The 72,089-nt window shown below is 33.9% G+C and overlaps 2 protein-coding genes, 2 long non-coding RNA genes and 1 pseudogene across 6 annotated transcripts; 4 read left to right on the top strand and 1 right to left on the bottom strand.

Annotated features, from left to right (window-relative positions):
• The first annotated feature begins 27,354 nt into the window (after nucleotides 1-27,354).
• On the top strand, nucleotides 27,355-31,907 carry LOC145120286 (D-xylose-proton symporter-like 2). Its single transcript, XM_079056105.1, has 14 exons — nucleotides 27,355-27,499; nucleotides 27,605-27,702; nucleotides 28,536-28,614; nucleotides 28,718-28,777; nucleotides 28,870-28,936; nucleotides 29,043-29,167; nucleotides 29,281-29,382; nucleotides 29,486-29,857; nucleotides 29,934-29,981; nucleotides 30,097-30,159; nucleotides 30,987-31,067; nucleotides 31,169-31,267; nucleotides 31,345-31,482; nucleotides 31,559-31,907. Exons 1-14 carry the CDS (start codon nucleotides 27,437-27,439, stop codon nucleotides 31,688-31,690), a joined length of 1,527 nt encoding a protein of 508 aa, XP_078912231.1. The 5' UTR covers nucleotides 27,355-27,436; the 3' UTR covers nucleotides 31,691-31,907.
• Nucleotides 31,908-33,671: 1,764 nt separating this feature from the next.
• LOC145120188 (2Fe-2S ferredoxin-like superfamily protein) lies at nucleotides 33,672-34,854 on the top strand. Its single transcript, XM_079056001.1, has 6 exons — nucleotides 33,672-33,905; nucleotides 34,017-34,130; nucleotides 34,249-34,302; nucleotides 34,367-34,429; nucleotides 34,519-34,581; nucleotides 34,663-34,854. The coding sequence occupies exons 1-6, from the start codon at nucleotides 33,720-33,722 to the stop codon at nucleotides 34,696-34,698; spliced, it is 516 nt and encodes a 171-aa protein (XP_078912127.1). The 5' UTR covers nucleotides 33,672-33,719; the 3' UTR covers nucleotides 34,699-34,854.
• A 12,245-nt stretch (nucleotides 34,855-47,099) lies between these two features.
• On the top strand, nucleotides 47,100-48,032 carry LOC145121376 (putative carboxylesterase 12 pseudogene; annotated as a pseudogene).
• A 6,571-nt stretch (nucleotides 48,033-54,603) lies between these two features.
• On the bottom strand, nucleotides 54,604-56,975 carry LOC145121016 (uncharacterized). The gene is made up of 2 exons (XR_013714459.1): nucleotides 56,177-56,975; nucleotides 54,604-55,736 (listed from the first exon to the last, which is right to left on the bottom strand). It is a non-coding gene; the product is annotated as an uncharacterized LOC145121016 (long non-coding RNA).
• Nucleotides 56,976-57,300: 325 nt separating this feature from the next.
• Nucleotides 57,301-65,913, top strand: LOC145122624 (uncharacterized). Of its 3 annotated transcripts, XR_013714678.1 has the most exons (4): nucleotides 57,301-57,733; nucleotides 59,441-59,627; nucleotides 59,746-59,826; nucleotides 65,259-65,913. It is a non-coding gene; the product is annotated as an uncharacterized LOC145122624 (long non-coding RNA). The 3 variants fall into 3 exon arrangements; XR_013714677.1 differs by lacking the exon at nucleotides 65,259-65,913 and having other exon boundaries at nucleotides 57,308-57,733; nucleotides 59,746-60,008; XR_013714676.1 differs by lacking the exon at nucleotides 59,746-59,826 and having other exon boundaries at nucleotides 57,311-57,733.
• The last annotated feature ends 6,176 nt before the right edge of the window (nucleotides 65,914-72,089 follow it).

Genomic DNA, 72,089 nt, shown 5'->3' with positions numbered 1-72,089 from the left:
CCCCAGCTCCTACTCGTCGAGTCCTAACTTGGACTCGGCGAGTCGGTCACTTAACACGTGGCCCAACCCGCTCCTACTCGACGAGTCAGGGCATCCAGTCGAGTAGACCTTGCAATTTATGAAAATTAAAGCCATAAAATTAATACCTGAGAGTCGGGGCGTTACAAAGAACAACCATGTTGAAGATACCTCCTAGCTCTCGTAACTGAATAGAGATTTGTTCCACATTGGACACCCTCGCAATGAATAACTAGTTCTCCCCCACTTGGGGTTCGAACCCGAAATGTTTGGTGCTCGCAATTAATCATAGCCATATTAAGGCTCAACCAATCCATCCTCACGATGACTTTTCTCTTATGCAAAGGGATAAGAACCAAGTCAATCAGGTACCTCTCTCAAAATAGCTCCAAAATACAACCCCAATGAACCCTCGACACTCTCATTGGACGATCGTCAGCGATCTCCACCTCTAACGGATAGTCAAGCTCACCATGAGCGTCGCCAAACTTTTTGCTGGGCGCAAGAGACACAAATAATCGGGTAGCACTCGAATCAAAAAGAACCCGAGCAATCAATCTGTTCACTAAGAACGTCCCTAAACATCACAACATGAAACATACACATAAACAATAATGAAGGAGAATAATAAATAGAGAACATACCTGTAACCACATCAGGAGTCGCACGCGCCTCCTTGGCTGTCAGCTGAAAAGCCCTACTTTTCACCACAGGGGCCACCGCCTTGCCCTCACGACCACATTTGATCCTCAGAGTAACTGGAGCGGGTGCCGCCATCACCCCTCTAGTCAACCTCGGGAAATCAGACTTCTTATGGCCCGTCTGATTGCAATGGAAGCATATCAGACCACTCGATCCCTGGGGACAATCCCTGATAAAATGTCCAGTCTTTCTTAACTTGAAGTAGTTATCACCCTTCTCTTGAAAATCTCCTCATGCGCTCTCCCACATCTACCACATCGGCCCCGTCCCGACTAGCCTCTAGATAGCTGATCAGAAGTCTTAGGTCTCATTGCATGACCCCCAACTATCTGCACCTGCTCTGCTTGGTATGAGGTTCGCCAAGTCAATCTACCATTCCCAGGCTCTAGCTATCATATCCTCCAATGTTCGACATGCTGAAAAGCTAACAAAATCCCTGATATAAGCTCTCAGCATGTCATGGAACCGAGTCTTCTTCATATCCGCGTCTGCGGCATACTATGGAACTAGTAAAGCTCTCTCCTGAAACTTGGTGGTGATCTCCGCCACAGTCTTAGTCGTCAAGCACAGGTCCTAGAACTCCCTTGCCAAATGTTACACCTCGATAGCTGGTGAAAACTCTGTTGGGAATCAGGTCACAAAATCAGACCAGGTCATCACCTCAATAGTCGGTGCTCCTAGAGCATAACCAACCTCCTCCCACCAATCACGAGCTCGGTTCCTCAAACAACCTGTAGCGAACCTCACTTTTCACCCCTCGGGGCAAAATCTCGTCATCTGGGCACACTCCATGTTAGTTATCCATCGCCTGGCGATAATGGGGTCTTTCACCCTAAAGAACTCTGGTGCCCCAAATCTCCGAAAATCCTTAAATTTGAGGGTATGGGCTCCAAATTGTCTGGTGGACATCTCATCTCGAAAGTTACGGAAGTGCTCCTCCATCATCTCAACGATCCCTTCCTTGATCGTCCTGAACATCACAAGGGTCGCATCAAGGATACCTCACATAATCTTTGACGCGATGAACTCGTGTAATCCCTCATCAATTGGTTCGACACCAAAGCCCAAACCGAAACCAGATCCTGAACCTCCCACTCGTGTAATCACCATACTTAAATACAATACACAAACAATTTGAAATATACAAAGAAGCTCACACTCTAGAAGTTTCTCAAAATCATCAAGACTTTCCTTGACTCTGGTACAGATCCTCTGCTTTCAGTAGTACGGGCCCAATACTATTTTCCACACCTATCTGTACCTTCCTCAACAATTATCCCAAATCCTCTAAGTCACTTCCTTAATAACTCCATGAAAACCCTACTATACAGCCCACACAACAAGTTATTATATTTCTTAGGCTCCCTTAGGTTTTATCCCCTCCTCCATGTCTCTACTATCAGATGCAAAAGATACTACCAACGATGTCCCCTAGCTACCTCACGAATGCAATCATATACTACAAATATTAAACAATCCTTCAACTGTGAGGTCTCACTCTACAACGGTTGGACTCAAACAATAACTGCGTAGTAGAGCTAAACCTAACACCCTAAGATTGTTTAATACTTGTGGTATGCAACTTATAGTATACGCTTAATATCTAACAAACATCAGTGGAAGTTTCCCAAAGCACGAAGCAAACAACATTCGAGCATTGACGACGACAACCATACACCACATAATCAGGCAGTCCTATCTCAGATACCCCTAAAGATCTCTAATCACTAGGATGCTTCACTATCAGATCACATAACAGACATAAAGGCATATCTCCTAACCAAACATTATATCATGAAATACTGAGCAGATTCTTAGCCCTAATCTAGCATGTAATCCACATATAATCATACTAAACATAACAACATATATGGTATTTTGGGAAAACTTACTTGAGCTTGGTTGATTGCATGCATCACACCCCTTTTATTTTATAAACCCTTTAGAAAAAATTGTTTTTCTTTAAAATATTTTACCACTTCCTTAGTTTGAGTCTGAACACACTCAAGAGTGTGCCCGAATCCGTCAAACCAAGCTCTGATACCAACTTGTAACGTCAAAAAAGATACTAAGTAAAAAAATTGTTTAAGTCAACCCAAAACAACCATTCATTCATTCCAAATCCCAAATCAAGTATATAAAAATGTATCAATAGTTATCAGAGTACAAAACAAATCATGAGATGCGGAACACTTATGGATGCGATGCAATCACGTCGAGCTCTTTCCCTTGGAAGTAGATGTACCTGAAAACATGAACATGAAATGATAAGCACAAAGCTTAGTGGGTTCCCCTAAAATACCATATATCAAACAAGAACGGGCCTAGCCCAACATACATGCTTCGGGCCCCACCATGCATTCAGGCCCCACCCATATAATCGGGACCCACCTATAAAGTCGGTCCCCGTCCATGTGATCGGGCCTCACACATATAAAACATACATAATCGGGCCCAACCTATATAAAACATTCAAACACATGCAATAGTTACAAAGACAGCTAGTATCCTACAACATAATCTAGTGGGACGGTATTGGTGCATTCGACCCACGAGTACAGTGAAGAGACTCACCTCGATTAGTAAACAAATAGATCTCACACAAGAGCTGTCGGTGCTGAAATCTCTCCCACTAAACATATCCAAAAACCAACCTTAATTAACAATTAAGTTAAATACCCCAACTCAGCAAATCCAAATACCAAGACTAAATTCTCATTTGGGCAAAATACCATTTTTTCCTTCCAAATCCTCAACCCCTCACAGTTGACCAAAAGTCAAATTGGTCAAAAAGTCAATAGTCAAACTTCTATTGTCGTACGCACGACGTCCACCTAGCTCTACGCAGGGCGTAGAGCCTTAAACAGAAAATGGGTGAAAACCAGGCTACGTTGGGCATACCCCAAATTACTCCCTGCATACAACGTCTTTTGCCAATCTTCCTATTAAGCACTTAATACATTAGGACCTTTCACTCAACACTCATATTTGACCCTAATGAACATTCTAAATCATAAAGTCTCCAACTTTATGCCTTTGCATGGCTAATGAGAGCTCAAATCCAAAACCCTAACTATCTACTCATTCTGATGATCCATATCTCATGCATGGATGGAAGGAAAGGGCAAAGATTGCATTTTTATGACTTAGTACACTCCAAAATGTCTATAAATGCTACTCACAAGGTCTAGAGTAGTTCATACCCAAATAGGCCAAGGATATAGGAAAAAAAAGGACATAAACTCATAAACTAGCAAGATCTAGCAAAGCATTCATCATGGTTTGAAATTTATACCTTCTGAAGATGGACAAAGGGGTGAAAGATCTGGATCCACAAGCTTGAGTGCACCGCAACATCAACTATGGCCTTCCTTCATAATCAAAATACACCAAGAATCACTCACAAGCTCCAAAACTCTCTCCAAGGGATTAGGGTTTCGAGATGGGTGTCAAAGAGGGTGGAGGTTGATAATAAGAAGGCCTCAAGGGGTTAGAGTCCTTAAATAGGGCTTAAAACCCCAAAAAATAGGGTTTGCACACTGTGCGGTTACGCCATGTGCATGACATAAACCCCCACATAGGCTTAATGAATTACACTCCGCGTAGCTAGCCATCTACGCCCCGTGTAGAGCCATAATTCCAAAAAAAAAACTTAAATAATATAAGGAAATATACTTGAGGAACGGGTGTTACAGTTTCACTCGTCACCCAACTGCTAAAATCGTTCTACCTTATTTTGCAGGTATTGTAAACCAATTGGAGGAAATTGGTAACAAGTAAACCTAAGTGGATGATAGATTTCTCAGAATGATACTAACGAGTTTTTTTTTTTTTTTAAATTATTATTTTTATTCAGAAACGAGCACTGAAAGAGAAAACTTCTAGATTGTGGAAAAGAAGAAGATGAAAGTGAACATGATGACATAAGAGGAAAGGGGCTGCAATGAACTGGATTAGAGATGGTGGTGGTCTCAATGGTGTGAATGTGAGAATATAATGGTGATGTTGGCAATGTCTGGAAAGGTTGAAGGAGGCGGCCTTTTTGGAGGATGAAGGAGGGTGATGTTAGATCTCGTCCCATATCTGGACATGCCCTAGATTTTAAGATGAAGAGGAGATGGTGAAAAAACATAAAGAAAAAAGGGAGAAAAGAATGGGGGCGGGGTACCGTGTAAAGGTGGGGTGGAGTGTTTTTTTAATTATTTTTTTTGTAAATTGTATTTACATAAAAATAAAGGTAAAATAAAATAAAAAGGTTAAAGATGTATTTTTACATAGATAGGGACCAACCATGTGAGTTTTAGGAACCACCATGATCACTTTCGTCATAAAAAAATAGATGATCACTTTCGGCATAAAAAAATAGAGATTGAATTTATGACTTTTGGTAAACCACATGTAATTATGTCTTTGAAGTTTGAAGTACTTTATTATGTAAATTATTTAACATATGCTGAAGGCTAAAAGAAACTCTTGACTACGCTATTGATCCAATACTTATTGGAAAAAAGAAATTATACACATGTAATGAAGAACTATTTATATAACGAAAATATGTATTTTAAATAAACGATTTTATATGAATTCTAATTAATAAATTATTTTACTAAAATACTCAACATCCCAATATTCTTTCTTTTGTAGTGTAGCATCATGTTGGTCAATTAAATCATCGCAGTTTCATTGTTCTAAAAAAGAACTTCACGTTTGGTTTGGCCGACGTCATTATACTGGCAACCTATTAAATGTGGAATCACGAGTCTCCCACCAAGCTTTCACGTGATAAATTCCTTTTAGTTATTTACCTATAGTTTTAGACAACTATAGAGTAATGTCCCAAAATGAGTTTGTCATCGCTTTATAATTTTTGCTTTCTTTTTCCTTTTTGTCGGTTTTATCTTGTAACGCGAATACGTACCCAACAATTTTTTATATATATAATAATTTGTGTATAAAACTATTATATTATACAACTCTATCAAACATAAATTGTTGTGTATTGAGAAAATTTGTTGTGACGAAACACTTCTCATATTTATGTGGTTGATATAATTAAAATACTGATAAATATATATTATTAAAATAACTATTGAATCTATAATTCTTACAAACATTATAATTATTTTAATATATATATATATATATATATATATATATATATATATATATATATATATATATATATATATATATAGTATGTTGGATCTTGAGACACTAAGTGAATTCCTACAAGTTATTAGATGAATATAGATGGTGAATATATGTTAAAATCATGTACTAGAGCACGTACGTATATACAATGTATGCATGGGATATACATTTAGAAACATATACGAGAGCATGTACGTATACCTAGAATATGTATGGTTAGATACTTAGATGAGAATGGTATTTGCTAAATACCTAAGATATGGTAGAAAGAGATAGAATATGATTATATGCATTTTAATCATATAAGTGAGCATGTATGTATGTGTAGATGCTAATGGTATTATGTAGAATATTTATGTAGATGAGATGGAGATAGAGTTAAGTACTTAATGAGTTAAGTACTAGATGGGTAGTAGAAGATCTTTTGATGAGTTCACAGATTTTTATAAAACTCCCATTAGTCAGGTGACGACTTCATTCGATACTCTACTTCCACTGCTATTCATTTCCTGAGAATATATGGGTTTTGAAAACATCAACATAATGTTGGTGAGTTCACAAGTTTTTATGGTTTTATACTTTTTAGAATAGTCTTATAACTCTTTTAAAAAGGGCTTTTATTCTTTGTATTTTGTATTCCTTGGACAAACTACTCTGTTAGTATTTATCCTTATAACTTTCTCTTTATAAATTTATATTTCATTTTTCTTATATTTTCATACTTTAATTACTCCATAGGCATTCTCCTCTAGGTAGTTTAATTTATTGAGGTTGGTAGGTAATGTTACAATGAGTCCATATAACCGAGCTATCTGACTTGAAATTTCCCCGCCATGACGTTTCATCGGACAACGTGAAAAAAAAACTATAAAGTTATGCCTACCGGGGTTGTAGCTAGCAACCGCAGGTGGGAGTGTCAACCCCGTATAGATCTATATATCCCTTTAACGCTCACTTAAGATTAATGATTATAGGTCCGGGGTAACCGAATATCAATCAACTATGAATGAATAATATGTTTTATTTAACACTTACTTTGATAAACCTTTTAAATATGATTATTTATCTTTGTTATTCTTTCTTTAGCTTTTCCTTTAATATACTTTTCCTTACATAATTATTCATATATATATATATATATATATATATATATATATATATATATATATATATATATATATATATTGTTTTCGTAAAAAATCGACATTAACCAAATTTAATGAGAAACTGTGGTGTTTGTTGGTAAAGTCTTTGTCGAAATTAGAATAAGATTACACAAGTGATTGACAAGGAAAGCCTTTGATCCTTGTTAGGATCTCCGGCACAAAACCTTGGGAGGTGATAATGATCACCTGCCTTGTTAATTTATATTAATTGAAAGATGAGTTACAAATGAAATGATGAAGATACAAGTAGAGTATTGCAGTGAGTCTAGGTGTGTATTTTGTGCGAAATACATGTGAATTTATAGTCTAGTCTAAGTAACAACAAGTATGATATTTTCGGGATCCTCTCGAATAAAAATGAACACGTTGGATTGACTTGGTATTCTTGGGTCTTTTTCCTTATTGAAGTGTTTCTTCATTGAGAATGGGTCTTATGTTGACTAATTTTGCACATATAAGAAAGAGACTAGAAATATATCTGTTAGGAAATAATAGTGATAATAATGGTCATGATCCTAGGATATGTTCGGGAACCTGAAAGTTCTTGAAGATATGAGATCCTAAATATGGTTGAGGATCTTGGCCCTAACAATTTCCCCCAAATTATACCTGCGAAATATTTAGGTTAATTTCAAATATTTAAATGTATAATTTTATGTAAATAGAGATAAGGTTTCAAATTTCAAACCGTAACGAATATATTTTCTCTGTTCAATACTCATTGTTTTGGTCAAAAACTGATCAAGTATTATTCAACCAAATTGTATGAGAGGTTGTGGTGTTTAAGGTAATGTAAGCATCGAATAATGATCAAAGTGCGACAAGTGAGTTACAAGGAAAGCCTTTAATCCTTTATAGGATCTCCAACACAAAACCTTGGGAGATGATAATGATCACCTTCCTTGTTGTTTTTATTGATTTGAATGTAATATTACAGAAATGGTGATGATAATACGAATACAAGTGTCGTAGTAAAGCTAATTATGTTCGCAGTGTGGGGATTACATGTGTATTTATAGTATATACTAAGCAACAATAAGTCTAATATTTCTAAGATCCTCTCGAATAAAAATGAACGCATTGGTTTGACTTGGTATTCTCGGGTCTCTTGCCTGATTGAAGTACTTCCTCATTGAGAACGAGCCTCATGTTGACTAATTCTATACATCTGAGAAAAAGAATATAAATATATATGTTAGAAGTGTTAGGGAATAATAATAACAATGGTCAGGATCCTGAGAAGTGTTCAGGATCCTGAAAGATCTTGAAGATCTGGGATCCTAAATAGGGTTGAGGATCTTGGCCCTAACAATTTCCCTCAAAATTATACCTGCAAAATATCAAGGTTAATTTCAAATATTTGAAGGTATAATTTTAAGATAAAAGAGAGAAATAAAGATTTTGAAGTTTTAATGGATATGGTAATTTGAATCCCAAACGGATAGATTTCTAGCCGTTGAAGTAAGCATAGTAATCTGTGTATCACCCTTCTACCTTTCCATGATTCTCGTATAAATAGGATGTTCAGTCTTTCAATTTTGCCTTACTCTTTTAGCTCTCTTCCAGACGTTCAATGAATACCATCGAAGGTAATATTCTCGTTTCTTTTCTTCTTATATTTCTTCGTCTTCAATCATGGGCAAAAAAGCAACTCGCTCTTGTACAAACGTAATCATTGTTCTTGATGACGATTTTGTGGATAAGAAGGCATTTTCTTATAAGGAAACTTGCACTTTTGATGGCAACGATATCGAAGCTCTAAAATCAGCTGAGGCTTTTCCCACCGATACTGTTTTTAGACCTTTTGATGCAAGGATCCAACCGAATTTTGTTTCTTCCTCTTGGGTATATTTTACCGAATACCCCTTCACCCTATGTCTTTCTTATCTTTTTCCTGGGATTATTTCTACGTTCTTTGATATTACCAAAATCTCGTATATTTAAGCCATGCCAATGGTTTGGAGGATTCTTTACTGGATCGATCGACTGAACCACTCCATGGATCTTAGTATTGGATTGAATGAGTTAGCCTATGTCTATGATCTTTCGACCTTTGGGAACTATCGTTTCTTGCTAAAAGTCAAAACTGATAAATCACCCCTCATTCTGAAATCCAAGCATAATGACGGTGCTTGGAAAGGAAAATACTTCTTCGTGAAACGCGACTCCATTCTTGATGAAAATCTCTTGCCACAGTCCTGGGTTAAAAAGGGTAGGGATTCATATCTTTATACTAAGGATCCTGGTATTCACACTTCTTTTTTGTTTGATTTTTTGTAGCTTTCAATTTTGAAGAGCTTGTTCCTCTTACTGAAGACACTGAAGATAGGATTGAGAACTTCCTTGCCCTGCCCGAGATTGAGAGAACATTCAAGCTCGATCATCCTAACCGCCAAGAAAGTTCAACTACCATTATCCCTTTGTCTACCGGTAAGGAACCTTAATTTTATTTCATTTCTTATGAAGGATCCTTAACTGATTATTTTTTTGCTATGCTTAGGATTCAAGTCTACTCGTCCTGGCGCACGATTCACCATTGCTGACCTCGATTCTACCATGTCCAGTGACCAATTGGTGGTCAAGAAAGAAAAGTCCTCTCACCTTCCCAAGAAAGCTCTCATAGATTTGTGTGGCATTCAAATCCTTGAGGTACTTAATTTATTGAATTCTTGCATTGTGGGGGAGGCTCACGACGTGAGCCATAGTGGTCATGATGTGAATGACCATTGACCATTTGCCCGCATTCTTGAATCTCACGACGTGAGCATGAGGCCTCACGATGTGATCCATGACTGATGACCTAAAACACCTAATTCTTAAGTATTTAATGGAACATGAGAGTTAGGGTTGCCCATCCTCAACCTCTCTCACTCTCTGGCCTCCTGAAAACCCTAAATTCGACCTCCTTTAGACCTTTGGCCATTGTTGGTGACCTTGAAGAGCTTATTTGGTGGTTTTTGGTCCTTTGAATTGGAAGAGGACTCTTGTGGTGCTTCATTTTGGCAATCTAGATTCTACCTCTTGGACCTCTGTAAGTCATAAAGCTCTTACCTTTTTGCCTCTTTCATGCTAGATCTAGGTTTTGAGAGCTTTCTTTGCTTGGTTGGGTTGTGTAGCATGCATGGGATCCATAAAGTTGGCAAATTTATGGATCATTGAGACATCTTCTATATATGAGACCTTGGATCTGAGTTTTAGTGTTGGTTTTAGACTCCAAGCATGAGTCTTGATCTTATTACCTTTCTTTTGGCCTAGTTAGTATCTAAGTCATGCATTGGACATGCATGACTAAAAAGTTACAATTTTTATAGTCCTTAGGGTCGAGGAAAGTGCTCAGGAAAGTCCCAAAGTATGTATTAAAGGATTAAGAGCTTAATGCTCAAAGTTGGTCCAAATAGATCTCACGACGTGAGAAATGGGAATATCACGACGTGAGAAATGAGGAAGTCCTGATCTGAGGAATTTGGTTGGATGAGTTGTGACTAAGTCGACTCGCTGAGTGGGGCTGGGTCGAGTCCATTCTCACAACGTGAGCCATAATGGTCACGACGTGAGGGTGAGCTGATGGGAATGTTGATCGTTGACCTTAGGCGTTGACTTTTGATCAGAGTTGACTTTTGGTCAACTCTTGGTTTTGGAGGGTAGACTAAAGTTTTGCCTTGCATGGTTACCTAGGTGTAGAGTAGCACCAGTGTAGCTGACTGTGAGAGCAGCAGTAGTTGATTATCGATTGAGAGGTGAGTTTCTTTTACTATACTCGTGGGTCGAAGGCACCAATGCCGACCCACTAGATTATGTTGTAGGATGATGATTGTCTTCATGACAATTACCTGCTATGCCTGTATATGCTTGATGTCTCTATGACTCTTACTGTTTTTTATTGCATGCTAGTTGTAGGGGTGAAATAGACCTGATACCGGTTGAAAGAGACCGATGGGGTTGAAATATACCCAGTACTGGTTGAAAGAGACCGAATGGGGTGAAATAGACCCAGTATTGGTTGAAAGATACCGAAAGGGTTGAAAAATACCCAGTACCGGTTGAAGGAGACCGAAGGGGTTAAAATACACCTAATACCGGTTGAAAGAGATCGAAGGGGTTGAAATATACCCATATATGTTTGACTGTTATGTATGTATGGTATAGGGTATTTTGGGGGAGCTCATTCAGCTTTGTGCTTACAGTTTTTAGTTTATGTTTTAGGTACCTCCAGCTCGAAAGGGAAGGGCCCGACTTGATCACACCGCATCTGCCTATGTTTTCCGCATTTATGTGATTTTGGGATTGTACTCTGATATTGTTACAGTATGACACACTTTTGGTTGTTTTGACATGGTAACTGGATGTTTTGAAATGAATTCAAATGAAAATTTTATCTTAAATTTTAGGATGTTACAAGTTAGTATTAGAGCCTTGGTTTGAGGGATTCGGGCATACTCTCGGGTGTGCTTGAACTCAAATCGAGGGTTTGGTATATTTTTCTATTAAAAGAAACATTTTAATTAAGGGATTTTAATAAAAGAAAGGGGTGCGATGCGTGCAATCAGCCGAGCTCAAGTAAGTCTTCCCAAAATACCATATATGTTATATGTTTTACGTTATGATATGAGAATTGCATGCTAGATTAGGGCTAAGGATATGCTCATAATTGCATGATAGAATGCTAGCAAAGATGCCTTTATGTGCGTATTGTTGGAGCTTATAGATTTGCATGTTAGTATGAGACCAGTTATCTGATAGGATGACCTGTTTAGGTTGTGTTCTGATTTGAATTGCTTTATGCTTGAATGTTGCATGCTTTGTGATTTTAGGAATTTTATTAGCACCAGCTGACTAGTGGACGAATGCATTTGGTTATATATTATTGGGATTAGATAATTTTAGAAGGATAGATTTAACTTTATTACTCATCTCTTGTATGAGTCCAACTACTGTAGTTTGGGACCTTTCGTTCAAAGAATTATCTAGTACTGACAATATGTAATTGTATTCGTGTGGTAGTTAGATGGTATTAGTGAGAGTTCCTTCTGCAGCTGATAACATAGAGTGGTGAGGAAAAGAACCCTAGGAAGTTCCTGGATTATGTCTTGGGGCTTAGGACGCTTTGTAGTATGGGAGGAGTATTATATGGAAAGGAAGTGACTTGGAGGATTCGGGATAGTCCTTGGGGAGGGTATTGATAGGTGTGCAAGGTAGTATTAGGCCCGTACTACTGGAGGCATAAGATCAATACCCAAGACAAGGAAGGTCATGATGAATTCAGGAAACTTCGAGAGTGTGAGCCTCTTCGTGTGTATACTGATTGTTTATGGGTTATGTTTTAGCATGGTGATGACACGCGGTGGAGCAGGAGGTTCATGATCTGGATATGGTTCGGACACGCGCACCGAACTAATTGATGAGGGTTTATGGGAGTTCATTGCATTTGAGATTATTAGTGGCATCCTTGATGCCACCCTGATGATGTCCGGGTCGATCATGGAGCTGATGGAGGATCGACTTCAGATCTTCAGTGCCGATCTGGCTGCTAGCCAATCTGGGGCCCGCACTCTCTCCTTTAAGGATATCAGGGGATGTGGGGCGCCAGATTTCCTTGGGGTGAAGGACCTGTTGTTGCCAGGTCTTGGCTAGCAGATATTAAGTATGCCAAGATGATGGGCTCTGCCCCGAGGGGTCGAAGGTGAGGGTCGTTGCCTGAAATGTCTGATGGAGCGAGCTCGAGATTGGTGGGAGGAGGTTGGCTATACTCTGGGAGCCCCAACCATTGAGGCCATGACCTGGCTAGATTTAGTGACTCGATTTAGAATAGAGTTTGCACCAGCTATTGAGGTACAACAACTAGCGATGGAGTTCCTAGATATGCGAAAGATGACTGAGATCGTATTGGAGATCACCGCCAAGTTTTGGGAGAGAGCTTTATTGGTACCCCAGTATGCCACAGACGAGGAGATGCGTAATACTTGGTACAATGAGATGTTGAGATCGAATATTCAGGAGTTTGTTAGTTTTTCCGTCTGCCTGACATTGGATGACATGATAGCTAGGACTGAGAGTGGGATATTGATTTGGAGCACATAGGTAAGAGGAAGGCAGGGCATGGGCAGACGAATGGGGTTTCGGCGAAGAAACCCAAAGGATTCGATTCTAGATCGAGGGGTTAGTAGGGCCGGGACCACTGTGGCAAGTGCGGAAAGACTCATGACGAAGCCTACAGGGCGGGTGGTTCGGGCTGCTATAAGTGCGCCAAGACATGGCACTTCAGCAGGGATTGTACTGCCACCACCACCACCCAGATGGCAGATCCGATTTGCTTCCATTTCTATCAAAAGGGTCCATAAGAAGGCCAATTTACCGAGTTTAGCATCAGGAGGACCAGTAGCAGCACCTGCTTCAGCGACTCTCAGGATCAATGATGGCTGCCAGGGCAAGGCGGAGGCGCTAGTGGTTCAGAGCAGGGCATTTCAGCTGACAACCAAGGAGGCTCGTGCAGCACCCGATATGGTCATTGGTATGTATTTTCTCCTTATCTTCTTATTTATGTTATGTGTCCTGCTTATATATTTGCATTGTTGATTAGGGTCGTTCCTTGTGAATGGTATTCCTGCATTGGTCTTGTTTGATTCGGGGGCTACCCGATCTTTTGTATCTCTTGCGCTTAGCAGGAGGTTTGATGATGTCCTAGGAGGGTTGTATTATCCACTAGAGGTTGAGATTGCTGATGACCGTCTGATGCAAGTGTCGAGGGTTCACCGGGGATGCATTTTGGAGTTATTCAGTGAGCAATATTAGATTGATTTGGTTCCGATTCCCCTGTGTGAGAGCAAGGTCATTGTGGGGATGGATTGGTTGAGCCCCAATGGGACGATGATTGATTGTGGGATTCAGTTGGTACGTGTTCGGACCCCAAGTGGGGGAGAGTTGGTGATCCACGGTGAGGGTGCTCAGCGTGGGTCGTGCTCTCTATTCGGCAGCCAGGGTCATGCGTTATCATCAGCAGGGATGTTCCAGGTTTGTGGCTTATGTTATGGATACCCGGGAGAAGGGTGAGGTGACCTTTGATGATGTACCGATTGTTCGGGAATACCCGGATGTGTTCGCGGAGGATTTTTTCGGGAGTGCTGTAAGAACAAAATTCAATGTGCCAACATTGAGTTAACGTTTAAGATCAATGTCCGCTTCTAATAAGTTGGTCCAGTCAAGTCTAGTGAACGAGTCGAGACTTGAAGATGATATTCAACAAAGTATTCAATTAAAAATGAAGTAAGATACAGTATGATCAAAGTAAAGATAATTTTATAACAAGTAGAATGTAAGAAATTTGACTTGCAGGATAGTTTGAAATGATGTGAAGAGAATATCGATTGATTGCTATTCTTGGTGTATATTCATGAAAGTATCTACTCCATAAATAGTAAAGGAGAGACATGGAACAAACCGAGATACATTCTTAGGACTAGATAATACAAAGTGTTTGACAAATCTGACACTCAAAAGAGTTGCTGAAATTGTCCTAAGAACTGTTACATCAACTAAAGACAATAAGCATTAAATGCTTGTACAGACTCAGACTTCGGAATATCTTCATCTCATATTCAAAAAGAACTTCAGAGTTTCTTCACATCTCGGACTTGAGTGACTTCGGATTTGATTTAGATTGCTATAGGTTCATTTCTTATGCATTAACAATATCCCCCTAAGTGAACTTAGCAATCAGTCAACTCAGATGACATCTTCAGATATAAAGAGGTAAGCACTATGCAGCCAGCTTCAGACTTCCAAATATCATTTAAGGTGTTCAATTAACTTCTTCTTCACATGCTCTGGAGCGTCACTTTTGGCAGCATTGGCGATGAACTTTTGAAGGGTGGTTGAAGGAACAAGATGTTTATCAAGAACTCGAAAAAATTCTTTTCGGTTGGTCTCCTTCTTCAGATAAACGTATCCGAGCTCAGGTTCTTTAATGGTACCTTCTGCCAAGATTTGAGCTTCAGGCAGTTCATAAGTTATATTCGCTAACACTTTCTCTGTATTGAACAAGCGTGCAAACTCTATGTCGGACCTGCAAGATTAAGCCACACAGTCCTTCAAGAAGTTCATGGTAACACTATAAGCTCCGATGCTCGAATGATTTGATTGGCGATCTCGAAGGTGAGCAACAATTGTGAGAATGTCATTGGGATTGATAGATGGAGAGTCAGCATCCGTGATTGTGATAGTTACTTCCTTGTTCAGATAGATGTAATATTTGTACAACATGCAATTGAGATCGAATTTGCTTTAAACTTTGTTTCCAAAACCAACAATCTTGGTGATCCACTTCCGAGACCACACTTCTTTTTTAGGACGTGTGTTAACTGTAAATATCATTAAACCCTATATTATATTTAATTTTATTCATGATCAACCTGTATGTAGAGACCATTGAGACAACTGATATTATAAAATTTTAAAAGATGTATACATTATCATATAATTCAAAACAAACAATGTTTATACCAATTTATTATAAGATTTATTATATAAGAGCTAACAAAATGTCATTAATGTATTTAAAAAAACATATATTTGTAAAGATTTCAAATATATTGTTGTATTCTGCGCAATGCGCGGGTATTCGCCTAGTGTTAAATATAAAACCTACATCGTAATTCCAAATCCCCACACAACCTATAAATATATTTCATTAAAATAACATCACATAAAATGTGTCTTTCTAAATTGAGTTTACTTTTATTTTCAAAGGTAGCGGTTATTGAGATGATGCAACTTTAAATAAAATAATATGAGATCTATTATTTGATACTCATAAATCCATTACGAAAATAATTTCATACACCCATGTATGATAATGCTTATCATTTATTTAAAATACTTAGAATGTTTTGTAATAAATTAGTGTAAAAATTATTAATTTAAAGTTACTAACAAGAATATATTTATTTTAATAACATATATTTATCAATATTTTAATTATAACCACGCAGCTCGTGAAATATCTCCTAGTTTTTTATATTAATGTGACATTGCACCAAATATGGCACGAATGCATTTAACCATATAATTTTTTTTTTCAAATCGTGAAAAAGTATATAATACAAGCCTTGAATTGGATGACATGAGTTAGCACTTAACATCTTGCTATCGAACCTAAAACTGTCGAGCACGAAGCTCAAACTCGTATAAGATCAACAACATTAGAAATAGCATGATTTTGTTGGATCAAAAACTCCGATTTAGCACCATACCAACTTTTTAGGACTAATATCATAAAAAGAGCTAAGTTTTTAACGTGTCATTGGAAAAAACTCTAACATTTTATTTATTATTGTTATGACCATAATTTTCTCACTGAATTATCACTCTAGCCCACTTAACGAGTTTCATGGTTAAATCTGTTATTATTATTATTTTTTTTTTGCAAAATCAGTCCTAAAATTGACTTTAAAGTTTAAATATGGTCCCTGTAGTTTGCAAAAAATTACACCACATGATTTTTTAACTTTACTTTTTGTTTTTTATACTTTATTTATTTTCGTTATATATATATATATATATATATATATATATATATATATATATATATATATACACATATATATATATATATATATATATATATATATATATATATATACACGTTTTTTTATCTTTTTTATATGATGGGTTTTGAGCATGACAAACAACCCTATGTGTGCATGCAACCCTAAAATTGATCTACGTTTTCTCTAATTGAACATATCATGTGAACAACAATGTAGAAACCCTAGAACACTAGTATATAATAAAAAATTACATAATTAGGGTTACAAAACATACATTCAATTGTTATATAGCAATAACAATCCAAATCCTTAGTGTTGTTGAGACTTTGAGAACAAGCGTCACAATTGTCACGCCTCTAATGGCTCACACCCAACACTAGCAATTGAAGAAGATTGTGTAGAAGGAGACAGGAGGGAAATTTTTGGCTAAAGTTCTCTGGGAAGAAGTGGCCGGAAATATTAGGGTTATATCCCTATCTATAGTGCAGATAGGAAACCCTAGATAAGCCCAAGTCCAAGATAATCTTAAAACGAGTAATTATCCACTTTCTTGATTATCCATTAGAGACTATTCTAGAAACCCTTAGGCTCTAGGAAAACTGTCCATAGCCTATGGAGGGTTCTAGATTGCCTCTTGCTCAGCTATTGAACAATTACAATTTAGTCCCTGCACTTTTAATTAATTCTTTTAATCCCAAAATTAATTCTAATTAATTTCTGATTAAATATTAATTAAATATTACTATTTCTAATTAATATATTATTCTCATAATATATTAATAAATTAATTATTTCAGTTTATTAATCAAATTAATATATCAACCTCTTTCTCCAAAATCATCCTTCTCAGTTGCTAGTCTTGATGGCAACCCAAAAGGATTGTGCTACTATCAATTAAAGTATATACCAATTATAGTTATGGGCTTAGACACCTAATCCAACAGTCTCCCAATTGGACAAGTCTTATAACTATAGTTGCCAAAATATCCTTCTAAATTGATCAGCAAATTGTAGCTCTCAAAGCCGCTGTCGAACTCTGACCTAGTCAGTTACGTTTCCTAAGATAAGTGATCATATAATCCTCCGTTATGCAAGATATCATGTGGATAAATGACATGGAACATAATCAATCTCATTGTCCAATACTTTGTTTCCCGATTTTTGATTTGTAATGCCAAAGAAGTACTAATTGAACACATCAATTTAGTCCTAGTCAGGCCCGACACTATAAGTCAACACCAAATCATTGAGGGGCCCAAGATATCGCTTTTCCCGTTAGGGAAAAAGGAACAGATAAAATTTGAATTATATTCTTGCACTATTTACTCATCAAATCATGCACAACAATACATTTTATAACATCAAGTTATTGATACATTTACGTATTATCAATGTACAACCAACTCGTAAAAAACAACTCATATATCTCCGTTTAAAGATTATAATATATTATCGTCTCATAATTACTCGTGATAAATTCCATGAAGTAATTCTCTGAGTGTGGGTTAATCCAATACTAAAATATCTATTTCAAACTACTCATGAATGTTGCAGCAAACCATTGCTACGTCTAAACTCTTTAGACAATCTACAATCCAATTTATGACAATCTTGATTGACTACTTACTTCCAAAAGTATGATTGACTGTGGATGTTTGAATAATCTAATTATTCTGGAAGTAAAACATGCAAAATTGAAACACAATAATAAACAATTGACAAAAGATAGTAAACAATACTCATAAATAATTCTCCATTATTTAATCATCAAATGTCAATTACATTTATTTGTTACAAGTTTCTAAACAACTATCTAACTACTAAAACTAATATCATCCTTCAGACCGATGCTCCTAGCATGTTGAACGTGCTTAATCCTACTCAGACCCTTTGTGAGGGGATTTGCTGGATTCTATTCAGACGAAACCCTCTTAACGATGGGATGACCTTCTTTTACTCTATGTCTAATGAAATTGTATTTTATGTCGATATGCCTTGATCTGCCATGATCTCTTGGTTCCTTCGTTAAGGCAACCGCCCCTTCATTATCACAGAAAATCTCCATTGACTCATTGATGGCTGGAACAACTCCAAGGTCTCCGATGAAGTTCTTCAACCATATAGCCTCCTTTGATGCTTCGCTTGTTGCTATGTACTCTGATTCACAAATGGAATCAGCCACTGTCTCTTGTTTGGAACTTTTCCAGGTTACCGCTCCTCCATTAAGGGTAAACACCCAACCAAATTGAGAATGAAAGTTGTCTCTGTCTGTTTGAAAGTCGGCGTCACTATAACCGATTACTCTTAAGTCGTCACTGCCACTAAGCAACAAGACCCAATCCTTAGTTCTTCACATATACTTAAAAATATTCTTGACCGCTATCCAATGAGCTCTACCTGGATTCCTCTGATAACGACTAACCATGTTCAAAGTGAAAGCCACATCAGGGCGAGTACATGGCATATCATACATGATAGATTTAACGACGGAAGCATATGGAACTCTACTCATTTTTGCTATCTCTGCATCGGTACTCGGACTATAAATCTTACTCATTTTGGTATTACTCTGTATCGGTAATTCTCCCTTCTTGGAATTCTCCATACTAAAACGTTTTAGTACCTTATTCAAGTATGTACTTTTACTAAGTCCAATTAGCCTTTTACTCCTATCTCTCAAAATCTTTATCCCTAGAATATAAGTAGCCTCTCCCAAATCCTTCATAGCGAAACACTTTCCAAGCCAAGACTTAACTACTTGTAAAGTTGGAATGTCTTTTCCTATAAGAAGTATGTCATCAACATACAATACCAGGAAGGTCACTATACTCGCACTAGCTTTGACATATACACAAGATTCATCCTCACTTCTAGAGAAGCCAAACTCTTTAACTTTCTCGTCAAAGCAAAGATTCCAATTACGAGAAGCTTATTTCAATCCATAGATTGAATTATCAAGCTTACACACTCTATTGGGGTACTTAACATCCACAAAACCCTCTGACTGACTCATGTAAACATCTTCAACCAACCTCCCACTAAGGAAAACAGTTTTGACATCCATCTGCCAGATTTCATAGTCATGAAACGCAGCTATGGCTAGCATCACCCTAATATATTTAATCTTAGCTACTGATGAGAAGTTCTCATCATAGTCAACCCCTGGGGTTTGAGTAAAGCCCTTCGCAGCCAGTCGAGCCTTGAAAGTGTGCACCTTTCCATCCATGTCGGTCTTCTTCTTGAAGATCCATTTACACCCCACTGTCTTACGACCTGGTACATTGTCAACCAAATTCCAAACTTGGTTGTCATACATGGACTTGATCTCGCTGTCCATTGCCTCTTTCCACTTGGCAGACTCAGGTCCCGTCATTGCTTCCTTGTAGTTAGAAGGTTCATCCAAATTTACTAGTGTACTATCACTGATAAACGTATCACCGTCAGTAGTAATATTGAAACCATAAAACTCAGGTGACATTCTAACTATACTGGAACGCCTAAGAGGTAATGACTCGTCAATTGGTTCAACTGTAATTTCTTCCTCAGGTTGAGCTCTAGCATTTTCAGAAGTTCCTTCATCGTTTGACTCTTGAATTTCTCTAAGATCAATGGTACTCCCACCGTCCTCTTTGCATACGAGCTCTCTCTCGCGGAAGACTCCCCTTTGTGCTACGAAGCCCACGTTCTCACTAGGTCTGTAGAACAAATATCCAAAAGACTTCTGTGGGTAGACGATGAAAATACATCTCTCACTTCGAGGTTCAAGCTTGTCGTGAGTCTCTCGTCGAACGAAAGCTTCACAACCCCAAACCTTGATATGTGCTAACGAGGGAACTTTCCCTGTCCACATCTCGTGAGGTGTTTTGGCAACCTTCTTTGTTGGGACAAGATTACGAATGTGGGCGACAGTCTCTAAGGCATACCCCCAGAAAGAGATTAGAAGCGAAGCTCAACTTATCATGGAGCGAACCATATCCAACAAGGTCTGATTACACCTCTTAGCCACACCATTAAGTTGTGGTGTTCTAGGAGGAGTCAGTTGTGAAACTATTCCACATACCTTGAGGTAGTCATGGAACTTGATACTAAGATACTCACCGCCTCTATCAGATCTAAGCATCTTTATCTTCCTGCCCAATTGATTCTCGACTTCTTTTTAAAACTCTTTGAACTTTTCAAAGGTTTCTGACTTATGCTAGATTAAGTATATATAGTCATACCTGCTATAATCGCCAGTAAAAGTCACATAGAATCGATTTATATCCATTGTGGTGGATCTGAAGGGCCCACACACATCTGTGTGTATGATATCCAAAAATCCTTCACATCTTTCACAAGAACCAGTGAAATGTGATTTTGTCATCTTTCTAAGTAAACAAGACTTGCACATATCATCTGACCTTAAGTCAAATGTTTCCAACACTCCATCCTTTTGGAGTTGGGCGATTCGTTTCTTGTTAACATGTCCATGACGACAATGCCACAAGCATGCTTTGTATATACCATTAGACGAATCAATTTGAAATACACTATTGCCTAAATTATCTACACACATCACAGTTTCATACACACCATCACAAGGTAAACCTTCAAAATAAAACACACCATTTTTATAAGTAGCAATAGAACTATTCTTATCATCAAAAGAATATCTAAAACCTTGTCTGAACAATGCATGAAAAGAAATAATGTTTCGTGTCATTTCTGACGAGTAGCAACAATTCATCAAATCTAGACTAACACCATTATTAAGCACTAAGTTATAAACTCCAATCTTGGTAACAGGTGAAAATCTCTTATTGCCCATGATCAAGTTCATCCTTCCATGCTTCACATCCTCACTTATTCTTAGCCCCCGCAAATCAGAACAAATGTGAAAACCACATCTTGTATCAAGGATCAAGAATGAGAATATGATGAATTTTTAGATAAGATAGTGTAAATACCTGCCGAGGTTGGCTTCACCTTGCCATCCTTGATATCCTGCAAGTATTTTGGGCAACTTCGTTTCCAATGCCCCTTGTCATTTCAGTAAAAGTAAGTGGCCTTCTTTGGATCAGAAACAGGGGGAGCATCGGAACTGGACTTTCCTTTGGTTCCACTACTAGACGACCCAACATGGGACTTTCCCTTCCAGTTCAGCTTGGGAGGAACTTTACTCTTTTTCCCTTGACCAATGGCTAGAACAGGGGCATCAACAAGAGTGGAGGCAACACCTTTTCCCTTCATTCCCGCTTCAGTTGTTCATAGGAGGTTGTGCAATTGTGATAAAGTAGTTTCGTTGTTGTTCAGATGATAGGTCAATATAAACTGATCATAACAACTTAGCAGAGATTTCAACACAATGTTGATTGCCAACTCTTCATCAAAATTCACATTCAGTTTGATGAGCCTATCCACATATCGTTGCATTCTTGAAACGTGGTTGCTTACAAACTCACCATCCTTCATCTTGTACTCCATAAGGGACTTTACCACCTTGTAATTTTCTTGACGAGCTCACTTATGGTACTTTTCCATAAGGTCCTTGTTCATATCATACGGCCAGTAATCCTCATAGTGTCTCTGTAATTATGGGGTCATTGTAGCCACCATGATGCAATCAACTTTTTTTGCATCCTTGTAGTGTTTCTTGAAGGAAGTTACTTCTTCAGGAGTGACCTTCGTTTCATCGATCTCATCGAGTGGTTTCTCGAGGACATACTCTTTATCCTTAAAACAAAGCACCATTTTGATATTGCGCATCCACTCATTGTAGTTGGTGCCATTCAATTTCACCTTTGTGCAAAAGTTCAATAGAGAGAAGTTGTTGTTGTTTTTGGAAGAGGAACTAGAAGCATCGGTAGGAGTAAACATCTGAAAGAGTAGAAAGTTTTAGTTAGATAATAACAATCCTCGATATAACACCCAAATGAAATATCAAGGCTAGGATCCAACTAAATAATTTACAACATAGAAAATGGATGCCGTAATCTAATTGCAAATTATGTAAAGGTGGGTAAATGACGATTTACCAATTTCATCATAAAAAACAAAATTTGAACGAATTAAGTTTTGAATGAAATTCCTAGATCTTTTGAGAATCATTGAACTTTTCAGTGGCATGTTTTATCTCCATTATGCTCTTCCATTTGTGACTGGGATACCGATGATCACAAACAAGATGTGAATAACCATGCAAATTAACTTGGTACTCTCGATGTCATTTATCATCTCATTTTAATGTGCCGGTTAGCCACACGCGCTCCATTAATCAATGATAATTTACGAGACACTCATTGCTACTCTTTATTAGTCCCTATTAGTGTGCCAGTTAACCACACACACTCACTAACGACCAATAAAGTGCAATGTGCAATTTCATGGGTTAGCATACAAATTCACACTTTTCCTAAAGTAACTAAGATTGAAAATTTTATAAAAATGTATTTAGTTACTTTATAGACCATTATACTTATTAATGAGGATTAAGTGTCCTATCAAACCCGTTCGGCTAATGACCCTCCACCAATCAAGGGAGCGGTGGGTAAGAGTGGATACCCAATGACGGTCATTTTATAGGTCGTTTCCTTAAACTCCCGTTATAGATCGGCTTCATGAATGAGGCGTATTAGCGGTTCGACTGACTTGTCTTATATATATATATATATATATATATATATATATATATATATATATATATAGTAATATCAGATTTTTAATGTTACATATAATATAAGTGTGTATTTTTAAAACTTTTCAAAAATACTAGGTTATATTTTAAAATTTCAAAATTAATATTCAATTAATTAAATTAAAAATAAAACCAATCATGAATTCAAGATAAGGATATCAAATTACATTTTAAAATATTCAGTTTTATCCAATTTAAACAATATTAAGGTAATTATCCTAATCAATCCATGAGATAATTGAAAAAAATCGAATTTTTAGGATCTGAGAGCTTAACATGTCGTGGTGAGCAATCACCACGCCGTGTTGGGTTGATTTCGCAGGCCAACACGCCGTGTTGGAAGAACTCCACGACGTGTTTGATAAACAGAATGATGATTTTGTTTTCTCCTCATTGTTCAAGTTCACATTAATATCAATTCAATAGAAAACTAAACCAGTCTCTAATACCACTAATGGGTTTTGAGCATAACAAACAATCCTATGTGTGCATGAAACCCTAAAATTGATCTACGTTTTCTCTAATTGAACATATCATGTGAACAACAATGTAGAAACCCTAAAACACTAGTATATAATAAAAAAATTATATAGTTAGGGTTACAAAACATACCTTCGATTGTTATATAGCAATAACAATCCAAATCCTTAGTGTTGTTGAGACTTTGAGAACAAGCGTCACAATTGTCACGCCTCTAATGAGTCACACCCAACACTAGCAATTGAAGAAGATTATGGAGAAGGAGAGAGCAGGCAAATTTCGGCTGAGGTTCATTAGGAAGAAGTGGCCGAAAATATTAGGGTTATATCCCTATTTATAGTGCAGATAGGAAACCCTAGATAAGTCCAAGTCCAAGATAATCTTAAACCGGGTAATTATCCACTTTCCTGATTATCCATTAGAGACTATTCTAGAAACCCTAAGGCTCTAGGAAAACCGCCCATAGCCCATGGAGGGTTCTAGATTGCCTATTGCTCAACTATTGAACAATTACAATTCAGTCTCTGCACTTTTAATTAATTATTTTAACCCCAAAATTAATTCTAATTAATTTCTGATTAAATATTAATTACATATTACTATTTTTAATTAATATATTATTCTAATAATATATTAATAAATTACTTATTTCAATTTATTAATCAAATTAATAAATCAACATCTTTCTCCAAAATCATCATTCCTAGTTGTTAGTCTTGAGGGCAACTCAAAAGGATTGTGCTACTATCAATTCAAGTATATACCAATTATAGTTATGAGCTTAGACACCTAATCCAACATTATATATATATATATATATATATTTATTTATTTTTGTTATATATATATATATATATATATATATATATACACACACACACACATTATTTATTTTTTGTTTTTTATTTACTGTAATATATTCATATATTTTACACTTTTTGTATTTTTTTTCATATTATATTTTAATTTTTCTTTTGTATTTTTAACTTTTTTCTTGATCCTTTTCAAAAAATACAAAATGTATAAATATATTAGAGTATATTACATTTTTGGTAATTTATAGTTTTTATAATTTTTTATTTTTATTCAAGTAAATAAAAAATTATATTTATATTTGTACTTTCGGTCCAACTCATTTTTATTTTTATTTTTTTGTTCTTTAATGCTCTTTATTTATGTTACGAAAAAATTAAAATTAAAAAAAACAAACAACTTGTTTATTGAGAATTAGTGTTTCAGTGTGTGATATAACTTGCAAATTAAATCATACTTGTATACGTGATATCAATAGTTTAAATTGAAGATAATATTTTTTAATTTGATTATAGTCTAAAAGAAAGAAAAAAAGAAATAATAATAGTCGGTCTCTATAAAAAAACTTGTTATAATATTTTAAATCGAATTCATGTTCATTTATTTGAATCAAAATAAATAAAAATATTAAAAAAACCATAAAGAACTAAAGTTCAAAAAAACATAAAATAAAAGATAAAAAAAAATCAAATTGTTGAAAAAATAAAGTTAAAAAATGAAAATAAATAAAGTATATATCTAAAAAACTGAAAATAAAAAAAATATAAACATAAAAAACAAAAATAAATAAAATATATAAAAATGAAAATTAAAGTTAAAAACTATGTGGTGTAATTTTTTACAAATTATAGGAACCAAATTTGAAATTTAAACTTAATTTTAGGACTGATTTTGCAAAATGAATAACAAAGTTAACTATAAAACTCGTTAAATGATAATTCTACAAGAAAGTTATAGCTATAATAATAATAAAAAAAATATTAAGATGGTGTTTGGATTATAGCTTGTTAGCTTATTGCTTATTAGCTTATTTGTGGTGGGAATAAGCAATAAGCAAGGGGAGAGATGCTTATTAAAATTAGTTGATTTTTAAGGATTTTATCCAAACATTTAAATTTAGCTTATTGTGGTGGGAATAAGCAATAAACAATAAACACCATTTTTTTCCTAATCAAACACCCCCTAAGTACCTGTTTGATATGCGTCCGATCGAGTCGAGTCAGACGTTTTTGGCTGACTCGGTCAACAAAAGGTGTTTGATAATGAAACTTTGGGGGGTCTGACTCGGAAAGAAACATCTGATTCAGTTAGTATGGCGTAAATAGCTGACTGAGAAAACGAGATACGTTTCCATCTTTACCCTTGCCCTACTGTTCCTCTTTCAGCGACTTCATCCTCGATTCTTCTCCTTCTTGCAGCGTCTCCATAGCCACGCATATCAAATAACCTTCTGCAACTTCTAAACATCGGACCAACATCGGACCTACCCTAAATCCTTCTGCAATTCTCCCAACTTCCAAACGTGTGACCTACCCTAAATTCTTCATCCAGTTCTCCCAACTTCGTTTTTATTTCACGTGTGTGTGTTGGTATGTAGGTGTTAATTATATTTTATGTTGGGTTGACTGTATGATTCACATATTTTACTGCTCAAATTCGATTGAATTTATGTGTGCGTGTTTAGCAAGTTCTGGTTCTGTTGGTTTCTTCTACTCGAATATATAATTATGTTGAAACAAGTCTTCACCTTAAATTCAAATAAATGATCGAACATTTATACATTACACTGTGTATTTGACAAATTTTTCTGCTGAAATTTGATTGAATTTCTATGTATCTGTATTGAAAAAATTCTATTGATTGCATGTATGTGTTTCACAAGTTCTATTATGTTCGTAAGTGGATATGTTTTGTCTGTGTTAACCATTCCTCTGCTCAAATTCATAGAAAGGGTATTTTAGTAATATAAATGTTACTGCTATTGCCACAACACTTTGGTCCGAAACTTACATCAAATGTTTCTTCAGGTTAAAAAAAGGAAGTTGGGAGAATTGGATAATGATGATGATGATATCACAAGTGATGATTTTACACTTATGAGTAAGATAAAGGGTAAGTGACTATTGATCTCAATCTGTTTGTTAGATTTTATGATAAATTAACTTGTAAATTGTAACAATCTAACCTTTCATAAAATGCCCTCTATAACTCTGGACAAATGTCTCAATAGCAGTTTGTGTAGACAAGCAGTTTGTTCTTCTGGTTTTGTTACCTTTTTTCTTAAATTGTTGTTGTTTACACATACAATTCAAAGAGATCTTTCTATAAGGAGTTGGCTAAAGTTATCGAAACATCATATGATTATACGAGGTGCTTTTCATATGAATATGAATCTGGTTAATGATAGAATTGTTTGAATTGTTGAAAAAAATGAATCTATTTATAACTTTATAAAAATAATGATTCCTTTTATAATTTTTATTTGGATTTAAAAAAATTTGTGTGTAATTTACATTTTGTATGACAATTTGTATGTATTTGTAATTCTTCAGCAACCTCATCCATCACTGTATAGAGCAGAAGGGTAAAATGATAATTTTTCATCAGTCAGCACATTCAGTCAGATATACAATCAAAGAGCATGGTTTCTTATTAGTCAGGATTTCTTATCCAGACAGACATTTTCCACTCAGTACTTTTTCAATCAGCAATTATCAAATAAGACCTAAGTCTTTTTTCCAATGAGGATTTTTATTTTTTACAACAAAATTACAACTTTCTTTACTAAGATCCGCGTGGTCAACAAAATTACAACTTTCATTCGTTAGCCGCTATTTTTCTTTTTTGACTGTATTTCTGGTTAGGAAGCTGCTACTACGTGCTGCATAGCTATGGCGTCCACAACCACCACCGATCCCGAACACCAGCACCATACGTTCTCATCCATCGGCAAGGTCTCTTACATGAAATTATTTTCGTAAACTTGTTTTTGATCCACATGTAAGGTTTTCTTTTTCTATATGACGGTGGAATTTGTGAGAGATTTTATACTTTTATAGGCGGGGAAGTCATCCGGTGAAATTGAGGGCCTTGATGTGCGTCTACTCAACGGTCAACGTCACTCGGAGAGGTACTCGGTAGCTGCTGCTGTTCTTCCGTAAGTTTCTTCTTTACAAACCGCCCAATTTGATGCTGTTCGTATTTTGATCCATGTATCTATATGACGTTTTCGATTTTGAAGTCTATGCTGCTGTTGCAGATGCTATTGTGATTTTGAACTTTTCCTGTCGTATAAGTTTAGTGATTCGACAGAGCAAGGGTCTATATTTTGTAGGCCATTGCTAATGAATTCTTTAGGTCATGATGTGTTGTTTTCAACCGAATAACAAGATCTCCAGACTGTTTTGACTTCATTACATTTTTTAATTGATGTTAAGATTTGAGAAAACACTCAGGATCCCTGGAATTTCTCCCTGGAAACAACTATACACAATTGCAAAATTTGAGGTGCTAGTTACTATTCCTAGGTGCTAAAGAACACATCCAACATCCACATTTAAGGCAGATGTGTTAAATTCCGATTAATTGCTGCATCTGTAGCATACTGGATAAATTTTGACAGAGATAATGAACTTTGTAACAAACAATACCAATAGGTGAACATGGGTGTTAAATTGTTGCACTGTTGTATTGATTCTGAATCTGAACATACAGATTCAATATTGAAAGAAAATTGATTCTCCTCTTTTTGTTATGTGTAGAGGAAAAATATCATGGTTATAAGTTTTTGTAACTAATACATGGACATGTAGAAATGAAGGGTGTGCTGTACTGCCTTTATGTCTTGCAGTTGGACAACTAATGTGTCATTTATTTGAGTGACTAATTTTCTGTGATAGAAAATGCCAGAGTTATCTACATCATCAATCTTTCATTTTCATTATAGTAGTGATAAATTTCTCATAGTGATGAATGACTCAATAATCTCAGGTTTTTTTTCCCTGCTCTTGGAGGCCTGTTATATGGCTTTGACATCGGTGCCACCTCTTCTGCTACAATCAACATCAAGGTATCTTTTTAGTGAATTTTTATAAAAGTGATTTTCATTTCTATTTCTATCTCTTCTGTTTCTTCATTGTCTCATTGTGTACTGTATTTGTAAAATGCTGCAGTCACCTACATCCAGTGGTGTCTCATGGTATGACTTGTCCTCTGTGCAAATTGGTCTTATTGTAAGTTTATAAATTCCTTACTCCTTAATGCCATGCGTTTTTCTTTCACATTACAGACAACTAATCTTTCTTCTTGCTTTGGGTCATCACAGACCAGTGGTTCACTGTATGGAGCTTTGCTTGGTTCCATATTGGCTTTTAATGTTGCTGACTTTCTAGGTTAGCAATGATTCTAATTTGAAGACTTGAAGTTTCAAATTCATAAGCATACCTGTTTACTTGTCTTGATAATAAGTACTGAGTTTGTATTTAATATTTATTTAAGGAAGGAGGAGGGAGCTGATGGTGTCAGCTGCATCGTATATTATTGGTGCTCTGATAACAACACTCGCACCGACTTTTGCAATTATGGTGATTGGGCGTATTGTATATGGTATAGGCATTGGATTGGTAAGATATGAAGCTACCATACTACATTTATACTTTTTATGAGGATTCCTTGTATGTTAACATGAAGCAAAATGGTGCAGAATGTTTATAATTCCAGCTGTTTTCCTATATAGGCAATGCATGCTGCTCCAATGTACATTGCTGAGACAGCTGTAAGTCAAATAAGAGGTCGATTGATATCCCTGAAAGAATTTTTCATTGTGTCAGGAATGGTTGTAAGTAGTTCATCTTTCTCTGGGATCTTTCATAATAAAATATCACTTTTGTTTATCATTCCATTCATTTCCCATCAAATCAAATATGTTCATGTTATTGCAGTTAGGTTATGTGGTTGGAAGCCTGTTGGTTGATGTGAAAGGTGGTTGGCGATATATGTATGCAACTGCTACTCCTTTTGGAGTGGTTATGGTTATTGGAATGTGGTGGCTACCTGCTTCACCAAGATGGATTCTCCTACGCGCAATACAAGGAAAAGGCGATATGCGGGACCTACGTGAATACGCGATATATTGCTTACGTAGGCTTAGAGGTGAAGAAGCCATGGATGACTCAGCATCTCAAGAAGTTGAAGAGATTCTTGTTGAGTTATCTTATATCAGTGAGGAAAATGAAGCTACATTTGGGGAGATGTTTCAGGGGAAATGCTTGAAAGCCCTGATTATTGGTGCAGGTTTAGTCTTGTTCCAGCAGGTAAATTTACATTGAAGAGCATTGGCTTCTTTTTTCAAAGCTTAGATGTGTGACATGTGTCACTCTTGTATGGCAGATAACAGGTCAACCTAGCGTATTGTACTATGCTGCATCGATTTTCCAGGTATATGATTGTTGAATTTGGTGTTATAAAAGAAGATAGAATTTGGAAACCTTTGATTTTTATCTTTTAAATTTTTAAAACATGTTTTTGTTCCTGAATTGCTATGATTGTATAGACTGCAGGGTTTGCTGCTGCTTCGGATGCAACAAGGGCTTCCATTCTACTTGGTTTGTTAAAGGTGGACTCTCTCTCTCTCTCTCTCTCTCTCTCTCTCTCTCTCTCTCTCTCTCTCTCCCAAAAGTAAATAGTACATATTTGAAATTTCAAAGATATTTCATCGGTATTTGGTTTGTAGAATGGAATTTGTCATGCTTTTGGTTGGCAGGAATCCCATAATAAAACTTAAATAACTTTAAATTTCTGCTTATAATAAAATTTAAAATTTTTATTTACTTCAATATACATATAATAAGGGTATTTCTGTGTTTTACTTAAAAAAAAGGAAGGATGGAATTGAATTCCTTCCATCCACCCCTAGGAAATGGAATCTGATGGAAGTATAATTTGTCACTTGTTTGGTTGGCAGCAAATAGATGAAATTCATAATAAGAATTAAATACTTGTTTTGTTTTCTTTGTTTTTTTTTTTAATCTTTATTTACTTCTATATATAATAAGGGCATTTTGGTGTCTTTAAGAGGAAAAAAATAGAAAGAAGAATGTCATTCAATTCCTTCCATGATTCCATCCTCCCCTACGAAATGGAATCTCAATGAATTGTAATTTGTCACGTGTTTAGTTGGCAGGAAATGGAATGGAATTCAATAAACAATCATTTTTTTAGTTTTATCCACTTCAATATATATAAACAGGGTATTTTGTTGTTTTAATTAAAAAAAGGAAGAACAGAATTGAATTACGAATGGCGAGAGCATTAAACATGAAGGAATCTGACGGAATTGATTTCCACCCATTTGGCAACCAAACACACAATGGAATGGAATCTCGAATTCCAATTCCGCCATAAGATTCTTAACTGATAATTTCTTCTCCTTACCTTTTGCAGTTAATCATGACTGGTGTAGCTGTTATGGTTGTTGACAAAGTAGGAAGGAGACCCTTGCTTCTTGGCGGAGTTTCTGGCATCGTAATTTTTCATTATAATTTTACACATTAAGATTTTAATTCAAATTACACAAGTTGTAATTAAAATTAATTAATTATATATCATGTTATGTTATGTTGCAGGTAGTCTCATTATTTCTGTTGGGATCATTCTACACTTACCTTGGTAACATACCCACAGTGGCTGTTGTTGCATTGCTTCTATATGTTGGATGTTATCAGGTATATAAATAAATAAATTAGTATCTGTTAATGTTCACTTCATTTCTATATAAATTTATAAAAATATTAATTTGCAGATATCTTTTGGTCCCATTGGATGGTTGATGATATCCGAGATCTTCCCATTACGCCTACGTGGACGTGGATTAAGTATAGCAGTCCTCGTGAATTTTGGCGCCAATGCAATTGTCACATTTGCATTTTCTCCATTAGAGGTAAAAAATGTTTTTTTTTCTTTAAATGATTATATTTTTCCTGTTTTTTAATGTGTTTGTTATAACTATTTTTTAGACGTTGCTTGGGGCTGGCATACTGTTCTTCATATTTGGAGGGATAGCAGTGTTGTCTCTGGTTTTCATTTTCTTCATTGTACCAGAAACAAAAGGGCTGACTTTGGAGGAGATTGAGGCTAAACTCCTATAATATTGTGAATTTCCGGTTGGTATAAAGTGTGCATAACTTTGTATCATAATAAGTATAAGATCATAAGATGTAACTTTTGAGTCTTGCATTTTGCCTATCTTTCTCATGTATCAATCTATGTTGTGGTCTTAACATGTAACACGGCCTGTGTATTCAATATTCCTTGGAGGAAGATTCATCGCTCATAATAATTAAAATCTTGTAACCATATTAAAAATTGCCCATGTGGTATTTTTTTTTTTGGGTTACTAAAGGAATCTTATTACAAAAGAAGTTCCTATGGCATGATTTAATGGCAAAAGATGTCCTTACAATTTTTTATAAGTCAAAAAACCAAAAAGGTCAAAGGGCGACAATTTTGGTTGTTTCGGATTAAACCCTGACACTAGAGATCGCAACGGGGGCGGGTTTTACAGGGGACCCCAATCCACATCCCCATCCCTGAATACTCATTCCAATCCCCATCCCCATCCCCACCGGGGAATATAGATAAACCCCCATCCCCACCCCCAACGGGGATTGGGGATCCCCAACAGGAAATCGGAGATTTTTTTTTCACTTTTAATATGAAAAATTTTATGTAAAGAAAACATTTAAATTTCAATTTTACCAGCATAAATTTAAAGATTTTACAAAATATAAAAAAATATATAGATTGCATAAAAAATATAAAAAATTTTTCTATCATATTTAAATATATACATGAGAAATCAAGTAGAAAAAATTATCAGAGTGATATTTGAGGTAAAATAGATGGACAAAATACAAAAAAATTATACATGAGTTTAAATAAGATAAAAAGAAAAACAAAGTATAATTTCAACCAAGTAATTACTAATGAGTTAGGTTACTTGGATAAAATTCTATGTATTGTAAATTGTACTATAAATATATGTTTTGTATTACTTTTATATATTAATATATATATCGGGGGGCGGGTCCAGGGTCGGGGATTAGGGGTATCCCCATCCCCATCCTCTTCCCCACTTTTTTATTCGGGGATTCCCCATCCCCGTCCCCATCCCCGGTCAACTTGGGGATTCCCCGGTCAAAACGGGTGCGGGTTTCGGGTTCCCCATCGGGTATGGGGCTTTTTGCCATCCCTACCTGACACTCAAAATTACATTATATTTATGTAAAATTTACACTAAAACTCTCTTTGACACTATTTGTACAAAATTTACACTTTCTTTTTTTAACACCGAATACATACTAAAACTTTACACTAAAAATATATTTAAATATCATAAACTCTAATGCATTAATTATACGTAGTCCTTAAAAGTAAGAAACTAGCTAAAAATGTATAAGTTTAAACAAAAATGTTTGTGTAACGAATGTGTTTCATTAAATATAGAAGTTGTTATTCGGTTCTATTATTTATGTTGAGTTTAATCGTCACTTGTAGTAAAATATAATTTTTGTTTATCCGTTTGGAGTTGGTCTTCAAAACCTTTTCTTGTTAGGCCATCGGTATGGATAACACTAACTAGTAACTACACAAAATTATATTAGGTTAATATATTAATCACCCCACATTATCATATTCTTTTTATTTTATTTTTATTATTTAAATAATATATATATTTTTAATTATTTAAAATGTAAATAAAAAGATAAAAAGATAGAAAATATAATTAGACGTGGTTAATTGTGGTGATGATCACATTCCACCACAATCTACCATAAATTATACCCACCACTTTGTCATATCAATCACGAGCATGGCACGTGAAATGTATACCGGAAGACTCTATCGGAATATAGCATTGATTATGCTCATCTCAAGATTTTACTACTTTGACCCCTTTAGCCTCGACCAAACGGTCCAAACCTTGGTGCTTGGCAGTTGGCAGTTAGTGTCAACTTTCATAAAATTGAGGGTCTATAGGAGAACTTTTATAAGATTAAGGGCGAATTTACAGCTATCTATAAGTCCAGGGGTTTACGCAAAAGTTTTCAAATACTTTACACAAAAATAAAAAGTGTGGTCACAGAAAGACCACAAGCAAAACCGAAGAAGAAAGATATGGCATTCGCCGTGAAATTGTCCCCGTTGCCCCTCCGATCACCGGAGATCACCATTGTTAGCAGTGGTTTCTCAAACTCCGTCATATCTTTCAACAGAAAGAGACCGACGTTGTCCTTTGCCGTCAGCAATTCTACTGAAGAACCACCGACAACCACGCCTGAAATCGAGCTCGAATTCTTAGGGGTAACTCAAATTCATTGGCAGTTATTTTACTTTTTAATTCATCAATCATGTTTTTGTGCTGCAATTTATGAATAAAATAGTTTTTATGATGTCGTTGGTGATGAAATGAAGCCAAAGCCTGGTGACGATGGGAAGTATCCGGTGGACAGAGCGGCGGCAGCGAGCGGAGAGAAGCTCCTAAGAACAATAATGGCGGATAACAAAATCGAACTCTACGGCACGTATGTATGTTACTTTACACCATACCAATTCGCATCCTCACACACAAAACACACAGAGAAACTTGCATTTATGACTTGTGCCATGATAATCGAGCATTCGAGTTTGAATTTGTTTTGGAAAGGGAAAGGTAATGAACTGCGGTGGTGGCGGAAGCTGTGGCACTTGCATCGTGGAGGTAAATCTTGTAGCAAATTTCATTAATCGGTTTTTCTTTGTTTATTCTTATAATACATTTACAGGTTGTAGAAGGAAAGGAGCTTTTAAATGAGAGAACAAATACAGAACTCAAATACTTGAAAAAGGTTTCGTTTCTCAATTCTCCATGTTTATTAGCATCGATAACGAACCTGCTGCATACCTGAATAAATGTGTTGGTAATTTATTTATGCAGAAACCGGAATCATGGAGGTTAGCTTGCCAGACCATAGTCGGAAACAAAGAAAACTCCGGCAAGGTATGCATTGATAAATTATCTTCATCTTATTGGATATGGAAGTTGGAAATCTTGTAACTAGGGTTTCAGTAACATTTGCAGGTTCGGATCCAGAGGTTGCCTCAATGGAAGAAATGATATCAACAAGAATCCTTAGACTTGATCGTTTTACAGATCTCATAAACTTGGTGTTGCGTTTGCAATATATTCTCCATAAACTCCATTTACATAAATACTTATGTGGTGCCATATTGTTGTAGACATTTCTTGAGCAAATCATTTTGTTTTGGAGGATTTATTGTGTCGAGATTTTAATTGACACTTCCCCCACGAATGCACTTAGAGTTTGCATTGTGCTTTCTAATGCAACTCACCATTTTAACCAAGTTGAAATATCTCAGTATACAAAAGTCGGCGATCTTGAAGAATTGTTTTTCCACTACTGTATCCTGGGAAACAAACACTCATATCGGACGAATTTGTTTTAAAAACACCGTGTTAAACACAAGCCTCAACAACAATTTTCTATTTCGTTCTTTCGTGCAATTTTCGTGTTATATTTTCATTACAATCTTAAAACAAAATTCGTTTGTACGAACCGAACAATTGAAAGAAAAAAAATTCTTTATGTTTTCTGCTTACGGTTCTACAAAAACGAGAACACTTTTTTTCCTTTACAGTTTTAGATCTGTTTTCAAAAATCATTTTCTAAAACAGTTTCTGATTTTCTGTTAGGTATCAATTAACAATAAAACGTTTATTCTTTCTGCTTCTGTATTCAAAAATAATTTTCTAAAACAATTTTCTGAATCATTTTTTGGAAAAGACATTCCTCAACGGTTTAGTTCTCAATAATCTTGTTTAGTTATCAATAATCTTGTTTGGTTTTTACTAAACTGTTTAATATTTGGGTTCTACTAAAATTGTTGGTTTCTCTTTGTAGTATGATTATTGAAAGCTCTCAAGTCTCAACCAAAGCCTACTGGTACTCTTAATTCCCAAGGAGTTCCATCGATGACCATGTCGGTCAATCATGCAGACAAGCCGAAAAAGTTTTTCGGGTAACACTTTAAAAAGTGGCAGTATAAGATGTTCTTCTACCTAACTAGCTTAAAAAGTGGCAACACTTTAGGCTTTGAGTGCTATTGAGGCTTGTATAAGAACATAATTCCTTCTCCTTCGGACATCCTTGGAACCTCTCGAGTCAAGAATCTTGCAAGATTCAAGGTAGTTAGGTAGAAGAACATCTTCTGCTACCACCTTTTAAAGTGCAGTCCGAGAAAATTTTATGACTTCTCCGCATGATTGAACGACATGGTCATCGTTGGAGCTCCTTGGGAATTAGGAGTACTAGTAGGCTTTGGTTGATAGCTTTCAACAGTCATGCTATAAAGAGAAACCTACAATTTTAGTAGATACCAAATATTAAACAGTTTACTAAAAACCAAACAAGATTATTGAGAACTAAACTGTTGAGGGGTGTCTTTTCCAGAAAACGATTCTAAAATCTATTTTAGAAAATGATTTTTGAAAACAAAAGCAAAAAATAATAACCGTTTTGTTAATTGATACCAAACAGAAAATCAGAAATCATCTTAGAAAACGATTTCTAAAAACAAAATCTAAAACCGTGAAGGGAAACAAATTGTATTCATTTTGGTAAGAACCATAATCATAAAATAGAAAGGAATTTCTTTTCTTTTTCATTGTTTCGTACAAACAAATTTTGTTTTAAGATTGTTAGGAAAATATAACACGAAAATTGCACGAAAGAACAAAATAGAAAATTGTTGTTGAGGTTTATGTTCAACACAATGTCTCAAAATTTTGATTTACACCTAACTATATCATTATTTTCGATTTTTCTCAAGAACATGATAAACACAATGTAATTTCAAGCTTTATGTAGTGCAAATATCATTTAAGCAATGCTTTGATACGACTGAAACATTTTCTATATACTTCATAGATTATCGCATGACATCAGAAACAAACAATTTTAATCTTAGGCAAACAATCAACTAAAACCTACAAGTATCTTAACCTAAATAATATGAACAACTAAAAGAGGGATAAAAATTACTAACCTTTAGCAAAACCAATTTGCTTGAAGAAGCTTTGATGTTGATCGAATTCCAACAAGCCTAGGAAGATAACAACCAAAGTAGATTGCCTTTAATGGTTCACACCCAACAATACCAAATTATTGAATGTAATAAATCAACCCTTAGAACAACATATATTGACTAAGGATTAATAAAGAGAGAAGAGAAACTCTAAAATAGTAAAGTCGGACGAATTCTAGGAGTGCGGATGGGGTATTTATACTTTTTGGTTGCTTGAAAAGAAAACAGATTTGAATAATTAAATAATCCAATATAATCCAGAATTCAAATCCTTTCCATATCCATAGCCTTGGAAGAAAATTCAAGGGCTTATCCCTTAGGAATTTCGTCCACCTCCATAAGGATCTATAATGTTCCAGCTATTCAACTATTGAACAATTAACATTCACTCCCTACACCTTTTAATTAGCACAAATTAATTATGGATTAATTCTAATTAGTTCCAAATTAAAAATCATCACATGAATAAGTAATGAACTATTTGTATTTCTCTCCAATAACATTCAAATACTATTTGGGTCGTTGAGGGCACCCCCAAAAGGACACTGCTACTAATGGATAATCTTACCAATTAGTTATGACATTAGACACTATTCCAACACCAATTTAGTTGTATTAACTTGAATCTTAATTCTTTTATGAACAACAAACTGTTAGGACTAGTGTTTGACGAAAACTAGGGTTAGATGATAGAATCGTAAACTTACATGCGTAAGAAGCATTTGTGAACAACTTATGCTAATAATTGACTTTCATGACCATTGAAATTAATTCCTATATCAAATCTCTCATAATACAAACTTAATTATAACTGTTTAGATAGTTAATTGCATGACCATTGTATTAATTGACTTTATAATTCTATGATTTAGTTAATCAATCAAGATAACTAATGTTAATTAATATTCGTTGCACTCAATTGGAATCCACCATATCTGAAGGCGATATCAAAATCTATGTGAAAACATCTTTATCTTTTATGTCTCCAAATCTATTCTCTAGCTTTGTTTGTTTAGTTGAATTGAATCAAAATTCCTCATTTATTTTCTTGTTTATAGTTTAATTATCATTTGAATTTATCTGAATTTAATTCCCCTTCTCCATGTGATCGACACCTGGTCTTACCAAAACTGTATTGCTACATGGTCAGGTTCACTGCCTGTAATGTGTATTAGTTTAGTTACGATAGATTAGATTTTATAAATTTAAAACATAATATATATATATACACACACACACACACACACACACATCAACAACAAATGTGTCAACTCATTAGGTCGATGGGAATATCCAAAGCATAACATGTGTGTTATCACCTTAAGAAAAGAGGAATGAACACAAATGCCCGAGCATGCCAGAAGAGGAGTAAGATTAGATCGTGGTTGGAAAAAAAAGACGGTATAATGAAAGAAGCTCCAAAGCAAATGAAGACATTTGAAAATGAGGTAAATATCACTCATCTCCTTTTCACTTCTATATTAATGATATATATATATATATATATATATATATATATATATATATATATATATATATATATATATAGAGAGAGAGAGAGAGAGAGAGAGAGAGAGAGAGAAGCCATGGTCCCCTTTTATAAGGTTGGGTAAACATCAATTTACTTGATGATAATAAACAAGTTTACTTTGTATGAAAATTTCATTTAGGAACTTTTCATATTGAAGAAGTTAAAATATAATGAGACCTTAAACGTGGGCGAAATACTTCGGCGGTTTTACAAAACGATTTCCCCAAAGTTCAAGGATTTAGGTGTTTTTACGGTTCCTTAAAAATTAGGGAATCTTAATGTCCTTAGATCCATTATAGACCTTAATTCCTATATCAATGTCCTACCATATTCCATTTTTAAAACATCCAATGTCGGACCATTGAAGAGAACTTGTGTAATCATCTAGTTGGATGATTGTTCCATAGTACACCCAATATATGTACTTGACGACGTGTTGGTTCAAGTGAATGGATAAGTATTTCCAACCGATTTCTATGTGTTAGTTATTGGAAATGATGATGCCCCGAATTCAATTTCGAATCGTTTAGGGAGATTTTTCTTGAAAACTGGAAAAACAAAAATTAATATCTATAATTTACACTCTCTATGGAGTTGATGAAGAATTAATTAATTTTGACATGTATGATGTACCAGTTGCCTGAGAAATGTTTCCTCTTAAAAAAATTTCTATATGGTCGAGCCTCTAAGCAATAATGTTTTGAACTACCTAACCCCAATTTGCTAGCCTTAGGGTTAAACAAGAATCTTGATAATGATGCAACAAGGGGATTTACTAAAAAGTTCAAGTTGGAAGAAGAGTTGGCATTCCTATACATTTTTATGTGATCCAACATCCGGAATAACATGGGCATTTAAAAAAAGAAAAAAAAACATTATGCGATGTCTTTATAAAGGGCATCATCATTGAGAAGTTCGAATGGGCATTTGCCAAGACTTCAATTGTCATGACTCTTGTTTGATACTTTGATTGCTTTTAATCTTGAACTTTATAATCTAATTTTACAAATTAAAAAAGAAATTTACATTGAAAAATTTGAACGACATGCATGTCGTACAAAATAAATACCATATAACCCAAAATATCACAAACATATATCCAATACTAATTTATAGCCTGTGAGAACCACGATTACAAAAATAATTAATTTTTTATAGTAAAAACTCATAATTATTAGTTAATTATTTTCAATAAGTTATTAATTAAACATGATTTTGTAGGATTTTCAATATAGAAAAACAATTAATTATCAGTAATTATAACTAAACTTATTCAAGACAAATTTAAATTTCTCATAAAAATCAGGGATCAAATAAATAATTGTCTAATTTATTATCAATATCAATACTTTTTAAAAAATAAAAAATAATGAGAAAATTATAAGTGTAATTTTTATAGAGCATTTGAAAAGAAAACATAAATTATGAGAAAATAAAAAATGACACTAATAACTATTCTTTTATTACTATAGGAAGATTAGATAACTCAAAAAACAAAAAACAAGGTGATGTGCTGATAAAACACGTCACTTATTAGGTTGTAGGGAGTGGTCACAGCCAAACCACCTGCCAATTCAGCATCACATAGGTATTTTAGCATTCGACAACAAACCCATTAGGTTGTGAAAATGGTGTTCACCGGTGGGTTGGTAACTTGGTATTGAAGAAGCAAAAAAGAGGAGAGAAAAAGAGAGAAAATGGAAATTGTCATAACCATTAGCAATCACTTCACTCGTCTTCATGCGTCTTGGCAATCACTTCATAGCCAACCCACGAAGTCAGGGATGGTGTTCACGCGTGGGTTGGCTTGCCACATAGGATCTCACGCGTGAATTAACCCCCACTCCGGTTAGCCCTTCTGATATTTTAGAAAATAAATCTTATAAAACTCTATTTTATTTCTTCGTAGACAAGTAAACATGTGATTTCAATTTATATCTATATTTATATGGGTGAGAAAAGTTTCATGGACCTCTAGAAGATAGCCTAGCTGTTAGATATTTAAAGTGTAATGTCCATATATACCTCTTTTAATAGATCCCTTATTTGTTAGGAATTTATCCACCATATTTACTCAATTATACCATCGATTATCAGAAGAATATTTTTTTAATAGATGTTAGTTTAATCATCACGAATAACAAGTGTAGGCTACAAGTTTATAACGAGGTTCTTTAATATGAAACTAATAACAATTACATGGGAAAATGGTGATATTAATTCCTCACGAATATGTTGTTTTTTGGTGATACACAAAGTTTCGTATACACAACCATTTGAAAATTTGAAAAATCATAGGAATAATTTTAGACATCTCAAAATCATCTCATGTTAGCCACTTGTCGACAACTTCAAGTAGCCATGATTTGAGTTTTGTGAATCGGACTACATTAGCCATTTTTCGGTCACTTGGTTGCCAGTACTTGAAGTGGTGGTTTTTACCGAAATGGATACTTGAAGTAACACCCAAGTAGCGATTCTTTTAATGGATTTTCTTTACATACAAAAATTTAGTCATCTTAAGGCGTGTTTTACTATTCTTCTCTCTAGCTATTTCTTTGAAGATAAATGACTTTGTTTCTTCATTTTGGTCACTTGTAAGTAATTTGTAACCTCCATTTGATTGTTGATTAATAATACAACTCTTCTGTGTCTTGAAAGTTTATTTGTTAATTTAAATATGATGTTTAATCCAAAACCTAAATTAAAATGTCTAATAAACTTTAAAAATGTTCAAATATTACTTTTAAAATAGTTAAAAAGGTTTAATGTTTAAAATATAAAACCTAAATAAAAAAATATTTAAAAAAATTATTTTCAAAAGTAATTGAAAATTTTAATATAAGTGGGTTTAAATTAATTAATAAGAATAATAATAATTAAAAATAACATAAAATGATAATATATATATATATATATATATATATATATATATATATATATATAGAGAGAGAGAGAGAGAGAGAGAGAGAGAGAGATAGGTTCAAATGTTTCTCACATCTATTGTGTGCAAGAATGCACCTATATATATATATATATATATATATATATATATATATATATATATATATATATATATATATATATATATATATATATATAGAGAGAGAGAGAGAGAGAGAGAGAGAGAGATAAGTTCAAATGTTTCTCACATCTATTATGTGCAAGAATGTACCAATAAGAATTTAATAAAAATTAAATTATTATTTAATCAAATAAAGATAGATATTAAAGGATTTCCATAATTATATGTATATTAAATGATATATATATAAATATAATTCTTTTTTTATGGAAATTAATTAAATTCGTTATTAATGTCAACAATAGTATTCTTTCAGAATGAATTCGTATCAAGAAGAATAAGATTGTATTCTACCTGAATGAGAGTGAGTGTGTCCTGAAACAAAACACGAATCCATACATAAAAACCTAAATACGAATTCATTCTGAAAGAATGTTATTGCTAACATTAATGACGAATTTAATTAGTTTCCATAAAAGAAGAATTATAATTATGGATATCATATAATATACATACAATTATGGAAATCATTTAATATCTATATTTATTTAATTAAATAATTATTTAATTTTACGAAATTTTTAATGGTGCATTTTAACACACAATAAATCTAAAAAACACAATAACCTAACTATATATATATATATATATATATATATATATATATATATATATATATATATATATATATATATATATATATATATATATAGAGAGAGAGAGAGAGAGAGAGAGAGAGATAGAGAAAGATGAGGGTTCAATTGAGAAAAAAAAGGTTGAGAATGGGGGAATCATTCTCAGCCACTCATTTATTTTTGCCGCAAAAGCCTCCGTCGTACCAGCGGAAATGGGAAAGGAATAGATATGTGTTTTCCAACAAAACATGTTTCCTTAAATTATGCTAAGCATTACCTTAATATATACAAAAACATAGTTTTTTCGTTTTTTTTTAATTTTTAAGAAGCTATTTTTATCGAAAAATGATTTTAAATATACCAAAATTCATGATTTGTTATTCTCTACAAATAGACATCCATATTGATATAGTTTTAAGATAAAATAATTTTTTTTTTATATTTTCAGCTATCGTTATTCATAAGTGAATAAAAATGAATCAGGTTTTTACTACAGTACATTCGTTATTCAATTATGAATAAAAACTATGATTAATTTTTTTTACAATTTAAGTATCATTCATATATGAATATAACATATAATAAACATAGTATATTCATATTTAAATATTAGACAATGCATTCACTTGTGAATATTACATAGTATATTCACTTGTGAATATTAGATGGTATATTCACTTATGAATATTAGATAATATTTTCATATCTGAATATTACATAGTATTACATGGTATATCATATGTGAATATTACATAGTATATTCACTTGTGAATATTAGATGATATATTCACTTATGAATATTACACAGTATATTCACATATGAATATTACAAGGTATTTTCACAAATATATATATATAATTTTTATATGTTATTCACATATGAATAACATACAGACTTGCATATTTGTTTTTTTGTTTTAATAATCATATATTGATTCAGGTGAGAAAACATATTCATATATGAATATAACGTGATAATTTAGTTTATGCATTTCATCAAACAGTTGGAACACATAAAATTTAACTTTTTTAAAAATGTTAAAAACATGATACTTTGACTATTTAAATCTTACAAAATAGTAGATTGATAGAGAATTATATGAATTTTTTCAAAAAAAAAAAACGATTTGATCTTTTTCTAACCTCAAGTTTGAAGTTTTATTTGACAATCGATGTTGAATGAATGATATGAAGTGGATTTTTTGTTGATTATCGATGATGTTGATCTAATGACGCTGGGAGTATAATTAATCGTAGATGTTGAAGATCTGATCGTATGCAAGCAGAATTGAAGGTTAGATTAAAAGAACCAAAAACGAATTTTTGTTGTTAACTGTTGAATCGTGTTGATAAACATGTTATTGACGAAGATCGATGATTGATTAACACTGGATGATGTTGATGATGGTTTAATTGAAGAAATCTGGATGATTGTTGAAGGTTGGAGGAGAAATTTGGATGATGAACGATCGATTAGAAATGGGTTTGAATTGTTATCTATTTCTATACAGTTACGTATTTGAGCTTAAAGGTTATTATCATATTTACAAGTTTGCCACCGTGTCTTTTTATGCTTAGATTAAATGAGTGGCTGAGAATGATTCCCCCATTCTCAACATTTTTTATTTTCTCAATTTAACCAACATCTATATATATATACATATATATATATATATATATATATATATATATATATATATATATATATATATATATATATATATATATATATATATAGGGAAGAGTTATTTGGAAAACAAAAAAACCCTAAAAATCATAAAAATGCATAAAAAAAATACTTAGAGATCACAAAACTTTTTTTTGAATTTTTTTTTGAAAAAATCGCAGCTTTTTATACAAAATCGGTGAAAAAAATTTTGAAAATTTTTTTTTTTTTTACAAAAAAAAAAATGATTTTTTTTTTCAGCGAATTTTAACAAAAACCTGTGATTTTTTATAAAAAAAATTCAAAAATATTTTTTGTGATCTCTAAGTATTTTTTTTATGCATTTTTATGATTTTTAGGGTTTTTTTGTTTTCCATAGAACCTAAACCTATATATATATATATATATATATATATATATATATATATATATATATATATATATATATATATATATATATTACTTTGCAAAACGATGATTGATATTTTAATTAATGACCGAAATAGTCAACTAAGTAATTTATAAACTAAATAATATTAATAACTTTAAAAATAACACTAAATAAAAACAATATATAATTTATTTCTTCCATCAATCGAGAACCATATATAATTTATTTCTTCCATTGGGCACCAAAAGTGAACGCCAATAATGTGTTTGTGTTTTTTTCTTTGTTCTTGGCTAAACAATTAGAGAGAGAAGTAATGCTTAGAGGCTTTAGCCCTTTTCGTTGATATTTACCCTTTTAATCAAAATTTCAAATATAATAATTAAATATTGATTAACTTTTAAATAACTATTAGCTTCTTTTTTTTTATGGGAAAATGACATAAAAGCCCTTAAGTTTTCACAAAAATGTCGGTTTTAACATTGGACGTGTTTTAGATCCAATAAAATCGGATTTTTTGTTTAATTTGTTCATTTATACCATTTTAATCGGTTTCCAGATAACCTACCGGTTACCTAATGCCAGTAAATCTCTTGAGTTTTCAAAAATGTTCGGATTTACCCTTAAGTTATCAAAAATGTTCGGATTTATCCTTACTTTGATTATTATTTTGATTATTATTATTATTATTATTATTATTATTATTATTATTATTACACTTTTTAGTGTATAAAAATATTTTATACATACATTTTTAAATGTATAAAAATATTTTTATTAATTCAAATATAATTTTAAAAATATATATACTTGTATTTAGTATTTATATACATTTGAAAGCCTATGTATTCCTTTATAAATGTATTTATATATTAAAAATATATTTATTTGTATTTAGTAGGTATAAATATATATTTATTTCATATAAAAATATATTGTATACATACAAATATAAAAATACATATTTATAAGGTTTATATTGTATAAATAATATAATTATACGTATTTATACATATTACTAAGTATAAATATGTATTTATTTCATATTTATATGTATACGATAGTTTTTATACAAAATAAATACATATTTATATTATTAAATAAAAATATTTGTAAATGTATAAATAAATTTTTAAATGTATAAATATATTTTTGTTTGTATTTAATAGATATATTTATTTGTATTAAATTGTATTTAATAGATATAAGTATTTATTTATTTTGTATAAAAACTATCATATACATATAAATATGAAATATACTTATTAAGCAAACACCAAAAACTTTTTTTTTTGTTTTGGTTGATGAATCACCCAAAGAATTAAAAAAATGTTTTGTTTATATGTATTTTACCATATAAATATGTACAAATACATATAATTATATCTTTTATTCAATATAAACCTTATAAATAGATATTTCTATATTTATATGTATACAATATATTTTTATACGAAATACATATATATTAATACCTACTAAATACAAATAAATATATTTCTAATATATAAATACGTTTTTAAAGGCGTACATTAGCTTTCAAATGTATATAAATACTAAATAGAAGTAATACATTTTTAAATAATAAATACAAGTAAATATATTTTTAAATCTATACAAATATTGTTATACATTTAAAAACGTATTTAAAAATATACATATAAAAGATTTTTATACATTTAAAAACATACTAAACATATATAATAATAATAATAATAATAATAATAATATCAATAATAATAATCAAAATAATCAAAATAACAATCAAAGTAAGGGTAAATCCGAACATTATTGAAAACTCAAGGGCTTTACTGGTATTAGGTAACCGGTAGGTTACCTGGAAACCGGCTAAAATGGTATAAATAAACAAATTAAACAAAACATCCAATTTTACTGGATCTAAAACACATCCAAGGGTAAAACCAACATTTTTGTGAAAATTTAAGGGCTTTTTATGTTATTTTCCCTTTTTTGAAACGTCAAATATATTAAACTACACCTAAATTATTCCACCTATGTCCACTGCGGGACTTGAACCCTTTAATCTCAATAAAGGAGGGCAACACCGGATACCGTTAGTCTACAAACTTTGGTATATAACTATTAGCTAATATACGGTAATTACACGAAACATCATTGTGGAATTTCATTAGACACCTTGCTTTCAGTTAGTTGATGGTTCCGTAAGCTTGCACTTGAAAATAAAAAACCAAATATGTGTAATTCAAGTTGTATAGTTGTAACAGCTCTGTTGATTTTTGGTTTAGCAACGAATCACGACTTTATCGAACAATTGCTCAATGTTAATCTACTTTTTTTATAGTTCACACATAGTCCACTTGGGTGTCGCTTGTTAGTTTCAGCATTGGGAGTCAAGAAGGAAGGGAAGGGTTAGAGATGAAGGCGGGAGATGGTTTCGACTAGTTTTTTCGATGCTCCCATGCTTCACTGACTACCCAAATCTCAACTCTATGAACTTTTGAAGAAACTTGATCGAGTTTAATGGCAGTTTGAAACCGTCTGGGCTTTCGATCTATTCAGGTTATTGATCTGTCTCACAATCAGATTTGTCTCACAATAAGATTTCATAGGGGAAACCACATGTTTTACAGCAGATAATAGTAATTGTGGTTGGAAACCTCACTCGGAACTAAATGTGTTTAATAGCGGTTTGAAACCTCACTCGGCGTAAGGTGGTCGATGAGATACCATCCTTTTCCATTCATTTGATGCTTGCTTGTTAGAAGCTCCAATAGAAGTACGTCGAAGTTGTAGTCTTGTAGATTATCTAAGGAGATAAATGGGGATGAAGATGATGAAGGAAGGTTATGGGCGGTTTAAAGAAGGGAAAGGTTTAATTGGGAGGGTGGGGGTCTATTTTATGTTTTAATTAAAATTAAAATTAGTTAAAAGTATATATATAAAATAAAGTCTAAAATTAATTAAAAGGGTAAAAATTATATTTTGCACGAGTCAATGACTAACCATGCAATAATTGAAACCACGACATTGTTAAAGTTAAAGACTGAACTTTTGAATTTTTATAAAGTACAAGGACTATTTATGTATTTTTTTCATATATAAATATGTAACGTAAATGGCAATTATATGCATGTAATTTTTTTCTCCTACTCCTACCTTGTTTCTTTCATGTTCACAGAGTAAATCATGAAAGAACTCCTTGGTATCCTTCGTGTTTTCGAAGACGGCCGATACGAGAGAATTGAAGTTCACACTATTGTTCCCGCCGACATCGATCCTTCCACTGGCGTGAATTCTAAAGACGCCGTGTATTCACGGGAAACCAACAAATCCGCTAGACTTTACCTTCCAAAAACCGCAAGCCCCAACCATAAACTCCCGCTTTTAATCTTCTATCACGGCGGAGGATTCGTTGATGAATCTCCTTTCGACACGACTTACAATGACTTCCTGAACCTCGTCGTCTCAGATTCCAACGTCATCGCTGTCTCCGTCGACTACAGACTCGCGCCAGAGTTTCCTGTCCCGATCGCCCACGAAGACTCCTGGGAAGCGATCAAGTGGGTGGCGGAGCATGCTAATGGGAAGGGTCCGGAGCCATGGTTGAACGAATACGCAGATCTTCAAAACATCTTCCTCGCCGGCGACAGTGCCGGAGGTAACCTAGCCCACAACATGGCGGTTCGTGTCGGGTCGGATACCCCTGCCGGTTTACAGTTCAAGGGTGTTATCTTGCTCCACCCATATTTCTGGGGCAAAGAACGGGTAGGGACCGAGTCCGACTGGATGTCACCCGGATTAATCGATAGTGTGAATGAATTATTGGCTCTGGCTTACCCAGGAAGATCCGGGATGGATGACCCGCTGATCAACCCAGCTATGGATCCAAGAATAACGGGTATTCTTTGCTCCAAGATACTGCTTTGCGTCAGTGGAAATGATTTTATGAGGGATAGAACAAGAAACTATAAAACGCTGATTGAAAATTGTGGGTGGAAAGGAAATGTAGAAGTGGTGGAGGACAACGAGGAGAGCCATGTTTTTTTCTTGAAGAAGCCTACCTCTAAAAATGCTGTTACTTTGCGCAATAGAATCTCTGCATTTATCAACAGCGCTTGAAGAAGTATACTATGTCAGGTTGATCTTAAAAATAAAATAAAGAAACTGATCACACATGCAGTTCTTACAATACCCTATGTTTAACTGGAAACACTACACGTTCCTTAATTAATTTATTAAATAAACTATTGTCATATTCATATCTATCAAATAAAAAAATTGTGTTTTATTACTTTGTTATTTTTAATTTAATGTATTGTTGTTGTTATTATATTTTTGACATTATTTTGTTATTATTATTACTTAACTTATTATTATCAATTTCAGTTATTATTAACTATATTATTATTTTTTTGATCTGGCGAACAACCCCTCTAATCTACTTTTAAATATTCTATACTTTTGTCCTGTTGAACACTCACTCAATCGCTATATGAGAAGAGGACACCTTTCATATAACTCTTGATACTGTTAAACTAATGGGTCATTAATTTGGTTGTTAACTATATTATTATTCTTATTATTATTATTATTATTATTTAAATTTCCTTAAAATCCTGTTTCAGTTAATTAAAGTCTGGATTCCATTAATACTTTATTTCAAAATAGAAATTAGAAAGAGGACTAATATTTTATTAAGTTGTAAAGTCCAAAATTCTCATTTCATGTTTTCATTTTTATAAGCATTTTCGTTTGTTTTAATCAATGTTAAGTAGAATTAGTTTTATTAGGGTTATTATTTTGTGGAAGGTTTTCAACAAAGGCAGTCTTCTTGTCCTATGTTAGTGTTGTCGACCATTCTATACCCCCCTTGTCTAATTTGTATGGGAATGGTAGTTTTATAGGGTGGTTGATATCGATATGCATGAGGGATGGAGAGAACGAGGTTGACCAGTGATGGCTCGGGATGAGCTCGATCGATGTGAAAGAAATATGGTTTCTAAGGAGAAAAGAGGTTAATTAATGTTCGTGATGGATGTGCTGATTTAGGCAGGGAAAAAAAAATAAGAAAATATAAATGAGGGAGGGAAGAGCTGGATGGAGGAGGCGAGAGAAGTGGCACCCATACTGTCCACCCTAAAGAAACCAAATGCACAAACTAACCAAAATTTCTTAATTTTATAAAGAAACCAAAATGAGAAATAGAAACTAACTGCACAAACAAAATAGTAGGAGGTAAAATATTTAATTTTATTTAAAGGGATATTCACAAAATATAATTTTTTCTAATTCCGATAAACAATTTAGCTAAGAATTCATCAAATGATCTTCACCTTTGCATATGAAATTCGAGATGTATTCATAAACGCTTGGAATGAAATGGACCTTAATTATCAAACATGCCTAATCCTTCTTGAAAAATGTAAAGGCGGTTAAAGAGGCAAAAAAGAAATGGACAAAGGAAAATAGAGAGATTGAGCTTGAAGAAGTCAATGAATTGAAGAAAAATGTGGAACACTTAGATCTTATGGTTGGATCACTTTCTTATCCACTCCCGAACATGAAAATTGCAAATCTTGGAAGAAACAATAATGGAGTTTGACCCTAACCAAAACTTAGACTCGAGGCAAAAAAGCCAAGCTAAATTAGGAGGTGGAAGACGAGAAGGGGTAAAAAGTTATCCATTTTCCATGGCATTATAAATGGAAATTAAAAAAAAAATAATAATTAAATTAATGGGTTGTTTACGAATAGTGTGTGGAATATAGAGTTTCATCTTTGATATTTTTGCTATGAATTTTAAAGACGATGTTTCATGCAGGCGAACATTAACCATCAACCACTTCAAAAAAAAATGTAATCTTCAAAAAAAATGAAGTTTACTCATGTCGAAATAAAACAAGCAATTTGGAGTTGTATGAGCAAAAAAACACTAGATGGGTTAACTTTTAAGTTCGTCAAAGAATTTTGAGACATTATTTTTACAATGACCATTAAAAATTCAATTCCACGAGTAGCATTTCAGGGGATGCGACTTATCTTTTGTTTCAGTTATACGTAAAATCCATCTCCCCTTCTCATTTACGCATTTTAGACACATTAGTTTAATGAGGTACTTCACTAATGGTCAAGAAAAATTCTTTATAACCACCTAAAAAAATATCCTTTACCATGACATCATAATGATTGCATGAGAAGACAAAAATATTAATACCTATCCGTGGTCTAGGTGGCAACGAACCACAACCACAAACACCATCTCGGGTGTTAGTTGTGGCTCGTGGTGGTGGTCGTCGATTGTAGTATACATGACGAATCACCATAGCCAATCACAATTGTTTTGATGTTTGACTGAACATTTAAGTGATTAACCGCTACTTTATATATTTTTGTTTTTAAATAAATTTTTACCAATATAAATACCATCACATGCCACCATATTTTTAATATAATTTTTCTTTTCTTTTATTAACATTCACATATTTGTATTGTTTTAAAATTTAAAAATCATGAGTCCCAAACGGATGAATTTGTCAGAAGATGAAGAATAGAAGTTAGCACAAGCATGAATATCGGTTTTCAAAAGAATAAGATAACTAAATCTTTATTTTTTTTTTGGAAAAAGTTCGAAGCGTTTACTAAGGTTTAATGGGTTGTGCAAGTCGAAATCCCGATGAAATATGTTCGAAGTGGCACGATTTAAGGGTAAATGTTGTAAATTCAATGGAATTTACAACATTGTAAACAATCTACACGAAAACGATATCGATGTGGTTAACATGGTCATGGATCAATATTAAAACACAACCCACAAACTTTTTCCACGTCTCAAAGTTTAGCTAGAGTTGAAGGAATCCTCAAAATAGAGAGACTAGTTTAAAACATAAGCTAGGATTAGAAGTAGTTTATTATGTTTAAATTTTTTTTATGTTTTCTTGTATTTTATTTTAAATTGTGTGTTTTTTTAATTAATCTAATTTCTTTTGTTTTGTTAAATGAAAAATAGATTAACAAAATTCTATGTTTTTATTGTATTTTTTGTTTAAATTTTAATTAAAAAAATGATGTAGAATGATAATTTAGTGGTAGATATCCGATGAGTATAGTGGTTGGATGTAGGGCTGTAAACGAACTGAACGTTCGGCGAACTGTTCGTGAACTGTTCGGCGGGAAGTTCGTTTATTTAATAAACGAACGAACATGAACACAAATTCTCGTTCGTTTAGTTAAACGAACGAACATGAACAATGGTCTCGTTCGTTCATTTACGTTCGTGAACGTTCGTTTATGTTGTTTGTTTACGTTTGTTTATGTTCGTTCGTTTAAGTTTTTTTATCTTCATATATTTTCAATTGTTTTTTTTATTACATTACTATATTATAGTTCGTTTATGTTCATATATGTTCAATTGTGTTTGTTTATATTTGTTCGTTTATGTTCGTTCGTTTATGTTCGTTTAGCATGTTCACGAACATAAACGAACGAACATGAACAAGACAATTTGTTAAACAAACGAACATGAACAAGAAAACTTTGTTCGTTTATCCGTTCATGTTCGTTCGATTGTTCGGCTAACTTAAACGAACGAACATGAACAAGCCTTTGTTCGTGTTCGTTCGGTTCGTTTACAGCCCTAGTTGGATGTGTTGAAGAGGTGACACCCATCGTATTAATGGTTAGAGTATCCATAATGATGAGTTCAATTAGAGAGTTGAATCAGTTGATAAGTCTATTTGTCATTTAATGAATTAAACTCTACCATAGTGAAATGTTACATTAGTATTCAATGGATTTAAATGATCATTGAACTCTTAAATGGAAAAAAAAATTAATTTTTAAATATACATTATAAAGTAGCTTTTGTAAATTTTCTATTAAATTTTGTAGAGTTCAATGCATTATAGAAAAAAAAAACAAACAACTGATCGAGTTGTATGGAATGTAAAAAAACGATGTGACAATTCATTGAACTCTATAAAGTTCAATGTATTATAGATATCCTTAATGGTGGATATATCTGATGGTCTAAAAGTAATATAAATATTACATAAGAATTTATCAATATAAACTTTCCTTTTAAAATATACCGGCAAATAAACGAGAATTCTTTCATGATATTTTTGGTTATAACTTTTGGAAAAGAAATATTGTGATAACATACGACCACTTATTACTATCACTTTAATCAAAAAAATCTTAAACAATTAATATATATATATATATATATATATATATATATATATATATATATATATATATATATATATATATGGGAAAAATGAATATACCCTTGAGGGTATATAAGATTAGGAACCCAATAATCAAAACGGTGTCGTTTGATTAGTGTTTTTGACTCCTTTTTGTGGGAAAAGAAAATCGATACGTGAATAAGTTTTACAAACAATGTTTTCATTAAAAGAATTTTGAACAAATCAAACATTAAATTGTATTAAACAATTTTTTTCACTCCTTAGTTTACAATTAATTGCTACTTGTCGTAGGACCACCGTCGGATATCCACCAGACCACCGTTGGACCGCCACTGGAATAACAAATTCAGTGGCATTTTTTTTGTCGTATTCACAGCTTAATAAAACAAACATTATAACTCATATTTCTTTAGTAATAACTTTTAACACATACATTTTTATTTTTGCAGCCAAATATATAAAGTTTAATAAAAAAATGACATTATGCCTTGACAAATTCATTTCCCCTCTTCTGAATTGTAAATCTCTTTAAAACAATATATCGTTTATAAGACATAATCACAGTTTAAAAAAATAGTAATTCACTAGTTCACATTCTATTATTTTTATGCATGCATTTAATCATATTTTAACACAAAATTTAAATAAAATACACAGCTTATACAGTCTATTATTAATTTAATACATAAAATTCACAAGTTAATACAATCCACTATACACTAATTTACATATTCAGAGAAGTCAAACTCAAACTCTATCAACATCACCAACAACTACTATCATACGCCGCCACCAACCACCTGTGCCACCGTCACAACCATCCATCCTTCCAAATCAGATATGTAAGTAAAATCATGGATTCATAGATTAAATATTATATTAACAGTTTAATCAACTAATTAATTCACTAATTTGGAGTTTAATGCAAAATAGTTATAAAAACTAATACATTCTTATATATTTGTACTACACAAAAAATAAATATATCCACAAAAAAAATAATACAAACATTCATACATAAATCATTCATATTTTAACACAAAATTCACAGCTTAATGTCAATTTACAAATTAACACAGTCAATTCATAATTTAGTATGCAAAATTCACAGCTTAATATAATAAATTCACTGTTTAATACACACAAATTATACATTCACATCCGATTATCAATTTCAAACTTACATTTATATCTTTAGATCTATATGTTAGTACTTATTTCAAAGTTTATTTACATAAATATTTACAATTTAATATTTACATACTTTATTCAATATTTGAGAAAATCATATGTGTATAATGTTTCTTTCATCTCATATTTCAGAAACAAACACGAAATTTATAAAAGATTCACAACTTAATACGGTTAATTCACAACTTAATACAGTCAATTCGCAGTTTAATACATAAGAATCACAGTTTAATACAGACAATTCACAACTTAATACATAAAATTCACGACTTAATACAATAAATTGACAGTTTAATACCATATTTCAAACACTTATTCACAGTTTAAACAACAGTTTAGACAATCGGTCACAATTTAATACTGCAACTCAGACACCCATTCACAGTTTAAAGACCTATTCTAATGCACTAAGAAATTTCATTAAACACATTGTGTATCAAATTTTAAGGATGTATATTATTTCCTCGTTAGGTTCCACATAATTAAAGTTCATTTACTATATATATATATATATATATATATATATATATATATATATATGGAATTGATCATTAGATTAAAACTTATATTATTTAGAATGCTACATAGTATTTTATCGTTAAGTTTCACGTAATCAATGTCAAAGTAAAAGTTCATTTAGTATATATATATATATATATATATATATATATATATATATATATATATATATACGGAATTGATTTTTAAATTAAAGCTTGTATTATTTATAAGGTCAATAATTTAGATTTTTTTAATTACTAAAATTAGCAAGCTATTTGATTTGTCCAAAATTTTAATAGTTTATTAATGTAGTTTCAAAGTAGTAAAGGTTCGACGTTTAGACCGTCATCTTTCAAAAAAAAAGTTATATGAGCAGTAAAAACAAATTGATAAATATTATAATATTTAATATATATTAACATTATAGTTTTTTAAATATATTATTTAAAAAGCAAAAAGTATATAATTGAAAAAATATCAGTGAGTTAATATAAATATATAAATATTGATAATATTTAAAAACAAATTGATAAATATTATATTATTTAATATATATTAACATTATTGTTATTTAAATATATTATTTAAAAGGCAAAAAGTGTACAATTGAAAAAATATCGGTGGTTAATATAAATACATGTGAGGGCTGGCTGGGGTTGTTTGTATGTTAGTATTGTTTGCGATTGTTTTTTTCTATTACTTTTGCTTCCCTCTTTTTTTTTTTCTGAATATTTTGTATGCTTGCTAGCTCCGCGCTAGCTGTTTATTTATAATATATTTTGTTGCTGTTAAAAAAAAAAAAGGTAAATTACACCGTTCGTCCCTGGTGTGGGTGTCCAAAAACATGTTCAGTCCCTATTTTCAAAAATTAACTCGGACCGTCCCTCATTTATTTAAAAGTTGCACACTTCATCCCTCTTGACATAAAAAGTCTATTTTGCCCTTAATATTTTCTTTTTTAGTTTTCTTTTATTCTTTAATCATTTTTAAACTTAAAATAAATAAATAAATTTCTCCACCTAACCACCCTCCCCTTCCCTTTCCCCCAATGTCCCGTTCTCAATAATTAGAAGAAAATTCCCCACCTCCGATCAATACCCTCTGGCGATTCATCGGTGACTTTTCAACCTCCACCCCATTCTCGTTCCAGACTCACCTTAGCACCTCCGCTTCACCGTCGATTCTCTTCCTGAGTTGACTTAAAACCGGTCTAACAAACACCGGTCACACACTCCATATACAACCTCCTGAAACCGTCGGTCGATCTCCAATTACGGTGGGGACATATGACGGAAACAGAGATTCCAGGTGGTGGTGGTGTTGAATCTGAGACCCCCAAAGTAAAATTTGTCATGAAACATGCAGCTGCTCGAAAACTTAGGCGACAACCATCTTAGATTTGAGGTACAAGGTGGTGCAACCGACAGTGATTCAGGTGATGACAAACCCTAGATTGTTCGACGATGACAACACATTTCAAACCCATGGCCATATTTCTTCGAATCTTTTTCTCGTTTGGAACTGAAATTGAACCCACCCATTCCTTTCATGTTTCTTTTAGGTACAGATCGAGAATGGAACACACCTTTATAATTTAGGTATTGTTTTTTTCTAGTGAGGTGAAGAAGACAACGAATTGGAGGTTGGGGTGTATGAAATCGACGAACAGGGGAGTTTTAATTTCTTTTTTAAATTCTTTGTGTGATCACTGATTTGCATAAGGTGCTGGCCTGGTGGGGGTGTGATGATTAAGGTGGTGGTTGGCAGTGGGTTATGTATAGTGTTGATGGTGGTTGTTAGTGGGTTATGTATAGTGTTGATGGTGGTTGTTAGTGGATGGATATAAAGGTGATTATGGTGGTAATGAATTCCAGGTGAGATGGCTTTAGTGACGCAGCCACCAACTATACCGCCAACATCCCTCAAAAATCAGATAAGGTTAGAAAAATCAGAATTCACAGTTTAATAAAATATTTCAAACATTAATTCTAAACTTAATTCAATATTTCAAACTAGTTCACAACTTAGATGCATAAAAAGTACACTTTCACAGCTTAATAACTTAGATATTCACAAATTAATAATAAAAAAACAAATATTCATAGCTTAATGACTTTCCAAATCTATGTGTGGCATTTCATCAAGCACTTTGTGTGCATCAAACATACTTTATTAAAAATTATAGAAAATCATATTTATGCATAATGCTTCCTTAATGTTATATTTCCAAACACCAAAAGAAAAACATATACATAAATCATAAAAAGAATAACTAATCTAACTAATCTAATTTGTTTTGTATTAAATATGTATCAGAGCATAAAAAATTCATTCACAAAGTCAAATCTGAAGTTATATTACCTGATTTGAGTGAAACTCCATTCGATTTACATAATGCTTGTCGGGAAGGACATACTTTCAGATCAAGAGAGAGTGAGAGTGTGACATAGCGTGTATCAATGAAGGCAGCGAATGAGGCGTCGATTTGAGAGCATATGAAACAACATAGATGGTGGGGGAAGGAATCGATCTGACCATAAGTTGTGACAGCTGAAGGTCTTCGGTGGTTGGAGACGAAGAAGGTAGCTAGAGGTGGTCGGAGATGAAGTAGACGTGGAGGAGGTGAATATGGTGGATCTTCAACGCTCACCGGAGTTGTAGATCTGGAGAAAAGAGATTGCCGGTGGTAGAACATCGGAGATCAAAGAGAAAAGAGGAAGGCGATTTTTTCTGGTGTTCTAGTGAGGTCAGATGTCGGAGACGAAGCATACATCACTAAGATCGAACCAGTACTGAGCACAAATTGTAAAGGAAAATCGCCAGATTCATAAATCTCCTAACAAACCATCAGAAACGAGAGTCAGAGGTGGTCCTTCGTCGGATATCACATACAAGGAGTTGTTCAATTGCTGGAGGTGTTCGGTCGTCGGAAAAGTAACGACGGTGGCAAACGCCAACAGTGATGGTGGTGGTAGTGTCTTTGTCGGAAATTATGGCAATGATCAGAGGTTGCGACAGAGGAAGAGAAGTGGCGGTGGATGGGCCGTCGCCGGCGGTGTGGCGGTGGAAGGTTGCCGTCGACGGTGGTTGAGGTGTGGGTGTTCATCCACATGGTTGAAGAAGTTGAGAGGATTTTTTTCGGATCTAAATCTAAGATCCGATGAAATGGAAGACATAAAATAAAAAATTGGATTTAAGTTTTGTTTTATTTACAATCATGCCACTTTTTTGTTTTACATAGGACAAAAATAGTCTTTTAGTAACAGTTATTCGATAAATAATAAATATCCGATAAGGTAAAAATAATAGGTTCTTAGTAGTCTTTAGTAACAGTTATTCGATAAATAATAAATATCCCATAAGGTAAAAATAATAGGTTCTTAGGTTTCTTAATCTGGTTCTTTTATATATATATATATATATATATATATAATTAATGGTTTAAGAAATAGTATATCTTTTGAACTTTAGATAGCTACAATATTTTATAGGATTGACAATTTTAGTCCCTCGCTAATTAGACTTGGGCCCTTATTGTCGGTTTTATCACTGCTCCCACATCCCCTGCTTCCAATTAAATGTACCCACATGTTCCATCGCCTTAAATAAAGAAAGATTTCTTCCTGCTTATTCTTTTATTCTCCCACCAAATTAACGGACTGTTACCGCATCTTCTTCGCTTATCTGTCTTCCTCTTCTACTATGCATCTACTTCCCCATTACACAATGTTCCCATCTAAAATTATGTCGTCGTCATTGTCTTCAGCTTCGTCCATCGCTATCGTCGCCACTGTTGGAGAAGAAGACTGACATATGTTCTAACCAACAAGCCCTAAAAGCACAGTTCACACTTCAGATCTTCAAATTTGATTTGTGTGTTTGGTAGTGGGAATGATTTCCATCAGCACCCCTAATCAGGTGATTTTTTCTTTAACTTTTAGCTCTCGATTATCACTCTAAACCTCAACAAAATTTTGGGATGCATTTGTTAACTCATCAAAAGTACAGTTGCTAGAGCAGACTCAAATAAAAAATGGAAACTCAACCACATACCTCCTTACCCTTTCTTTACCTTTAATAAACTTTCTTTTCTAGCACTTACTTTTTTTGTGTCCGAAAACTGAATTATGATGAGTTGTGTTGCGCAGCCTGACCATTCAGCATGTCTGACTATAGATATAGTAACATCAATTTTTTCTCACCGATGTTGAGTTACACTTTGCCAATTCTTCGTGTATATATATATATATATATATATATATATATATATATATATATATATATATATATATATAAAGAAACTAGTTTTTTTTATTTTTATCAGTGCCAATGGATATACACAAATGGATAGACTATCAGAAACATATAAGCATAGATAAAGATCTAAAAACTTGGTTTTGGTAAGCTAAGAAACTTAAAATTAAAGGGAAAATCTTGGTTTAGGTAATCCAGAAAGTTTAGAATTAAAGAAGGGCTTATGACTTATAAATGAGAAACTATGCCCCATGTACATAATTGTTCACTGTCATTTTAATTGTGCATAATAGATCATTAAAGTGAATATTTGTGTATTAAAATACTACTATCAGTGGATATTGCGGGTGATAATGGTTTTTTTATACAATACTATTTACTTTAAAATCTAGTTTGTATAGTGGTGTGGTTTTTATCCATATAAGTGTTTTTTATATAAAAAAATTGAAGGATTTTTTGTATAAATTTTTCTATTTTTAGATATGTTGAAATATTTAATCCGAGGTTTGGGTTTAACCGGAGGGTCTTATCAGATATTGTCGGTGTATACATCGGTTTTGAACTACTATATTGATTTTCCTCACCTTGGTTCGGCACATAGATCGCCTATTTCATGTAAACATCAGTCTCACGCATTGAGTTAGCATCTTAGCATCTACATGGATTGTGGTTTCCACCATCTTCATTTGTAGGAATTGGTTACATAGCTCCAGACGCAATGATGACTCCATTCACTCCTAAATGTAACCATTCTTGCCTCATTCTGCATCTGCATTATATATGTAGTATCCATGTCAACGATATGGGCCGGCGTTCATTTATCCTTATAGGTTAAAGACTATACATAATTTTTTATTGACTTATACTATTTTTCACTTTATATGTATTTGATTGATTTATGTAAAAAATTAAATGCATATAAATTGTTTGTCAAAATGCCTAAAAGAGACTTTTTTATGAATTCAAATAAACAATAATATATTAGTGGTTACATAACCTAGATGTTGAGCATGTATGGTTTCGTCAAAAGATATATCTTTTAAATCTATGAGGTTTTCGTTGATTTCTTCATGTGTTCCTGAAATTTTATAGAGAGAGAGAGAGAGAGAGAGAGGGGGGGAGGGACATATTGTAATTCATAGCTCACTAATGTTGCAGATTTTGTTTCGTGTGTCTGTGTGAGACTGATTGTTTTTACGTATACTGTTAATATGAGTGTTATTGACTACTGTAATCCATCCCTTACTCATATCCATGAACCTTGTTTGAAAACTTTGTGGTTGACTTCTTATGTATCCACAAAACTCGATTTTATCAAAGAAAGATGACCCTTCTTAAAAAATAGTCTAATTATCCTTTACTTTGATGCAGGTCCTTTATATCTTCGATTGTTGTTGATGTGTGAACTATAATTCTACAGATGAGTCAAACATCCTATGAAGAAGGTGAAAAGAAAGTTCCTACACAAGGAGCCTTTGATCGCATGACATATTGACTTAGTACTCCATGTCTATTTTCTACACTTTTTCGGTGGTCTGTTTAATGCAAGAACTAACATGTAAGTATTTATTTTATAATGTTTTTTTTTAACTCTTTGATTTTTTTGAAGAAATCCACACAGGTCTCATAAATCTATTTTTTGACATTTAACATATTTTGATTTGCTTACATTTCAGAAATTAAATGTTCAAGATTTCTAAAATCAATGGAATTCTAAGTACAGTTCAAATATTAGTATCACCTTCATGAAGGACATGGTATAGTTTTTATATACGGCTGAAAGGATGTCTTTAATCAATAGTTATGCAATCACTATTCAACAATTATGTCTCCCTTCTTAATATTTTTTTTGTATTATTTTTTTATATAATAATAGCCACTTATATTTTTTTAACCCATAATATAATTATACATATTTTGTTATATAATAACTTAGTAAAAACCCATTATATTTGTTGCCATTTTCAATCTATTAATAGTTTTTATATATATATATATATATATATATATATATATATATATATATATATATATATTCAGACTATAAAAGTTTCTGATATTTTTCCAAACTACCAATTTTAACAACTTAGTAAAAAAAACCATTATATTTGGATAATTTGGCAGTTTAACTATTTTGAGTATATTTTCAAAACCACTACACTTTCAAAAAAAAATGTCCAATGTTATCATAAACAGAAAATGAAAGTAGGATGCTATAATACGCATTAAACGAAAGTAGATTGCTATTCTTTTATAATTAAGTATAGAAAACATTCTTATGTAGCTTACCATATTTTGTTTATGTTTCATTAATTTTTACTTAATAAAGACATAAATAATAACTTCAATATATATATATATATATATATATATATATATATATATATATATATATATATATATATATGAGCTAGGTTCAAATGTTTCTAGCAACTATTGTGTGCATGAATGCACCAATAGGAAATTAGGAAAAAATAAATAATTAAATAAATCATTTAAGGGTATTATAGTAATCTTTGCATAATTAATTATGGTAGATCAACAACAATTTTTTATATCACGCAAGAAGCAAAGATAAATATAGAACATTAGCCCTAAATCAATTTCACCGCTTCCCACCACCCCTGTAGATCGATTAAAAACAACATCGAAGAGGACACCTTCAAAGGACGGTAATACCATTTTTTTTCTTCTTCTCTCTTCCACAACTGCCTCTTCCAGATCGAATCTCCCCCCCCCCCCTGCAATCTAGGTTTCCACAAATCTCCTTAAGCTCTTCCGATTACATTTGTTGAACCTCTCTTCTTCACGATCTGCCCACGTCTCTTCAAGTCCTGACACTATTATTTACATTTCAAAGTACATAAACCCTTTTCCCCTTTTCAATATTTACAAAGATTTGATTCAATCTTACCTCTGTTTTAGCAATAGTTGGTGTCCGATTTGATTTTTTCTTCTATCGTTTTTTGGTTTTGTACCGATCATGACGATTGCTGATTCGGGTGCCCTAATGGATAACGAATCACTATGCTTGTCGTGCACTCCAGAGGAAGAGCGAAGGATTGTTAAGGAGTTAACATATAAGGCCGAGTTATGTTTGAAAGAGGGCAACTTATATTATGTCGTCTCCAACAGGTAATCTAATGTATATCTAAGTTAACTTATATTATGTCGTCACCATTTCTCTCTGTCTTCTCTAAGTTAACTTATCTAATGAATTAGATTAGTATGTTAGTGTGTTTGGCTGTACTTTATCTTATTGCATGTAAGGTGTTTGTGAAAATGTCTAAAAGAGAACTTGATATAATATATACAATTTGTTTGATCGGTGGGTTTGGATGTGCATTATCTCCCAGATATCATCCCTCGGCATGGAATGATATCTCGTCCGTCTCATATCCTCATCTGTAGCGTACTGTGGGATCAACAATGCTCGTTCCCGAAACTTGGCAGTGATCTCTGCTACGATCTCGGTGGTCTGCTGAAGGTTATGAAACTCCCTCACAAGTCGTTGCACCTCAATAGGTGGTGCAAATTCCGCATCGAATCGCCGAACAAACTCGACCCACGTCATCTCAGCCACACCGGCTGCTCCCACCTGGCTGGTCACCTCTCCCCACTAATCTTGGGCTCTGTCTCTCGGCATACATGAAGCAAAACCCACATTTGCCGCATCAGGGCAAGAACTCGTGTGTTGGGCGTTCTCAATATCCGCCACCCAGCGTCGGCTAACAATGGGGTCCCTAACCCCGAAAAACTTCGGCGCTCCACACGCCTTGAACTACCGAAACGAGGGAGTTCGGGCCCCGACCTGGCCCGCAACAATCTCGGCTCTGAATGACCTGAGCCTCTCCTCCATAATCTCCATCATCCCCTCCTTGAACGTCCCAAAGATCACTGGGGTAGCGTCAAGGATGCCCTTCGTAACCTCGGCTGCAATGTTCTCGTGCAGCCTCTCATCAATGGGCTCAGTACCACTTCCCGGTCCAGATCCAGATCTCGATCCTGATCCTGATCCGATCCTGATCCCCCTGTCCCAAATCGTGTCACCACCATGCTGAAATGAAATGTCATAAATCATAATGATCATGATATCTATATATGGAATCTTTCCACACCGGTCCTCCTTAGAGCTATCAGGTCTAACATTGGTTCAGGTACAGGTCTTGTGCTTTCAGTAGTACGGGCCCAATACTACCTTCCACACCTACCTGTACCTCCCCAAGGCTCTACCTGCTAACTCTAATTCGTTCAAAAGATAAATCATGTCCCACAGACTATCACATATCTCAGATCTCAGGCTATCCTAAGATTTGCTCTACTCACATCAATCAGACCAATCATAACAGTTTGCCTTTATGCATGCAGTTTATACACATAAAAGGATCAAATAGATTTTCGAATAAGAGATTCTACCCTAGGACCACAACCAAACAAGGAACATGAAATAAGGCCAAATCAATCATTCTAAGGCTATATGCTCCTAACCGTATACAATTTTAAAAGCATACACATAGCAAGATCCATACGATTATCATAGCTCAAATACCAGTATAACATGGCTAGCATATTGGGGAACTACTTACATGGCTCGGCCGATCACGCGCGTTGCACTCTCATCTTTTCTATTCTTCAAAAGTTTTAACTTTTATTTTATTATTGAAAACAATTATCACCATTTCCTTAGTTTGAATCCTGACACACCCGAGAGTGTGCCTGAATCCCTTAAACCAAGGCTCTGATACCAACTTGTAACGACCCCATTTTCAAAGGATTTTTTTTTCATTTTTGATTAACCAAAACACATTCTCATAAATCGTGAAATCCAAATATAATCATTTTCAAAACTCATATCAATTACAATTTTATTTCAAAACATCAGAGGGTCCCATAAAAGTGTCTGAGAGAGTGCACGTCGCGCCATCAAGCCTTGCCCTTACCCTTAGGCTCAGATGTACCTGAAACAAATCCACAAACTGTAAGCTAATGCTTAGTGAGTTCCCCAGAGCATACCCCACGCATAATCCACATAACACATAACATATTAGCTATAAAAGCTACATATATACTACATAAGCCATGCATACAACAAATAGGGATGTTGTGGGCTCGTCCCCAGGGTCTTACTCCAGGATGCCATGGGCTCCCCACATGTTCTTACACCTAAGTGTCATGGGCTCCCTATGGTATTCGATAGGAAAGCCATGGGCTCTCCACATGGTCTTACATCCAAGTGCCACGAGCTCTCCCATGGTCTTCCACACATACCTACTATATATACCAATAGCATGCTTCCTAGATCAACAAACCATCCTACCACATAATACAACTACAGCTAGGATGCCACATATCATAAAATGGGCCGGCCTTGGTGCCTTAGACCAATCGGTATGATGAGGAGACTCACCTCTCATGAATGTTGTGCTGACAAGATAAGATCCAATAAGTCCCAACGCACAGCTCCAACTCAACTCCCTATAAGCATCATAAGATTAACTTGTCATAATCCCAAAATTACCCTTAAAGTCAACCTTGGTCAAAGTCAAGGTTAACAGTCAAGGTCAACAATCCATGTTGACCCCAACTCGTCGAGTGCATCTAGCAACTCGCCGAGTTCCTACAGAGTCCAGAAAACTTTAACAAACCCTAGCCAACTCGCCGAGTTGTTTCATCAACTCGACGAGTTCACTTGATATCCAGAGAACGAGGAAATCCAATCCGACTCGTCGAGATGCCAGGGCAACTCATCGAGCCCCCCTCCCTGTTTGCTCATTATGATGATGCTCCGAATACAGGGACTCCACGACTTAGATCTGAAACCCTAAGGTGTCTAGAAGGATAAATTTTCCAACTTTAACTTCTAGAACCACTCCAAATGCTCTAAGGTCCTTATCAAAGGTTGGAAAGCTCAAAAGCTTTGCCAAGTGGTCCAAGACTCTAGGGATATGGAATCCCTCCTTTTCAGAAGAGTTTCTAGTCCTCAAAACGTTCCAAAGATGGAGGCTTTATGGGCATGCATGTCTTTAAGTCAAAATGGCCAAAAGGGGAAATATACTCTAAAAAACCCTTGCATGGCATCCTTGCTTGACCAAAAGCTAGATCTAGCCCACCTTGGGACTATTTTGCACTGGAGATCCATAAAGTTGCAAACTTTATGAATCTCATGCATGCAATCAACAAGAATGATAGGAAATGAAGGGAAAACTCAAGATCTAGCCATATTCTAAGATAAAAATCAAGTCTTGAAGACTTACAACAGTTCACAAGATGGTCAAGCTTAAGAGTGAGGGCTTGGTTTGCTGGATCTCCTCCTTCTTCTCACTATCTCTTTATTTTTATGCTCCACAAGTCACTCTAGCTCACAAAATGGAAGAGAATGGGTTTAGCACAGACGTTCTTAGGGTTTGGAGGCTGATGGAATGTCAGCCTCAAGGTTCTTAAGGAGATTATATAGGGTGCAAACCCTAAAAATTAGGGTTTCTCTTTATAGCTCCTACTCGTCGAGTCGGGCCTTCCGACTCGTCGAGTAGGACCCAACTCCTGCGTCCTCATAATAGCCTCTACTCGACAAGTCGGAGCTCCCAACTCGTCGAGTCCCAGCATCAAAACCCTAAAAATTAGAAAATTAAATTAATAGTTGGAACAGGTGTTACATAGGCGAGGGGTAAAATGGTCATTTTACCCCATATATGTGTGGAGTATTGGATTTGGTTTGGAACCCAATTGTTAATTGGGTGTTGTTTGTTTGATAGCTCGGGATTCTAGCGGATCGGCGGTCGGAGATTTATTCGTGGGTTCAGTTGTCGAGGTGAGTCTCATCATTGTTCTATGGGTCGAAGGCACCAATGTCGGCCCATTTGGTTTGTGTATTGTAGGAAGACCAGGGGGTGTCCCTTGGCAATCTGTGTGCAAGACCAGAGTCTGAATTCTGGTAGTAAAATTAGTTAAGTAGTATAGAATGTATGCTAGTTGTTTTTGTGATGCTTGCATGGAAGACCAGGAGGTGGCTCCTAGCAAGGAAGACCATGATACGGCTCGTGGCATAATGGCAAGACTATGGATGACACATAGCACTTTTTATTGATTATTGGATATGTATGATATATATGGATCGTTTGATATGTATGGTATGTGGTATTTGGGGAACTCACTAAGCTTTGTGCTTACAGTTTGTGGTTTATGATTTCAGGTACTTCCGGTTCGAAAGGGAAGGGTCCGGCTTGATCGCGGCGCATATACCTGTGTTTTTTTCCGCAGTTCAGGATTTTCGGAATGAACTTTGATAATTGTTTTAGTTTGAAATACTTCTAAATGTTTGAAGAAAGGTTAAATGAATGTTTTGATTATAATAAAATAAACATTTTACCCTATGATTTTCAGGATGTTACATGAAGACTCATATGGATTATGTTTCTTTCATTCTTTGGAAGGACTGGTTCAAAGGTGTTATTTCAGAAGGAAGATCATCACTTTCAAAATTTCAAATAAAGGCCAATTTTGTCTTTTTTGGTGGATATAAATACCGACAATTTTAAACTTGATTTTATGATTATGGGTTATTTTCAGTAGAAAAATAAAGATAAGAGGAGATGTTTAGAAAGAATTTTTATTCTTGGTGCAAAAATTTGGAAAGGGGCATTTCAGTTTTTTTTTTATTTTGTCATATGCGACAGATCTCTGGTTAGTCTGCATATTCGAGTTTATGCTAGACAGGTGAGGATTCTTATTTGGTTTGAAGTCTTTTGGGTCTGGTGCAATACTAACTTCCATGGTTATTTTGGTCATTTGTAGATTGTTACAAGGATATGTCTTTTTCTGTGGTTATTAAATTAATTGCAACTGGATTGAGGGGATTTGCTACCTATACTATACAAAAATTTTGAGGGGTATTTTCGATGTTTTGTTAATCGAAAAAAAAATTGATGGTAACTTTTTTATCGTTTAAAATCCTCGTTTTTCTGTTTTTTTTTCATTTGAACACTTCATTCAAACCCGTGACGTAGCGTGTGCTGATTTTTTACTAGTTTAATTATATTTCTTCACAACAACATAATCATGTTATTTGTATTTATATCTAAATTTGTATAATAATAATAATAATAATAATAATAATAAGTAAAAACTTTCCACTTCTCTATGTTGTCGTCTAATGTGATTTTATTTAAACTAAAAAAAAACTTATGCTATTGTTTTGGTAAACGAAACGTCAACAACTAAGACATATGATCTCGAGCGTACCAGGGGTGGTCCAACTTATATCGGAAGTATTCCCCACCAGTAGGGGTGCAAACGAGCCGAGTCGATCACGAGTCTGGCTAGGCTCGGCTCGGGCTCGTTTAATTTATATGAAGCCCGACCTCGAGCTCGGCTCGATTCGAGCTTTCTTATACTGAGCTCGGCTCGAGCTCGTAAAGAATTATACAAGCTTGGCTTGGGCTCGACTCGTTTTTTATCTGGCGTGCCTAAATAAGCTTAAGCTCGGCTCGAGCTATTAAGAAGCTCGTTTACCGATACCCTAAATCCATAATTCCCCTAATATGTTTTTATTTTAATATATTTAAATAATAATAAATTATATTATATAAATGCTCGTTTAGGCTCGCGAGGCTAATCGAGATTAGTGTCATAGGCTCGAGCTCGTTTAATAAACGAGCTTAATATTAATCTCGAGCTCGGCTCGGGCTCGTTTAAAATTGGTTTCAAGTAGAGCTTTTAACGATCCGATCCTGAGTAGCTCGCGAGTAGCTTGGCTCGTTTGCACCCCTACCCACCAGTCATAAGATCTCAAGATTTATTCCCTCGATAGCCGACACTGAAATTCCAAAGCGCTTCCAAATTCCAAACATGAAACCTTACAACGGAACCACGGACCCTAACGAGCACATAACACAATATAGAGAGAGAATGTAAATCATTACCATTCCATCACACTTAAAGGAAGCCTTTTTATGCAAGGATTTTGGTTTGAATCTTACAGGATCATCCTTGAAATGGCTTATCAATGTTCCTCTTTACTCTATTAACTCTTTTTCTCACTTAGTTAATCATTTCAATAATCAGTTTTCTTACATCAGGATATTCGAAAGGATCACTAGTGATCTTTATCGAGTGGTTCAGGATCCTAAAAATCCCTTTAGGGACTTTGTAAGCATGTTTGGCAGGGAAGCAATGAACATACCAAACATTGACATGGCCACTGCCATAGAAGCCTTTAAACTGGTCCCAAAGAAGGATTCTCCACTCTACGAAGATCTTGTTATGGCTCTGTGCAAGCGAATGTATGAAGTCAGAAGTAGAGCATTGAGATTCATGAGATTAGAAGAAGACAAAGAAATTCAAAAGAGGGTCAGTACACCAAATTTTGTGATAACCCTAACAGGAAGGCTGAATCATCGGCCCAAAGCTCCTATAAATCAAAACCATACTCCAAACCTGATCATCATAGGGTTAATGCCCTTGATGATGAAGGGAGGAAGACGAATTCCCCAAGATCACTGATTATTTCTTTTCTGTTTTCAGGTCTGATCTTCGCTATGCAGAAACTTGGCGACAAAGCAAGGTGGCCAAGGAAATGAGACAAATCGGGTGGCTGGAAAGACAAGTCTAAATGGTGTGCATACCATGAAGATTTTAACCACATCACTGAGGATTGCATAGCCCTAAAAAAGGAGATTAGCTATCTCCTAAGTAAAGGACATCTCAAAGAGATCCTAGGAAGACGAAAAGAAAGATCAAAGGAAAAGCAGTAGGATCCTACGAAGATCCTGGAAAAACCAAGATCCCCTCCTTCGGACGCCAAGGTAATTAATGTTATCTATGTGGGTTCTGATATTTGTGGAACTTCTTACTCTGCAACAAAAGAAAGTCCACGGTATCCAAAACAAAGAAAAAAGAAAGACCCCAGACTAACACATCGATAATCGGTGATAAAGAAATCAGCTTCGATGAACAAGATAGAGAAAATATCCAGGATCTTTATCATGATGGATTGGTGATAACTCTCTACATCACCAATCACTTTGTCAAAAGGATCCTGGCGGATGGAGGATCGTCAGTGAACATCATACTCTTAAGTGCTCTGACCAGGATGAACATACCAGAATCCGAAATAATCAAGACATCCTCAGTACTAATAGGAATCAACGATGAAACGAAGCATACTACTGGAGAGAGCAAGCTACCCATCTACATCGAAAGAGTAAATTTTATACAACGCTTTTGTGTTATTGATGATTTGTCTTCCTAATTTGTTATATTAGGTAGTCCCTGGATCCATTACATGAAAGCGGTTTCATCAACGTACCATCAATACGTCAAGATGCCTACCCCACGGGGGACAGTGAAGATCATCGGTGATCAACAAGAATCCAAAGAATGCTACAAGACCTCGACAGAGCCTTCCACAGTACCAAGAAAAGCATAGCAATTAAAGTAAAGGGCACAAGACATACTAAAAGTTGAAGAAAAAGATCTAAAAGAAGTGCCCTTAAACCTTGAGGACCTAACGCTAAAGTACTCATAGTATCCTCAATACCAGGGGAAATCGGACAGGACCTAATAAAGTTTCTAAAAGATAGAAAAAAGACCTTCACATGGAAACATGAAGATATGATAGGTATAGATAAATAAATTATAAGTCACAAATCAATATAGATCCTTCTTTCAGGCCTATACATCAAAAAGAAAGAAGTTCACACCCGAGAGAAACCAAATCATCCAAGAGGAAGTTGAGAAACTTCTTAAGGTATGAATGATTAAAATGTAAAGTTTTCAAGGGGGTTAGCCAATGTGGTGGTGGTACAAAAGAAGAATGGAAATGGCCAATGTGTGTGGACTACATTGATCTTAATAAGACTTTTTGTTAAGACCGGTTGTCACACCCAATTTAAAAAATTAAATTATAACTATTGGTTGCACTAAAAATATAGCACATGGAAGAAGAGTCGAATCCTCAGGGACACAGCCTAATGGTCAATGCATTTTCCATCAGGCACAATCTAGTCAAAACAGAAATATAAAAGGGGGGGGGGGGTTTGAATTAACTAAAAAAACTAAATTTTGCAGTGATATAAACTAAACAAAAATCAATATTAAAAACGATTTCAGTTCTGCTACGACTTTCCTAATCATGCAACTAGTTCAGATATGGTTATTCAGAATGCGTTCTATTTAAGCTGGTACTGAGAAAATATAACAAGCTCTACTATAATCTCTTTTACCTGAATTATTTAATCAAAACAAGCTCTTTCAATTAACCCTAACTTTTTACTGTTCAATTAAATAAGCTCTTAATTTAATTAGAAAAATTGCATTAAGTTCTGTGTAAAATTCCCAACAATACCCAATACTTCTCACAAACTCGGAAGCGTAAAGATATGATTTTTCAGTTTATATCAGAGTTAAATCTCAAACACGGAACCAATCTGATACTTGTTACTTATTACCAGTTGACAAGACAATTACGGATCTATTAACTGATTAACTGGAATGATAAAAAAAACTAGCTAGGAGATCAGACTAACAAGAATTTAAAACCAAACATTCATTAAGCACAAAACGGATTCGTGGCAAACATGCGATTGCAGGACAAACATGCGATCACACCTGCGATCGCATTTTTGGGCCATGTAATCGTATATTTTTCCTTTTTCACAAACATGAAAGTTGTTGGAAATTGTGTCTAGTTTTTAGAAAATTTTGAATATCGTCAATATGAGTTATGTTTCATGAGATATGCTCAAAATACTTACAGAGGGTCAAAGCTGTCAGCAACATTCTTTAGCTTTAGATTGCAGATTCTATCTTCATGTGATCAATTCGATCGAATGTTTCTTGACCAAAACATATTCCAAGCATTCCTCAACATCCTCCCTCTGTTCCAACTCCATTTTAAGCTCCAAACGTGCATCCAACTGCTTTCAAAGCACTGCTCCACTCGAACTATATGAAATTGACATAAAAAATCCTAGTAGTACGAGAATTCTAATAAAATATATGAGTTGAACATTATTTAAATAAATGACATGAAAATGTACAAAATATTATGCTAAATGATAATAAAAACTACCCTAAAAGATGCATAAAATGGCATCTATCAAATCTCCCCAAGCTTGAACCTTACTTGCGCCCAAGTATGAAAAAGAATAAAACATTATAAACAAATGGAAATATGTAGATGACCTAAAAAGAATTTAGAATTAAATAAAAGAAACTAAAAACTTAAACTAAAATACTTCACTCTTTTTTTTTCACATGATCAAATTTCACAACGAGGAAGATCCAATGAAATCACTACCTAGACAACAGTCTCAATACTTTTATTGCATATTCATAAATCATATTTAATAAGTCAAACCAAGTTTGAGCAAATAATTTTTACGCCGCATTAAATTTGTGAAAACAGTGTGTTTTTAAAAAATAATTTCACGAAAATTCGTTTATAAAAACTTAGCTTGACCAACCCCTCGTTTTTTCCGAACTCGTCCAGTAAACGGGGTAAGCTCCATTATGGACGGAAAATCCAAGCTTACCCCTATGATTCCACTATCGAGGGATCAATCTCATTATACCACACATCTTCTTTGTCTTGATCAACTCTTCATATTTAACTTGCTTGCTTCTTGATTTCGACTTGAACTTGACTTGGATTTGACTTTGAATTTCAGATTTTTTGAAGTTGCTTGATGTACCATTTCTAACATATATATTGAATGGACGTGAATTTTACTTTGAGGCCCACCATATCTTCAATACTTCAAAAATGATGATAAATTGTGGGTATAACAAGAGTTCCCTCCCAACCTCAAAAGGTGCAGAAACTATAGGGGTCAGTACTTCAAAGAATGATAAGGGTTATTCAATCTAGGTTCTTTTTAATGCATCTAAGGAAATTATTTTCAAAACACTGTTTGTTTTTCCATCCCACACTTCATTGTAAAAATTATCTGACTCTTATGTTGGTTCATATTGAAAACATTTATAGCACTCGAAAAGATAAGTCTTAAAAATTGATTGTAATGAGACTGTTATTTTCGGTAACTATCACACTTCATCTTACAGAGCTATCAAATGTAAATAATATCCTCATCTCATGTAAAATTTCAATTTTTTTAATTTTTTTAAAGAGTTTTAAGAATTTTTTAATATGCATAAAATAAAAAATAAAAAAACTACAAATAAAATCTTTTTTGGTTTTTTTATGAATGCAGAAAAATAAAAAAGAAAATATTATTTTTGTATTTTTCAAATTTTTATATGCAAATGCAAAAAGAAAAATAAAATTTGAAAAATTTAGCCTAAAACTGAAAATTTAAAATTTTTAACAAAAAATGCAAAATTTTACACCAACCCCCTTCCCAAGCTTAAAATGATGCATTGTCCTCAATGCTCAGAGAGGAATGAACAGCTCAATAAAGGTTATAAAAGCAAAAAGGTGCAACAAGGAATGAATGTACCTCTGATTTCCCTAAGCTTGCTTGAAAATGCGACCATTTCTTTATTGAAAGCAACTCTGTCGATCCTCTGATTTCCCCAAGCTTGCTTGGAAATGCGACCGTCTCTTTGTTGAAAGCGTAAAAAACTAAAAATACTCCTTGAGTTGCCTCCCGGAAAGCCGCCCATTTTTAAAGTCGTTGGCTCAACTTTGCCCAACCAGATTATTAACTGTTGTGGTTGGGACTTCTCTGAAGCTCAACTCTTTTCCTTGTCACTCCAAATCCCTTCAAATATGGCAATATTGGTGGATCTGGAACTTATTCAGCAAACTGGAAAGACTCCGAATTGTCTTCAGATATGTCTTTCAGATTATTAGATTTCTTTCGTTTTCTGATCTTCTTTTTATTTCTTGAAATATTCTCTTCAAATTTTTCAGATTCTTTACTTTTCAAATTTATACCAGAAATCATCTTTCCCTCTTTTTCTTTCTCTAAAACCATTTTTCTTTTCAGTTTTTTATTTGATTCTTCCTTAGCAGAAATCATCACTTTTTATTTATTCTTTTTTCCAGAAATCGTCTTTTCTT

Source organism: Lactuca virosa, chromosome 6 (assembly GCF_052849685.1).
Source record: "Lactuca virosa cultivar CGN04683 chromosome 6, Lactuca_virosa_CGN04683_v6, whole genome shotgun sequence".
Classification (NCBI taxonomy): domain Eukaryota; kingdom Viridiplantae; phylum Streptophyta; class Magnoliopsida; order Asterales; family Asteraceae; genus Lactuca; species Lactuca virosa.
The sequence above is the reverse complement of the archived record's forward strand: the minus strand, read 5'-3'. Positions and strand labels throughout refer to the sequence as shown.

Coding starts and splice junctions, on each gene's coding strand:
- LOC145120286 (XM_079056105.1), top strand. CDS start 27,437: ATGGCGTCCACAACCACCACCGATCCCGAACACCAGCACCATACGTTC. Junction 30,160..30,986: donor TTCTACTTGGTTTGTTAAAG/GTGGACTCTCTC, acceptor TACCTTTTGCAG/TTAATCATGACTGGTGTAGC. Junction 31,068..31,168: donor TTGGCGGAGTTTCTGGCATC/GTAATTTTTCAT, acceptor GTTATGTTGCAG/GTAGTCTCATTATTTCTGTT.
- LOC145120188 (XM_079056001.1), top strand. CDS start 33,720: ATGGCATTCGCCGTGAAATTGTCCCCGTTGCCCCTCCGATCACCGGAG. Junction 34,131..34,248: donor TCGAACTCTACGGCACGTAT/GTATGTTACTTT, acceptor TGTTTTGGAAAG/GGAAAGGTAATGAACTGCGG. Junction 34,430..34,518: donor AACTCAAATACTTGAAAAAG/GTTTCGTTTCTC, acceptor TTATTTATGCAG/AAACCGGAATCATGGAGGTT.